Source organism: Nyctibius grandis, chromosome 5 (genome assembly GCF_013368605.1).
Source record: "Nyctibius grandis isolate bNycGra1 chromosome 5, bNycGra1.pri, whole genome shotgun sequence".
NCBI classification, from domain to species: domain Eukaryota; kingdom Metazoa; phylum Chordata; class Aves; order Nyctibiiformes; family Nyctibiidae; genus Nyctibius; species Nyctibius grandis.
Window position 1 is genome coordinate 82345466 of NC_090662.1, and position 72089 is coordinate 82417554.

Consider the following 72089-nt stretch of genomic DNA (forward strand, 5'->3'; position numbering starts at 1 on the left):
ACTGGAATACATGCCAAGTGATAAAGCAGGAGGTCACTCTTAAGTGAAATCAGCATCTAAAGAAGTCAGTAGAGAGGCATGCCTCTCACACAAAAGCAAACAAGGTAGTATTCACACGATCGCATGTCTAGACATCCCTTTCTGTAACTGCTACTAAAAGATGTGTTTGCAAGGCCCAACACAATGGCTTTGCTGGCAGCATTAAAACATTCAAAACTGCCTCAGAGTTGAGAACCCTTAACCTTTCTAAGTTATTCTTGAATTTTAGTATTTACTGTGCTAGACAGCTGACTTGAATTTTTACAGTATGTAATTCAGATTGTAGGAGGCATTTAAATATAGCTGATTTTACAATAGTGAAATATATTCAAATCAGGACATTTTGGTTCATTTACAACCATTATTTGTATAAAATAATTTTTGATTCGTAACAGAATTTTTTCACGGTCATTTGCTCACAGAAGTCGATGATGCAGAAAAACCATTCCCCCTTAATTTGCACTCCAGCCATACTCACACTTGGTCATCCCAACACTTGTGAGACTTGTGGTTGGAAGAGTGAAGGCTGTGCAGGCCAGTGACAACTGTATTCATGTGAACCGTATCCAAGAGCCAATTTCTGACACAACTATCTAATATTTCAAGTAACAACTAATAACTAAAAGCTGTAAGTTAAAATAGCTAGAATCCTACACTCTCCCCCCTTCAGTAAGAATCAAGAGGTACAATGAACCTTTAGAGCGTAATTCTTTAATGCAGTTTCTTGTGGAGTCTGAGAGGTAAATCACTCAGATGTGTATCTGTATTTCAACAAAAAAGTTAGACCGTATTGAGCTATATTATAGTCTTGATTTCAATTACAGAGCACAATTTCATATACTGATACAAAATGTTTCTGTATTATAGAAATCTGATTCCTGCTCCAAACTGAACACCATCACATATCCTGAAAAGAAACAAACAATAAACAATGTAAGCGATATATAAGGTACTGATGAAATTAAAATCAATTATCCCTACCCCCAAATTCCCAAGGTTTTCAATCTTTAGAAAGTTACAATTCAAATTTTAGCTGACAAAGGCTTTTTTAAATAAATGTTTTGCCAATCTGTCAACCGCATGGAGTATTTACATTTGCAAAATAAAGCCCGGAATTTTCAAATTGCTATTATTCATTCACATTTCACATGAATGCCAAGTAGAAACATAATCCAACTCCTGTATGAAATACAGAGTATCTCACACAATATTCACAGGCAAGAACAGCCCCTCTGAAGCTTTTCTGTTACGTACTATAATATTTGCTTGGTGTAGGATAATTGGTTGCTAATAAATTATTTTGTTCTCTCTTTATCTATAGTTAAAATTGTTTTCATTTTTCAAGCAAAGACATTAAACTTGGTATTTATCCAATCATTTGTTTTTGGAAGACTTAAGAAAATCCCATGAGCTGTCTGAGTGATCATTTCCCCTAAAAAAATAAAACCTGGTACACAGCTATTCATACATTTCAACAGCTGATCTCAAGTTCAATGAACTTTGAAACCGGAGATACAAAGTCTTAAACCAAGAAGTACTATGAAAGCAACATGAATATAGCAAGCTGAAAGAAAAGCATAAAGTGCTGAAAAAATCTCTGAACTGGCATAGAATAATCAAAATTAAAAGGCAGCAGTTCTCTCTGTCAAAACCAGATAGAAGTGCAATAACCTTTAAAACCCGTTACTATTAAAGAAATTGGTGTAAAAGCCAAACCTGTCACCAGACTGTACTCCCATGGGGAAACAGTAGTTAAGTTCTAGTCTAGCAATGTTTCCAAGTCGGAGCACTATTCCGGCACCGTAAGACCATCGGATATACTCCGCCAGCTTCTGCAGGTGAGCTCTGGGACCATCACCTGAAACCAAAAGAGCAGGAGAACATGAATCAAAGTAGACTGTCAAGATGGTCAAAGGCTAACTGGATTTTCAGAGCTGGAAGACAGACTACTTAGGAGCACCTCCTACAGATTCAAAATTTATTTACTACCCACAACTCCCATATATGCCAAGTACCTTAGACTCAAACTACTATGATATTAGTTGGATTGCTGGTTGATCTTAATTTCCTACCATAGGGTACCTACTTGCATGAATCTGAAAAGGAGTACTAAAGACTTAAATGTCTTTAGCTGGTCTCTGTTAGTTTTAAAGTTGATTAATCTGCTTTTCAATTGTGCATAAAGCATCTCCCTCCCATATAGATGCCACTTCTCTTCCATCAATTGAGGTAGACATCAAATACCACTATCCCAAAATTGATTGAAATTACATTGAAAAGTCATACACTAATACACTGAAATATATCTTGAAAAAAGTTGGGGTTGGGAGAAAAAAAGAAAAGTCACATCAGCTACCACACCCTCATCTACACCCCAATGCCACCACTTTTTCTTTAGTTCGTCCCAGAAAACATTAGAATCCCACAAAAGCATCATCTTCCAATCTCCCTTTAGAATGGTGCAAGATAGCAGGTGTTAATCAATTACCACATTGGTCTGCAAACATCACCAATTCATAGATACTACTGTTACCAGCGTAGCTCCCTTTCCTACAAGTTGTGCTTGAACTTCTGTGGAGAGCTAAAAAAATTACTGACAATCTGTCAAATATACAAGTTAATAGCAGCAGCTCTTTGACAGGCACCAAAATATACAGAGTAAACAAACTGCTTTTGAGTAAATACACATGTAACAGCTCTCCTTCTTTTTGCTTTTATATACAGAGAGAAGCAGGTTTTGTTATATACAATTCTATTCAGTCTTACCATAGTTAAGATTGCAGAGGTTTCCAGCATTAAGAAAAAAATGTGTTCGGAAAAGGTCTCCAAAGCCTCCCCGGCCTGGCCGGAAAGGGAGGGGGGTGTATAGATGTAAGCCTCCAGCCCAGTAGGCTTCTCCTCCCAAATAATCACCTATTTAGGGAAAATGTTGGAATAAAAGCATTTACTGTGGAAGATATTAAAAGAACAAGAACATATCCTTAAGTTATTTTTTATTGCACTGCTCTCTCTTTTAGAATGCCACTTGTTTCTAGCTCTCTCCAACTTCACTATTACCAAGTAAAAAATTAGCACTTAAACAATTCTTTAAACCTTCCAAGTGAATTGCCCTTTTTCTTCATTCCCTCACTGGAACAGCCTGAGGCATGCACCTACTTGTGGTTCATCAGAGACTACCTCCTGAACACCTCTGACATACTTGCCTTAGTTTTAAAAATGGGAAATTGATACAAATAAACAGTTAGCTTTAAAATATACTGAATACTGAATCCACTGATAACAGCAAGTCAGCAGCAGAGTAAGGAACACAACTCAGGAAGCTCCTGGCTCTCAAAATGCCTTTGATGATCAGATTACCTTTCCCCTAAGCTACCTGAACAGATGCTGTGTCAAATAGAGATTTAATGTGACTGTTGCTATAACCATCTTTTGGGAACTTTTTCAGCTTGAAGGTTGCTTACTAATTAAAGTGACATACTGGCAGTATGCAAGTTTGAACACACACTTGGTTTACAGAAGTAGCTTATGGCTTAACTAAGAACTACCAGGATTTATTCCATTGTGAACTAATATATAACGACAGATCAAAGACATAACACTTCTCAGATTCAAAGTGCAGAATGAGTGCAATTATTTTTAGGCTATACAAAGCTTAAGGACAGAATTTGATTCTTTGTTACACACTAATATTTACAGTATTGTCAGAGGAGTGGGATTTAGAAGTTTCAGACCTTCACTCTGGGGTCCAATGCTGTACATACTGAATCCACGCACGCTTGTTGGTCCACCAAGGTAAAACCTAGTGAATACAGTCAAAAGTTAATTTAATGCTTCACTTGAAAGGACATATTTGAAACTATCTAGCCATACTTCTAACATCGCTTTTCAGAGTTACAAGTAACTTTGTAATAGGTTTAGTAAAGTATATTTTAAAAATACAAGAAATTAAATCTAAATCCTGATGCATTTGGCAAAAAAATCAAAATAAATGGAAGTATTAAAAATCAAAATCAGTTTTCCATCACCTACAAAGATCAAAACAGAAAGTTTTCCATCGCTGAAGAAGAATCAGAATACTGTCTGATTCGCTGTTGTAATAATATTGATAGAAATACCGTAGTTAAGATCTATCACACGTGAAGTTGACAGTATTTACTGTAAATAAATTTAAGTCTAAATGGTTTCTGCTAGTGATCTTTAAACACAGGTGTTAGAGGGCAAAACCGCCTCAGAAGCCAACACAGTTATAACATGGCTTTACTTCTAAAAATACCTACACTGTTACCGATGCCTGACAGAAAATTCTGCAGATGGTAAATACCATTTTGCAACCATAAATATTGGCAGGCAGAGCTACTACATAGCAAATTATAAATTTATACTACCTCAATATGAAAATCAAAAGCAGGAGGCGTGGCTTGAGTACTAACATGCAATTAAAGCTAACTAGAAACTTACTTACTTCTCCTCAGAACCAGAACTACTACTGCTTCTCTCTTCTACTATAGAGTTTTCTTTCTACATTACCTGGGTTGATTGAAAAAAAATTAAGAAACATTTAAAAAACTTGCCTATCAGCTATACTGGATGGCTTGTCTCCAATAGGTACTAGCATTCCACCCCAAAGTGATGCTGAAAAAACCTTTGGAAAGAAAAATAAGTCATTTATTAATATGTATTACTTAATTTCCCTAAAAACAGAATTAGTAAAATTTCATTGCTCAGTAACAGGCTCAGTAACAGGCAACAGAGATCCCATTAGTCTGACAGTTACAGATGATCACAGTGTATGCATGGATATCACATCATCAGTAATTGTATTTTCAGGAAACTCTTGATCATTGCTGCCCTCTTTCTTTTATGCAGTGCTACATCTTGAAAAAGTCAATACAGCACATTTCAACCCAGTGCTACTTTCACAATAGCTAAAGGGAACACTCATCCAGCTCCTATTTTCTTACAAATTTTCATGTCTTGAAATAAGACAACACTGCTGACATAAATTAATCCTGGCAATTTTAAACCCATAGAAAGCTAAGTCCAGCAAATAGCTACAAAAAAAAAATGTATAATTATTACCTGTCTGTATAAGGCTAGTTAAATGAAACCATCTTCTGCAACTCACTACATTGACATCAAATACACATACATCTTTACTGGTTATCTATACAGTAATTCTTGGGAGCCAAACCACTATAATAAATACTTTTAATCATGTGCCTGCTGCCTGTTTACCAACTGGAAGTACTGCTGCCAGATGGTGAAATCTATTGTCAATACCTAGGCTAAAGGTGTTGACTAATTTCTCTAATTTTACAGCACACTCCTGCTACCTTCTGCCCTGAGAGTCCCTAGGTGCCTGCCCCGCCATTACCAGATGTGAACTCGTAATGTGGTACATGCATATTTGGTTACACAATACACAGCATGTGCAAAAGCCAGTTGCAGGCAAGTCTACACTCATGACCAAGGATCACATAAAATTACGTACACCGTGTGATGAGATACGCTTCACCTTCATTCACAGTGTAGGCCTATTATCAGTCATGGGAAAGAGCAAAGCCCTCTTTGCATAGCCATTAAATTACTTCACAGGAGAACACACTGTCTTTCTCAACTGAAGCTCAGCAAATAAATGTCAGATGACTAGAAGTGCACTCCTCAGGCAATGCCTTTTCTTCCACCACATGGAAGGTGCAAATGTAAAGATGTAGTAAGAAAGAGGTATAGCAATAGCCTTAAAATGCCCTTCTGCATTGGCTTCACTGGTCTAACTCAAGAACTTAATTGCACCGAGTCACCTAAGAATAAAAGCATGAAACAGCAGACCAACAGATCCTTACAGCACCAGTGCATTACATCTGCATTACAGAAGTAGCTTGGAGTTTTTCCGTTGTACTGTTGGCATAATGCTAACATTCTTCCAGTCTCCTACAATTTCTTCATTATTCCAGTACTTCTTAAAAAGCTATCAAGAGGCAGAGATCTTCTCAATGCTTTTTTGTTTTGGGGCTTTTTCTAGTATGTTGGGATGCAAATTATTGTAATCTCTGATTTTTAAATCTTCATAATGGAAGTTGCTGTTTAATTCCCCATTCAGTTATGATACAAGAACTTACTGCACCATCTCCAAGTGATAAAGAACTTCTTTCTAAATACAGGCAGAAATATTTCTAGTATATAGTTAAATTCTTATTTCACTAAGCAGAAAAACACCTATTTCCACCTAATACTAGCTCTATGCTGTTATAGATGCCTGAAACTTAAGACCTCTGTGTTCTGATAAGAAGCTGGAGTACATTAAACATGAAGTTGAAGCGGAGTTATCTAGTGTAATTTCCTCTGAAGGAAATACAGTTGGTATACACAAGAACTGCTCTGCCAACCAAACCAAGACTTCTCCGTGATGATGATATAGGAGTTTGCTTCAAAACCGCACAGTTACTCCAAACCAAAGTACTAACATAGACACCATGCCATAAAAGCTGGGACATGCTCTGCCTACATGGTGGCACACCGCGGTCTTATAAATTTGTCATACTACCACATGTCTCTCTTATTGGAACTTAAATTGTTTATTGTGCACAAATATGAAGAAGTTCAAAATGTTGCAGTGCAAGCTTAGTGTTGTAGTGAAAGCAGCCTTCCCATTCTTGCCCAATAATTTTACATAGAAGAAATAATTACATGGTATGATACCAAAACTAGTAGTCATACTAATGACAAATGACAAAAGAAAACTAAACCAAGACTAGTCAGAATATTCATAACTAGGTGAAAGAGACAGAACAAAGGCTCTAGTAAGTCTCTGAAAAATCACTCTTAAGAAAAATGACAACATTGACATGCCCAACATTACTTCCGAATGGAAAATCGTTCATATAGCTAACTGTCAGACAAGTCATTCTTTCCAAAATGCCCACTTCTCAAGTGACTGGGCACAGCAGGAATGTCAGGTTAAAAATAAAGAGTATTTCACTTCCAAAAAAACAAATCAAGATATCTACACCATCCATCTTTGTCACTTCCTCAGATCAATTACTAAAATATCTTTTAAAAAATTACCGAATCCCAGAGAAGTTGCTTATTCAACTGAAATTCAAAATCCTCTTTTAGAAAGCTCACGTCTCCACCTGTATAGCCAGCCAACTCCTGCAAAGACATAAGTTTATGAAAGTTATAACGGATATGAGATGTTTCTTCCCCCCAAAAGTTCATCATGTCTGCATCAGCATAAGCAGTGTTTTCTGTACAAGTAATACAGATACACTGGTATGGAGAGACAACTGAATTTTGGACCAATGAAAAAACACGCATGACCCTCAGAACAATGAACAGGATTTTTCTCCCCCAAACAGTAAACCAGGCTATTGCTTTCTAAACCATTTTGGAAATAATAGCAAAACAGAATGGAGCTGGAAAATGCAGCATCTGAAATCAAACCTCTTACTATATTTACCTAGGACCTGAGAAGATTTCATATGTACTAAAGCAGGGCTGAAAAACAAGACAGCATTACACCAGTGCTAGTTGAAAAAAAAAAAAAGTGACTGAATCAGCATTAGAGGCAGCATCTAACAAATACTACGTTAACTAAACCCTTAGTTATAACCACCCTTCTCACTCAGAAACAGAATAGTTCACTGCTGATTACAGGAACAGTAGCACTTCCAGTTCTAATGGCATTTCAAAGCAATCTGCTTCTAAAGCATTGCAGAAGTTAATGCTTCTGAAGTATTAACCTGTACAGCAGAAAAGCCAGCTTTTCTAAAAGCTCTGAAAGTAACAAGAGAGAAAACCATTTTCTGTGCCAAAATGATACATGTGTATGCCTTTGAGAGTTATTTTTACCCAGTCTTTCATTTTTAATTCTCAGACTTTCAACTTTCTAAGTAGCAACAGGGCCACAGTCTAGTAGTCTTACGTTACAGTGTTAGAAAACAAGGACTAATACCTACTGTAAAGTGTAAATACTGTCAGGGATAATGTTTCTCAGCTAATAAATAATTTAATGCTAATGGCAAGATAAAATGGCTGTGCTGTTTGACCAATGGTATACAAATGAAAATTTGCCACCATAAAAAAGGTTTCATGATTTTAAAAGGCACACACTGGAAAGATAAAACGACTGGTCATCACTGTACCCTAGACAATTTACGATTAATTTCTAACTTTAGACATTTTTAACATGAACATCAATTAGATAAATTAAGACTTACTCAAACACACTTACAGATAAAATCCAATAATAGCATAAGTGATTGAATATTACCTGATTAATTTTCAGCAAAGCACCTCGTTTTGGTAAGATTGAGGAGTTCCGGGAATCAATTACCATGGCATGCTGAAAAGAATCAAACAATTATTTTTAGGTTCACATATCTATTGAATACCACAGAGTGACACTATTATTTTCCTTCAACTGTGCAAACAGGGGAAGATAATCACAGCTCCAGCTAAGGCTAGTGTAGCTTCATGGATTTGGGAACAATATACCTACAGACCAGCTTAGTTTTGAGTTTAGAGGACACATGAAATACATACATTTATATCTTTTGGCCATGGTATACACCAAAAATACAGCAGCAACAATGCCCCAGTGTAAATCACCAATTTTGTGAGAGTAACCTGCAAATAGTTATCTCCTACAATTTGTAAGCTACACGTTAAAGATGACAAGTGATCAACATCACTATAGGAAACAATATTTAGAAAAGGCACAGCAACTGTAGGCTGAGGAAATTCACTGATCCTGTCTTCTACAAAACAAGACAATTCTGCAAAAAGAGATGGCAGATGACATGGAGGGAGGCCCTGCAGAAAGAACAAGCCAGCCTATGCAACAGTCAAAATGCAACAGTCAACTATGAAAATACGTTTTCTCTTTGGACCTCCTGGATGGCTCTGTGTGAATGACCAAACACAGAAAAAGATGTTTGAAGTAAAACACACTACCTACTAAGACAAAAAGCTCCTTTGGTATCATTCATAAGTATTAGATGATTCAAAATAATGTGTTTTAAAAAACTATCAGGAAAAAGCCTTACAGAGAGAGAAGATTTAAGAGAATGTCCACTTTCTTCTCGAACGGAAAAGGATGCTGTTCTAGCAAGGCAGCCAAGCTCTCTCCACACACCCTCCCACTTCAGTGTGTGATTGGTCTTCCAGATTGGAAACTACAAATAAAGAATTGAGTAAGACATGAAAAAACTTTTGTTACAAAATTGAAATAAACATTTCCCTAAAAAATCTTTCTCTCTAAAGTTTTTTTATACATGAGTCTATGCTTTTTCTTTCCACACTTCTTCGATCAGAGAGAAACCCTTTTTTCATTTCAGACTAATGCTAATTCTGCTCCAGCCAAGACAGTTTCTCCAAGTAGGTGCACACTACTTAATCCATCCCAAATGAAAAATATCTTGAATTGGGCTGACACAGTGAACAAGGCAACCAGCTGCCTCTCTGAACTGATACTTCAAACATTAAAAATTTGGAGAAAAACACATTGGTATTTTTATATGGCCAAAATAAGATTGAATTCTAACAAAAAGACTAAGGTGTATTACCTCTGTCATTTTAAAATTGTTGACCTCTTTCAAATAATGACAAGTTAGCCCTGTGCACAGGTGTTTCAATCATTAAAAAAGTAATCTAAGTATTTGCAAAAGCCAGCTGTGACCTGAATTAAATGTGAAAGATGTGTTCCACAAACACTTGCACTACACTTACATTAAATTCTGTTGATATTCCTCTATCAGTTTCACGAAGAGAGCTCCAAGGGAACTGTCCAGTTACTTTATACAGGTTAACTGAAAAACTGAAACACATTATTGGTAGGTTTGAAAATGAAACTATTTAAGTAGGTGGAGTTTTAAATTATCATAAAAACTTGAGAAACCAGCTCTGCTATATTATTAACAGACCCTCAGGAAAGGAATACATTTAATTATTACTCAATGAAAGATCTTATTAATGGTTTTATATTCCTTCACTAAAAAAAAGTAGTACTCAAAAATGCATCCCCTACTTTCTTTCAAAGTTTCCAGGCTGTGGTTTGAAGAATGACAGGCCATATGAAGTTTCCTTTGTTCCGTAGGAGAACTGGAAGGTTACCTTTTCAGCACGTCCAAAGAGATTTGGGAACTTGAGCCCAAGTACCTATGGAAAATTAAAAAAAAAAAAAAAAAACGACTCACATTTCATATAGTTTGATGTCTTGCATCTTAATAGTATGCTGAAGACAAGCATATCTACCAAAAGAATGAGAAATGAAGACATAAAAATACTTGTAACTGAATATTTCTTTTAAGTTAGATTTCTCTTTGCACTGGCAGCAAAAGCCATCACAGTAGCACAAGTTACAGTTAATCACCTAATTTTTATTGCTCTCCAGTAGCTGCTGACTTAATCTGCATTCTCACTGTATCATCAGTACTGCTATTCTTTCAAGCAAAATCTCTCAGCCAGTCTCAAAGCCCAGGAGAATAAGTCTTTGGCATAACAAGCAGCTGCTCTGGAACTGCAAACCTTCTAGCTGATCATCAGGAAAACTACTTGTCAGGTAGGGTTCATCAGAACCACAGCAATAAGCCAATGGAAAATTATCAATACAGAGCCACTTCCCTGTATTTTTGTTTTGAGTAACAAGATACTTTTGCAATCAGTCCTGATGGCAGTACAACGTACCTATACAATTCTCCAGAAACTAGTTAAACACTTTTGCCTGTTCTGACACAAATTCCTTGTACCCCTTTGGCAGCTCTTGGCCCTTTGGCAGAAAGGATAGAGGTTTCCTCCAAGCACAAACACACTACCAGGAGTGTTCTATTGTTGTGTGTTCTATTTTAAAAGAATGTAAAAAAGCTAACAAATCCTGACTGCCTTTGTCTAACAGCTATTGGAAGCGAATCAGTCACCTGAACGTTGTGATGATGGCTACTATGCAATTATCCAACTAACCATAAAGGTCTGTTAGTATGAAATATTAGATCTATAGGCTTCACATGAATTTAAGGGATTAGAATAAATGTCAAATCTATTTAATTCTTCAGGAAACCTAACCTCTGCTGCCAATACCAGTGTATACGAGTCATGCTTTTATCTCATTCAAACGTTTTACCTCCCTGTAACAAATTAAAATCAAGGAAAAGGGGAAGCTGAGTACAAAAAGAGAAACCAAAATAGCTTTCAGACTATTTTCAAATGCACTAGAACCAACAAGGAGGACTCCCCACTGGTTTCATTCAGGCCACAACACCCTGGACATTGCTCTCAGCAGCAGAGCTGCATAAGCAGCTTTCAAGTCACTGAGTTCCTATTCTCCCTGCACTTGCAAAACACCACCTGAGTCATGCTGTATCTTATCCAGGTTAAAAATACCCCTAAGAAGAAAAGGATGAGCCCCTTGATCTGGCTTATCTACCAGCCTCAGGCACCGCTGCACTGTGCACATGAGAAAGCAGAATGTGTGCAGGAATGAGCACCTGAAAGCATGATCTGCTTACACCAGCACTACTGTTAAAAGCACATTAACAGAACAACAGTACAGCTGTTACTTTTTGTGTCAATTGGTAAATATTTTTCACAAAATATTTTAATCTGATGCATCCTCAATTGAATCAAATGGAAACAAGTTCCACAGTTTATACGGTTCTGGAAAACCTCGCATTTTGCAGCCCAGAATAATTGGTACTGGGCTAAAATAGTGAAAACCAAAACCAATTTCTAAGTCAAACATAAAGCCTTTTGACTGAGAAGAAAAACACTTTAAATAGGTCTCATAGAAACTAAATGCCAAACTCCTTACTAATCTCTCCAGTAGATAAAGCATCTTAAATATTATCAAGAAATAATTTAAATCATTTTAAGAATTAAAAAATAACATACTGACGTGGAAGCTACAGCATTCTTCCTTAGCTCAAAATAGGCTTTTGCTGAATGAAAGCCTGACTAATACAAAGACTCTTTAGAGACAAAGGTCTGGCAAAGCCTTAGTAAAGCTGGATCAAGAAAATAATTTGGCTTGGGTCAAGTCCTCACTTATTTAATCACCAAATTCCTTGCTAGGTTTGAAACATGGGGAAATCATGAAACATAAGAGGAATATCAAAAGGAATTAATAATTATTTTAAATAATCCATACCATACTGCCTTCATTGTTGCCAACCATGGTGTTATAGCTTCCAGTTAGTCTTCTCAATTCTGTTACCTCAAAGGTTACATCTAAACCATTTGGAAGGGCGTCATCTCCTACATAAAAAAACAAACATATGTTATCTTTAAAGAGCTATTTAAAAAAAGGCAGACAGAAGATTAATTGAATCATGTGAAAACTGGTTGAATTAAATGATAATAAAAGTCTATATTACAAAGAAAAAATGGCTTGAGAAAAAGATGTCGTTTGGATAAGAGTGCAGAGTCTGGTTCAATCATAGCATGACTGGCTTTAATCATCAACATGTTAGTTTAATTATGAAATAGTAACATTTGTTTGTTACCTACCCACTAAAAAAAAAAAAAGAAGTACACAAATTCTTACATGAGAATAAACAGAAATTGAAGTGGTCCAGGCATGGCAAGAAGAACACCATCACTAGGGCAGAGCCCCAGCACTCAGCAGGTAAGTGCTGAACAGCAGAAACTGCCCAGTTCCCTCAGGGCTCTGGCTACGGTAGCTGTTCCAAAACACAGCTGTCAAGGGTACCTAATTCTGCTTGAAGCAAATGGGACAGCATCCCATTACCAGCAACCTTTGGGACTGCACTGTGTTTGCTTCTCAGTAACACAACTTTCCTCTGCTGAAGAGAACAGCAACGAGTTTGAAAAGCAACCACAAGCCTGGGAATGCCAGCTGAGCCTTACTGTGAAACCTGTGTACATTCAGCTGCCCCTTACATACTATAAGACAATTTTTAATCACAAGCACTGATACAATTACTAGTATTTCCTTAAGCATCAAGGACGTGCTGATGTAATGTCAGTTATGTGATGTGTAATATGTGGAAGTACAGCACACACTTTCAAGCTTTTCCTCAAGTGTTCCTCTGAAACTTTGGATTAAGTGATGTGTACTGTAATTATTTTAGTGCTGGAAATTCCCTCATTTTTGCATGTATACAAGTAATACTTATATACACGTACACCTATATACAGACACATGCAAATACATCTTCTTCATAAGGATAATGGATGTAGATATATATATTCATGTATATAGCACACCTACATGTACATCGGAAATATATAAAGGTATATGAGAAAGTTATATACACAAAAAATGTCCAACCCATTACACAGGGAAATATACATTATAGGTATGCATGTGTCTATGTGCATATGAGAAAAAAGGTGAGGATTAGTGAGGCAATACACACCTTGACAGGTATCAATCAGAACCTCTACCTGTCTAAAGATTCCTAGACGAAGCAACTTTTCACGAGCTTCATGTGATTTTCTCATCACCTACAGGATGAGATAAGTAGGTCAGTCATAGAATCATAGAATAGTTTGGGTTGCAAAGGACCTGCAAAGATGATCTAGTCCATTTGAGTCTTTTAGGTTACCAAAAACCAACCAGGATAAAATAGTTAAAATGCAGCTAAGTCATACAATGTTCACAGATTTTGTATACAAAGACACTCATATGCGCCTCCGAAACAGATCACAACCCCTTTAACACTTGAATCTGTAAAGAAATAAATTAAACCCAGAGCATCCAGCTCAATTCTAACCTTTTGCTTCCTAATTGCTATAATACTTAAACCTATTATTCAAATAGGTTTCAGTAGTTAAAACTTATACACCTATTTACAGGGCCCATGCTTTCCAGCAAAAAACCCAAACACCCTAATCTGTTTAAATTAACCAATTAACAGGTCTAATTGCCAGCCATACTCCAGAAGAAATTACCACCTAAAAGTGCAAGGACATACAGACTAACTCACACTTTGATCCATTGTGGAGACTGGCATCAGTTACCTGTGCTAAGATCCAATAATTTATCTTAAGCAAATTAACTGAAAGTGTCACCTACATAGTTAGCAACTCTCAAGAGTGAAGCTGAAAAAATATCTCAGAGTGCTGTTTGCCATCTCACAACATCTTTGAGCTGAATACATCAGAAAATACAGTATCTGCCAGTATTTCATATTTAAGACTGGCTTCCATATCACAAGATCAGAATCATCACAAAACTTGACGAAGTTGCCCCATGCCTGAAGGGACTAGCCCAAGGCAGGAAAAGAGAGAAAATCATAACCTGAATTTTTAAACAGTAGGTCTGATATTCACTACGGTACTTACATCAATGAGATTTTTAGCCTTGAAAACATCAGAGATTTCATACATGATAATATCATCTTTGGTCCTTCCAAGTCCATCGAAGTGCACATGCTGAACCACCACCTACAAAGAACAGATGTTTAAACACAAATACTGAATCTGCATCTAATAATGAGTATCGAAATCACCAATGCGGAAAAAAATATTGTTGCCCAAGTGAAAAACCGTGAGGATTCCTAGGCTAATTACTTCTAACTTACATTACGAGAAATCAGTGCTATCTACAATTCTGGAAAGTTATTCCTTTAACATGAAAATTAGAAAGAACTCGAATACCAAAGCTAATACTCGCTGTAGCAGAAGAGACAGTAATAGACTGTAGCTGCTGGGATTTTAGTAGTTAAGTGTTGTATAGACAAATAAGTCACTGCAGAAATCACACTGAGATATTAAGACACGTAAGACAAAATATGTAGTTAGTCATAGTTATGTCTTGTATCAGCTACACATAAGCAAAGAGTTAAAATAAAAAACAAACAAACCTACAAGCCATAAATATTTAAACTCTAACTATTAAAATTATTACTACCACTGGAGCATTGTAGTTTAAAATGCATATTAAGATCACTAGCATTTTGAGGTTTTATATTTTTTTAAAATCATTTATCTTGTTATATAATCATCTGAGATTATTTTATCTTAAAATTCACAACACACTCCAGGTTAGCCAGTACAAATGGACTACAGTGATTGCACTTCCCTTATTTTTCCAGCCTTTTCAGTGTATTATCATTTTAGGGGTGTCAAAAAAAAAATCTGCAAATGCTTCATGTATTCACATATAGTAAAAATAGGAGAATAAGAACAACCTAGCATTACTGCAAATTGCTTTAAAAAACCCTATCAGAACATATACATAAAGAACTAAATAAAAATCAAATGCTATTACCAAGCTTCTAGTGAGGATGACTCTGAATAGCAGATAAGAAAGGAAAATTTTAATAAAAACTAAGATAATGCATGATATATCTTACCCTTCTAGCATGGCTAAACATATCACGGGCCAAGACAGACATGCTCTTACATGTGAAATATTTGGAAAAAAAAGAAGTTACCACCCTCTGCAGGAGTTAGTACTTCCCTTAGTAACATAATTCATGTGGTGGCAGTTTACCCTAACCTGGCTAATACTGCACTCTAGCAAATTAAGGACAGGTGCTTGGTTTGCTCCTCAGCAGTGCTGCAGAAGCAGTAATCTCTTATGAGAGAGAGGGGAAAGTAGCATCTAGAAACAGGTCTATTAGCTCAAAGCTGAATTTTAATGACAACTCCTGTGGTAGGAAAAAAAAAAGAACAGGAACTAGACAACATCAGATTAAATTCAAAGTACCAAATTTAAGTCTTTCACCTTTAAGTCTAAACCACAGTTTAGAAAGTTCCCTTAGGAAAAACAAGCAAGCAAGAGTGCAAAGACATTTCTATTAAAACAAAATTCAGGATGTTGTTCAGGTACTTACATCTTTGTTTTCGAGAATTTCCTGCTTGGCCTCAGGTTCAACTTCAACCAGTTCAGCTTCCTCTCCCAAGGCACCAAAGTCTGTCCCACCCACTGGAAGAGGTTCCAAACTCTGAAAGCATAAAAGAAAACTGCATTTAATATGGTATGTTGATTTGTGATTTATGCCTTTTGCAAAGGGAAAAAGCTATGGTTCTGTGCTCAACAGATCATGAGGGGGAAAAAAGCAAAAGAGAAGAACTAAAATGAGGGGAATTACCAGCACACTTGTTACCTACCTGGTTGCTGAAATTTTTGATGAAAGCTGAACAGCTTGCATGCTGAATGATTTCTCAAAAATACTCTGCACTCTTCCAAAAATAACCTTATTTTTAAGGGATACTTCCCACATTAAAGATGAATTCTACCTTCTTAAAAAGAAATTCTAAAAAATCAGGGCGTCACTACTTAGTTTGTGTTTTCGAGAGGGAGAAGAGTGTGAATGTTGAACAACAAAAAAAAAGGTGTTTTCAGCATGTTACTTTGCATATATTAATATGCTTTTATATTTTAGTATTTCTTTTAAAACTATACTTCCAAGTAATGCTCAAGAACCTCAGGCCCTATCCATCAGAGGTGAACATGTAAACCAAAATGGTCTCCAGCACAGCATAGTTTTATTTACTATACCAGAAAGAGTCCTAAAATAAGACTTATCAGAAGATAATGGATTCAAGCATGACTGAATAGAGGGTTACTTGCAAAAACAGAGGTCAGGATTGGATAACTCGGTAAATCTACTTTTAGTCTTCAGTCACTAATACAGCACTTGCTGCGTTATTTAAAGTCTAGGTGTTTTGCTGGAATAGTAAATTGCTGTTACATATCAGAATCAAGTTAAATGAAGACAGAATCCTTTCTCACTCCCAGTAATTTTCAGGCAAACGTGAAACACTCTGCATCCACGCAATATTGTATATCAGTTTATACTAAAGATGGATGCAAAAACCAAGAATATGAGAAAAAAAATCTGAAACAGATATTAAACTAGTCATAGTAATTAGATACTCTGGAGCCTTAACAGCCCCCTGCAGCAAGATATTCCTCAGTCCAATTACACACTATGTACAAGCCTGCTGGTTTTCAACAGGCTCACAGAAAAGAGGTATTCTATCTGGGATTTTGAGGAATCATCCAGACCATTCTTAGCCCCCAAAGAGGTCAGTCACTCATTAACCACACCTGAATTATCTACATCACAGTTTTAAACAGCCCTATGCAGGCTCCCCATGGTTGTTTTAAGGGGAAGGTAGTTTAAGCCAAATTCTCAAGGTATTTCACCAAATGGACTTAAGATTTGCTCTGTGATTCCTTTGCTTTAAAGTCAACAGCACCATTGACCTTTTTGACATTACACCGATATTCTTAAGCTGGACTTCCTCATAATCTCTCATGCACAGCTCTTCCACTTTTCCATACAGCAGAATGCTCAAGAGTGGGCTGCTTATCTAAAATTATCCTGAGAGAGGCTTCTGTATTGAAGCCTTGACTCATGGAGAATTCAATGCCTTCCTATAGTATTTCAGAGCGTATGTATCCTTATTCTTTGAAATTCTTTTCTGATGTCTAAGACACACTTTTTCTCATGCCATTATGACCACTACTTCTTGTCCTACCACAACAAACACTGAAATCTTAATGCTGCTTCTTTAAACAATGGTATAGGGATTTGGAGAGTTATGCTTGTGTTCACGAGGATCTCCAAGCGCTTCAGGCATGTGAGACACAACAGATCTCTTTAAGCAATATTGCTGTTTTCTGGGGAAGCGCAAACCTACAACCTCCACTTCTGACTGCGTGAGAGCTGCAGTTGTGGGGTAGTTTCTCTTTGCTTCGTGGTTTGGGTTTTTTTTTGTTGTTGTTGTTGTTTTACGTTTTTGTTTTTTTCTCTTTTCATTTACGCATTGTGGCTCTTGCCAGCTCCCGGCGGCAAGGTCAACCCCGCCCGCCGCCAGGGAAGAAGCAAAAACATAGCAAAGGAAGGGAAGTCAAGGCCCCACCGAGCACTGGGACGGCGGCAGCCGAGCCCGGTCCGGTCGGGCCGGGCCGGGCCGGGCCGGGCCCCTTCCCTTCCCCTACCCCCTCCGCCTGCCAGCGGTTACCAGCCTGGCTGCCCCCGGCGGCGCTGGGCACGGAGCCCCGGCGTGCCGCCGCCCGGGCCTGCGCGTAGGCCCTCGGGCAAGGCAGAGCACAGCGGCCCGATCCTGATCCCGGTCAGCCGCGCTACGGCCGGCGCTCACCCCCGGCCCGGGCTTGGTCTGAAGGTCGCCGAGCACATCTGTGCTCTCCCCTCGGCGACCTTCGGGCCAGGCCCGGGCGGAGTGCCGGCCCCAGGACTCCCCTCCCGCCCTCCCCGCTGCCCCGCGGCGCTTACCCGGGCGTGCACGGTGCCCATGGCGGCGTGGGGCGGCGGCGGCAGCCAGGAGCAGCGGGGCGGCACGGGCTTTGGGCCGCTAGAGCTCAAGGCCGCAGCATGGGGGCGGCCATGACAGGCAGCACCGCCCCGACCCCCATTAGCCGGGAGAGGGGGAAGAGGCGGGGCGAAGCTTGCGCTCCGCGGATGTAGTACGGGGGCGGTGGGAGCGGGGGCGCTGCGGCCAGGAGCGGGGCGAGGGACAGGGATTGTGGGGAGGTCACTGCCTGAAAAGCCAATCGCTTTTCACGTGTATCCCCTTCCAGCAGCAGGCTAAAGCCCAGGCACTGCTGCCAGGTGGAGGCGGGTGATCAAAACTAAACACCTCCGAGTTTGACAAGAAATGAACTGACGTTTCAGCGCCGACCATGGCAACAGCTCACTGGGCCCCACGGCATCAGGCTGGTCATCTTACACTGACGCTAAAACTTAGTGTTTTGAATTAATTAAAACAGTTATTTAGCACTGTGACCTGCACTGTGCTAAATTACTGAGTTTTAACTAAGAAAGGAGGCGTCAGTCACTTTCTCACTTCAGCCCCAAGCGAGAAATTTCTCTGCTTTTTGAATTGTTTCCTTTTAAATATAAAGTTATTTGTAAACTAATGGATTGCAAATAAAAGTAGGTTTTAAATTAAGATGACTTACAGGTCCAGTTGGAGCATGAACAAGCATCTCTCAAATTTAAGAGCAGTAACTTAGGTTACTTAGACAACACCTCGCAACCATTGAATATTTTAAATGTTCAATGAAGTTCACACATTCTGATTTAACTTACACTAGGTGAATTATGCTCAAGAAAGCTTAGAAAACATGGTAACAGAAGAGACTGTCTTTTTATTTTAGAAAAAGGAGACAAAACTGGAGTTGTGCACAAGAGAATAAGTGGTTAAGGTAGATTTAAATGTAGTTAGTAGAACTATTCCAGTACACAGAAAGGAAGCAAACCTTGGCATTTCTCCTTAAATTTTAAAACATACTAGTAAAACTAACGTTTTGCACAACATTATAAAATTAAATTATAGAAAGTTTAAAGTTATAAATAAAGACAATATAAAACTTTATCTTTTCTATCTTTTAACTGTAGTTAGAGTAACATTTCCAACTTTTATTGCAAATTTGAAGATACGTACACAGAAGAAATGAGCAAAAGAGTTGAAGTAAAATAGCACCAGTCTTCTGTAATATCGAAATGGACAGCTTGACACTTTCTCCCAGCCCCCCACCATTCTAAAATAAATTTTCATGTTGTAAAATGTAGCACTTCAAGCTTAGGGAAATCACAACTGAGAAACTGCTTAAAGGCTGGTCCAATTCAGAAGTGCTACATTTTTGCTATTTGACAGACTTCTGGACACCAAAGTTTGCACTCCCAAGTTCCCTCTCCTGAGCATCACAATCTGATCTCTGCTTCTCCTTGTACAAGATACTCTCAGTAAGCATCTATGGTCTCTACCCTGGGCTGCACCCAAGTTGCACAAATGAGAAGCCTTCACATGCCACACACCTGCCTCCAAACTCAACTTTAAAGCCATTGTTTCCTTCTACTTGAAAAAAATTGTACAAGACACAACAACCAAACATCAAAAGAGTAGTTAATCTTAACAGTTATTTACCTCTCCTGATGTATTACTACACTAATGAGTTGTCTTTATTAAAATTATGCAGAACCTTTGTTGTGGAAAGTGTTTCAAAGTGCTCGTCACTCAATACAGATGTGATCTGGCCAACTTTCAACCCATTATTTGAGACCTTTGCACACCCCTCTGGATACTGACGCTTCCACTAAGTCTTACACGTTTGCTTCTTCTAACAATCAGTCTTGAAAAACTTCCTTTGGGTTATCATACCTCACTGAGACAGGGGAGACCCCTTTTTTCTTCCCTCCTTTAGCAAGAGGGAAGTGAAAGAAGAGAAGAAAAACCTTTGAAGTTGGAGGGGAAAAAAAATCAAGAATGATTGGGCAGCAACTAGAGAGAAGACCTAGACATCATTCACCACTTGCTACATGTTGATTTTTGTTAACATCTTCTGTGAAGTTTAACACCTTCTCAAATTACTGTTTGCTACTAATCACAGTCACTATTTTACCTACTTTTCAATACTTAGGCAAGTATTAAGCCCTTATTAAGTACAAAAAAAAAGTCCTCTGAAATCACTGAAACTGTACCTCTTTACACTTCAGGGGAAAGTGTTGCATTTCTTACGTCTTTTTCCCTTGAAGTATTTGAAGAGGGGAAGAGCCATAGTGAAGGTAGTATGAACTGTGGAATACGTAAAACAACCTAGAATACTACTGTTCCTACAATATCTCGTGCAGACAACTTTTCCATAAACACAACAGTATGTTTAAACATAAGGCAAATGGACACTGGAAGCCACTAAAAAGCTCATTTGTATATTTCCCTTTGTGAAGTAAAAGTTCAATTTCATTTAAGTGCTATAAAAGCAATCCCAACACATAATATTGTTAAGAATTATATTTTTAAAAAGCTTCTGTTATCAATGCTTGTTTGTCTAACAATCTGTTTACATAATTTACATTTTTATGCTGAAAGTAGATTTTTAAAAAATTTATTTCCAGAGAGACACTGTTTAATACAAGTCTTACTACGGTTTATTGAGCTGGTGCTTCGACAGAATTGTAGTCTGTTACTTAGTACAGCAGGCACTGTTTTTATAATCCTTAAAACAGTAGAATTCCCAAGGCAGATTTGTCAGGAAGCTGTAAACAAATAATTTTCCAAGACTTATTGGCAATAAACAAAGTGGTCTTCGGTCCTTTAGGATTTAAATTTCTCTACCAAATTGGAATTTTGGAAACTGTGGAATCTACTTCCAATTTAATACTCTGGAGCAGACTGGAAACTTGTCTCTGAGGAAGAGTCAAAATCCATTTCCAACCCAGGCTCATCAGAATTTGGGAGAAAATTAGGAGAGGAGTTTAAGTCTGAATGCTCCTGCATGTTAGCAGAAGCATTTTTCGTAGCTGAGTGCATGAAGCATGAAGATTCCCAGAGCCAGGTTTCAAGGTCTGCAGAAGAGTGAGGCGTCTTAAGGTGGCAGTATGAAGAATGAAGTTCCATAGTACATGGGACAGTTTGACATTTTCTTAGTGACGCAAAATTGTCTTTCCTGTTTAAAAAAAAAAGAAAAAAAATTTATTAGTGTTTCAATGATGTTTCTATTACTGTTCTTATGTCTGACAGGGAATCTTCATATAAGGAAGAACACTAGAGAAAAATAGTTAATTCTAAATGCATTTAGTGAGTTCAGATATGGGACAACAGGAAAAGGATCTTGAAACAATCATATCTAAAAGAGGGGCACTCTACCGTTATGTGTTGTCCTCCAAAGTAGGTATAAAATAGTTACATTAAAAATCACACTGTTCTGATGAGCCCAGAAGGGTAGACCCAGTTTGTACATTACCTCTTAAATAGTCCTGATCTTCCCCCAGCTATCCACCTGGAATATTTGCTGGTTTACCAATCACAGTGCTAACTGACCATTAACAAGAATAGTCTCAACATTTACAAGTTGAGTAGCAAACTTCCCAGACGCCACCTCTGCATTCCACTTTACAACCAGCTAATTATTGCCAAGCTGAACAGCTGGAACAGAACTTTCCTACACTTTAAAACAGCACCTGAATCACCAGGTTAGTCTTTTCCAATTTGAGAAACAGGAAACTGAAGTTGTCACCAAGAATACCCATTTTTTCCTCTAAAGTTCTCTCTCGTCTCTGCAGTGCTTTTGGGGAAAAAACACAAAACAACCCACAACGCCCCCTCTTGCACACAAAAAAAAGCCAACTCGCCATACATGCACTTCAATACTAGTTTCGATACCTGAAGTTTAGGTGCACTAGAAGATACCATCCATCACGTTAAAAGTTTCCTAAAAGGATTTTCAAACTGTAAACAGCGCAAATTTTCATGATATTTAAGTTTGGTTCCAACAGAAAACCTAGATCTGATGACATAAGGGGAAGAGCGTAAAAGATGGTGGGGGGGATTACTTTCTGCAAAAGCAACATTAAGTTTTTGGTGGATGCTGAAACAAAGTACAAGCCTGCAAAGAGTCACCTGTAGAATACAATGCAGGATTCTATATACAGAGCCTGGGGATCTAGTCACCTGAAGAGGGAATCCACTTTAAGAAAGGCTTCAGAAAACTTAAGTTTGACAATGTAAACAGTTCAGTGGGAGCTGATCACTTTGGAAGATACCATAAAAGCCTACCGCAAAAGCAACATGACCACCATGCTGTTTTATGGCCAAGAGCGTGCTCTTGCCACAAGAAGAGAAACAATGTTTCTGGTTAATCATGACTCAATGACCAAATTACCCTCTGAGAAGTTTGATCCAGACAGTTTTACCATACTGTGCTTTCCAAATGCCCATTTCAGATTAAGAGTCCCACTATTGGTAAGGCTGGAATATGAGCAACATCAAGAAGCTGCTAAATAATGCTAAAAGGAGGAAGATGACTATACCCAGATTTATTGTGGAAAGGAGTTAGAAATGTCATTAAGAAAAGAAGGAAAAAAGGACACTGGATTACACATGGTATCAAATAACTGAAGAGGTGACAGTAGGATGATAGCAAATATATACCAACAACTACATTTCTGCTCAGAGAGATGGCCTCAAAAGCCAGCCAGAGTTATACAAGAAAAGGCTTTAACTGATTTCAGAAGGGGAGAAGAGAGGCTATTTGTATACAGGAATTAAATACTTCTCAATTCTGGATAAAACTCAATATTGTAAAAAGACAGTATTTTTACAACCTAATATTAAAGCCACCATTTAATACTTCCAAAGGGTGAAGGAAACGCAAGCTTCAACCTCATTGAGTCTTCCATTAATTGACCTTTAACAGTAAGTTTGACTACTCTGTACTTCTAAGGGATGGAGGATATGAAGTGGATCTTTCATGATGCCAATCCAGAACCTGGCAAAGCTTCTTATAAGGAAGTAGGATCAAGTAGTTCTCCTCAGACAGACCTATCAAACCTGCATTTCTGATGGTTCAGTCTACAGCATTGCCAAGGCAACAAAGAGCATCTTTGATCTTCCTCTTTATCTAACTTTATTACTAAAACCAGGAAGACAAAAGCTCAAGAACTCTTGGCTCAAATGAAAGGGTATTTTTTGTTTTAATTTAAAAATGTTCTGTATATAGAACATGGCAATGCTCTAATTGAAATAACTGTTGCAGTTAGGAGTCTCCAGTGCTACAGCTATCTCTTGGAAGCTTTTACAAAATGTTTAAAAATTCTGTTCAGTCCTAATAGCTTTTGGGGCTAATTTCTCTCCCCCTTCTTCTACCCCCTAGCCAGCAACTCCAGGAATTAAGATAATCATCAGAAAAAAAATTGTAAAATAGATCTGACCCACTCTGCTGAAGTCTGGATTTCTGCTTTTTCAAATAAAATCTTAAGAGAGTTCCTATTTATAAGCATTTGGACCTCAGAGAGAGTCTACGTTTCTCTGCTCATAGCACTACTCTGACATGGCCGTGCAACGCACTGTTTCAGCAAGTCCATTTTTTAAACACGAAAATCTAAGCTGAATGGTTTTCATTTTGTGAAAGCTTGCAGAGTTCCTTCACCAAATACTACACTCACCAGCAAAAGATGAAATGCTAGTGGTATTCTTAGACTCATACTGAAGTGAGCTGTCACTGATTCCTCCATACACACAGTGCTACCAAGATTAACAGAAGTAAAAAAATCTAGAAGGCTAAATCTCACACCAGCTTGGTAACAGAAGCATAATGAACCTAGTTACAACTAGGTTTTAGTAGAAGTTTCTCTTCCACAGAAATAGAGGTTCAAAGAAAATTTCCATAGTTGTCTTATTTTGATTCTTCCCAGCTATCTTACAAGACTGCCCTTTGCATTCATCTACTTTTTAATTCCTACAACCTTCCCTGTCCAGACTCCTAAAAATCTAGTCTTTCTCCCAGTGTTTTCCAGTTCCTACATGCCACATTTGATTTAGAACATCCTGAGCAACCTCTTCCTCCTCTTTTCTTCTGCTCCAGCTACTGTGGAGCACAGCAGAAACAAGGTCTCTGTTCTCAGTCCAATGCCTGCTCCATAACTCCCCCAAATGCATAAGCCTACCAAGAGGCAACACCTCTTCATCTACAATATGTAGCAGTCATTGATCAGTTACAAACAAGAAGCTCCAGAAAATATACTCAAGAAACAAAGCTAAGGATTAGAAGCAGCAAGGACTGTTTTGTGCTACCTTCCAGAAAAGTATTAAATCCTGTTCTAAGAGAGAAACTTATTAGTACTTGAAACTCTGACAAAGAGAATTTCTAAAAATGTATCGTTTCCATGCAGCAGCACTCCCCTTTACCTGGATGTACGGAACAGCTTGCTTTTAGCCTGGGAATAAACGGTACCAGCAATCCGACAAAGCTGTTCTTGCATCCATCGAACATCAGCAGGCATGTCAGGAAACCAGTTTACTAACCTACAATCAAAACCAAAATACAATTGTTTTGTAAGCAACAGATCTAATCTGTGTTATATTCTTACATACCATGTCCAACATCCACAAAATACCACAGCTTTCATTCTCCCCAAGTTAACTCCCCCACCAAGGTCTCCAGGTCTTTCCAACCTCCCTAAATTTCCATGTAGCCCACTCATCTCTTTTCTACCAACTAAGAAAAAGGGCAGCACAGACCACTGCATCTCTGATCTATGCTGAGTGGCTGACCAGTATATGCCTTCCACATCCCTTGACCAACATTTACGACGTCTGCAAAAAACTCCTGTCTCCGAGACCTCTTTCTGTGTGGTGGGAACTTCCTGGTCAGTTTAAAGTTAGATGGAGAAGGAAGAATAAAAGAAAAGCACAACAGAAGAACAAATAGAGGGCAGAAACAGAACAATGTCACAAATGTATTTTTTTCCTTATGATGCTCTTAACAGAAGTCAGTTACACCAGAGGGTGAACAAGGCGGGAAAATCCACATTAAAATTCTGTTGAAACTTGCTTTCTCCCCATCCACCAAAAAATGGCACAGAAGTGCCAAGTGGCACAGAAACAAAATATTTTACTGGCATTCTATGTGGTTCCATTTACAGAACATTTGATTTTTCAAGTATTTTCTAAAGATAGTAATGACATCTGCTGCTCAAGGACTGGAATTCCCTTAAGCAAGCACAAAGCTTAGTGGGTACACATGGTGCAGTCATTTAGTATAGTTTCTCCTTTATGAGAATTGAAAAACTTATAAAATTAAGCCCTTTTACAAGAGCACAACTTTCAGTCAACCTAAACAACCCTGGTAAGAAAATTTATATGGTGAGTAAATACTGGATTTCATTCCTGACTTCAGAAAGAAACTAAAGCATGAGAACTATCTGGATAGAGTTCAAATACCACTGCAGAATATAGTAATAATGAACATTCTTTATTACTATTACTATTCCTGGAAAACACAATTAAGGGTGCTTCCTTTGAGCAATTACGAGACAACTACTAGTAATAAGAGTAAATTGTTTAGGAATCTTAATATGTTTATTTATCTGGCCTTGGACTATAGAGGTTTTAGAAGGATGCATTATGTAGGTAGAAGTAATGGTCTTTGGACAGTTACGACTTGAATTCTAGAGTACTGGAATGCCTACAAGAGTGAATAAGCTCTCGATGAATAAATTGCTAAAAGCATAATAACTCTAAAATTGTCCATTAAAAGTTCCTTACCGTAAAGCAACTGAGTAAGCAGACTCCACTGGTAGTGTATATGGTAGCATCAGATAGGATATCACCCGCATTGGGAAGAGTTTAGAGAACTGAGCGTAGAATCCATTCTGTTCTTTACAAGCTTCCTGCAGTGCTTAAGAATAATTATTTTTGAAAAATACGTTAGACTATTTGAAAACGGTTCGAATAATTTGCTCAAAGTTTGGTGATCTTCAATCAACATTATCCAGTGTTACTGAATAAGGCTCAGATAGAAAATTAAATAATTAATCTCAAGGCATTCTTACCATAAACCTTCTCTATGCTGTTTTAAAATATGGGAAACAGACTCATACCACAGGGATAAAAGGCACTACCCAGAACTTTTAAGCAGTAAGTCTACGAATTAATTTCTAGTAAGAGGATGTTAAAGTCCACCTCTCCAAAAATACTTAGGTATTTTAGATAGCATTCCTGTCTTGTTAGAGACTCTATAATGCCAAGGAGTTTGTTTAAATTCTAGAGTTCTACATATTCCAGTTGTTACATATAGTTGTGAGAAATATCACACTTCAAATTTTGTTCTCCTAGGTCACTCGGGTCACAAATTTCAGATCTTGAAAATACCGATCAGCATCCACAAAAAAAACTGGCTACAAGTTACAGATTAAAGAAATACCAGAAATGGGTTTGGTCTATTAACAGCTTATTAAAAAGATGGGAAAGCCAGAGAATTAGAAATCTAGGGAAGTCTGTTTTAAAAACAAGATAACCAGTGTTTGGATTTGAGGTTCAACTTTGGTGTCAAATACATGCTTACAAAAATACTGTGCACATACAAAGTTAATTCAAAACCAAATGAGAATTCAATTCATGACTCTGCAGTGTTGAAAGTAGCTCCTTCCTCCCGCTTCAATCTTATTTCTGTAGCTAAATCAAAGTGTACATGTTCACTAAGTAAGTACTTAACGAACTTTTTTGGGTTGAGCTAGTCTCTAATATCACAGGCAGTTATAAGATTAAATAAAAAGCATCTTACGCAAATTATAAGAGTAAGCAGGGTAAAAAAATAAATTTTTGCCATTTTTCCAGTTTGCCATTCAAAGTTACAGGAGAGAGTCTGAAGAACGTACCTTTACGAAGTCTAGGAGGTAGACTCTCAAATATACTCTTCTCCAAAGGCCATGGATTTTGCTTCAGCTGGTCATTAAGTACTTCCATTTTCGAAGTTTCTACTCTGTTATTTTCTGTCAATTTTTTTTTCTTCATATGGTCAACGTGTTGCGCAGCCTCATGAGCATTTATTTTTGTGAAGGGCAAGTGGATATAAATTGAGTCATTCAGAATACCTAAAAGAGTAAAGAACTTCCACTTAGGCTTGAACCACGGGTCTTCAGTACCTGTACAGTACCTGTAGCCTGTGTATCTGTACAAAGGCCTATCCTGAGGGAACATTATCTACCCAATATCAAATACACTTGCTCTTATAATCCCCCAAACATTTAATCACACTGATGAATACTCTTTTGCAGGCTTAGGTGTTACTTTAAAACAGGTTCTAAAGAAAATGAAAAAGTGAACAGTTAACTGAAACTGCACTGGAAACGAAACATACAGTCGTTTACCAACGTTGTTTTCCAGCAAGAAAGCAAATGATTTCAAGGAGAAGAATAAAACTGATTTAACAGTTATTTGAAAGAAAACATCTAAAACACATAAGACATTTGGGAAATTTGACATGGCAGGTATCACGTGAGTACTCCGAGGCATTGCTACCACAGGGTAGAGAAGGAAAGTGAGTAGGGTATAATATTGTTTTAAGATATATTCGAAGTACAGATCTAAATCAACATTGGTTGCCTTGCAAAACTGGTGCTGATTAAGAAATAGCACTGAAATTACCTTAGAAACAAGCACTAGATAATGAGCACAAAGTGAAAAATACAAGAAGGGTATTTATACTCAGTTTCCAGAAAATCATTATGAAGTTATTTATATATATAGACTACCAAATTTGACTAGGATCCATACCTACATACAACAGAATCAGTATCCTACCTATAATTACTCTTAAAAGACAAATGTCAAAAGAATATACAATGAATTTAGCAGAAAAGTTATCTGAAGTGTTACAGATGGGGGAAAAAATTAACTCCTACAGTTGAAATAACTTAACAAGAAAGGAAATGCATAATGAATGCGTTTGGAAAGGTTATAATTATCACTGATTAAGCTTGAAGCAAGACAAACCTGTGGCAGAATAAGAACAAAGGGGACCACAGGATCAGTAGCGTGAAAAAGGAGGACAACAGTGCAATACATAGAGGACGTGGGGGACAGACACCAAGGAAGAGCTGCAAGGAATCTCAGATACTATTGTCAGATGGAAACATGCACACAGGAAACTTGTGGGTGCAGTACAGCAAGGGAACCAATCCTAGCACAGACAACCACAAATTATAGGCTCTTTGTATAGCTTGTGCTTTTAATCACCTGGTAAAAGGTATAAAGCAGGACTCATTAAATATTTAATAATATTACTAGAAAATCAAACTCTTAAGCAGAACTGTGATGTTATTTAACAGTGAAGAAAATTGTTCCAAGCAAACCTGAATATTTAATGTTTAGCTGTAACAGAGTATAAGCAGTGAGCACATCAATCTATGACTGCATTACAATACTACAGCTGGTACTATCTGTAGCAGTACAAACATCACATTTCTGTTTCCATTCTTCTACTCTGACCCAGTACCAATTTGCCTCTGCATCCAAAGACAGCAGGGGTTAGACATATTTAACGCATGGTTAACTTCATGCTAATATTAAGTTACTGTCTTTAACTTGTTTGTCTCAAAATGTGCAGAGCAATAACATTTATTAATATAAAATGTTACTAGAATTCTAGTAGTAAAGCTACTTTCAGTTCTTCTTCCTAAGCTTCTCTGGGTCCCAACAACTGCTACATTACAAGCTGTCTTCTTCTAAAATCTTTCATGATACAGCCTAAGGATTTGTCTGTGACTGAGTTCATATTGTTGTCAGCCAGCTCCCAGTTCTGGACTATAAGGGTTTACCTAGAAATTCACTTGGATGATAGCAGAGAGGAGGTGATAAGAAGATACAGGTTTCACAGGAGTGGAAAACAACAGCCGATTCCTATCCTTCATGGTTAACACAAAATAAACTAATAATATGATTTCCCTAGAATTGGAATCCTTTGGTAATTTCACTTAACAATACCTTAACATTCACTTCACACAAATTTGACAAAAACCCAAAAGTTCAATTTCTGTGTGGCAACACAACTTACCTCAGGTGAACAGTTACTACAACTAGGTGACTTCTACGAGAACTAAACTTATGATTGCTTAAAAAACCTCAAAGACCTAGCCCCTTCTTAGCTACATAGAACCCCCTCACCCTTTTTTTTTTAAACTCAGGTTAAGACCACATCATCAATAATTATCCACAAGTGTAACATACCATTCTCTTTCAAGAATTTAAGAGCATCTGAATATCCTTGCTCACAGATCTCTCCTAGTACCTGCAAGCATAGGGTAAATGAGTCAGACAAATAAAAGGAGAATCAATCTAAGATCAACAGTTTGCAGAATGAAAAGCCACTTCCATCCACCCTCCATTCTTCTAAGAAAAATTTACATTAACAATTGCTATAATTCAACAGATTCAGGTTAATATGCCTACTGCGATGATGCATACATGATCATGCGTACATGAACTTATCATTCAGCTATTACAGATGCACTGAATTATTCACCGAAAAGGACAGCATTTTAACAGTTTGCAAGAATTTCCTCCCCTTTTATTCCTTTGACTAGCCTTTCAGCAGATGCAAGCAACAATGAAACAGCATGTCTTGGAGTATGCCAATTCCCCTCCTTCCCTCCCAATGCTTCCCACTTCCCAAAACTACAAAAGTCAGCTCCCCAATTCTCATGCTCAAACTCAGACTTCGTCTTCCATATGAAAACATCTTTCACCAGATGCAACACCAGCTCACCTACACAGTAGTCCTAGACAAAAAAAAAAATAAAATAAAGCCTACATAAGTAGAATTTAGCATTTTTCTTCAAGTGGTCAAAAAGCCCCCAATTAAAAAAATATATCTATAGCAGTCAGGAACATACTTCTCCTCTGTAGTATACCCCAAGACAATTGGCAAAGTCTATTTTCATTTTTCCAGCTTCCACAATGGCAATTCAAGAGCATCAGATCTGCAATTAACACCACTTAGCAAAGTTTAAAGGCAACTTGCCTGCGTGAAGTATTAATTGAGAACTTTACAAAACCATGAAACTTTAGAACTTCTGCTAAGTTCTGAAGCACGTGGTTAGTAAGTAAACATGAAAGGACTACAAAGTGACAGTTATTCATTTACCAGTGTTGATTTTATGATAGAATCCTGTGCTAATTCCTGAATTAATACTGAAAGCCAGCAGCAGGACATGCATTTTTAGTCTGAGAGAGACTAAAAATAAGGAGAATGAAGACAAACTATGAAAAAAACAGAAACGAGAAATGTCACCAGAAAAGCTTATATGACTAGATGAAATGCTAAGATTACTGTAGCTTTGTGCAAAAGCAAGGCTTTTACGTGTAAAGATGTTTTAGTAACTATATGAAGGCAGTGAGTTACCTTAGGTTCTGGTGGAAAGAGCGCTTGTGTTAAACGATAAAGATTCCCCAAACTGAGTTGAATGCTGGTATTGGTCACATTCATTTCATGAAAGTTGGCAGAATTCCCCTTTGGACAGATATCACACTCCCCAGCAAAAGGTGAAACTGTGATGGTATTCTTAGATTCATAGTGAGGTAAGTTGTCACTGATGCCTCCATCCACATAGCGCTACAAAAATTAACAGAAATAAAAAGTCTCAAAGGCTGAAAATTTCTAACCAGCAGATTTCCCATGCAAGAATTAAATAGCATTTAAAACTGTAGCAGAACAGTCTCTGCCCATGGTCCCGGGCTAAACATTTTGAGTACCATGTTTTTTCCTTTAATGCCAGTTAAAAACCATTCCTACCTGTTGTTCCATAGATAGCCTAAGAATATTCTATTTGGGATTTTTCTCTATGTTTAAGAAAGAGCAAGTCCACTTTAAAGATCATAATCCTACGCAACAGGCAGAGAAAAAGTAGCGCAGCTGTCTCCTCTTCCTCAAAGGAGGACACCAACCAAAGAGCTACCAGGATACTTCTTTAGAAAGAATATGAGTAAAAGAGCAGCTCTACACTTCAAAGCTCAAGTTCCGTGATACTAAATCATTCCGTTAGAATAAGAGTAACTTAAAACTACACTTAGTAAATGGAATTTGATATAAAAGCATCGAAAATATTCAGACATAATGAAACTGCAAGTAAAAATGGACAATGCTTCAGAAACCTTACCAACAGTCATGGATATCTATTCTGCTTTGAGTGCAAGTTTAGAAGCTATTCCAGGTTATGCTTTTGTCTCCTCCACGTTGAATTGCCCATTTCTGTAGTTTTAGTGCATCACCATCTCAGACATTTTAAGATCCAAGAACTGAAGAGTTCTGTATTGGGGTAACTAATCTATCACGCAGCAGCTGCTATGGCTAAAGACAACTCCTCCACTCGCTCACAATAGCCATCTTTCCCGTGGGGCCAATTGTAGCTAGTTTGTTCTGACAGTGGCAAAAGACCACCAGCTTTGCTGGTTTAGTGGCTGCATTTTCCTTCTTCCTAACTAGGCAAAAGACATAACCTGTAGGTCCTCATAAAATGTAAATGTAACAGAGCAGGTGATTTGAGCAGGAGCAACCTGTATTGTCAATTTCATCTGCCTTGATACTTACTCCCTGACCACTATGAGAAACAAATTAGGAAGAGGACAGCTCAGAGCAATTTATCCAACATACTCTTCTGGAGCAGCCTGTTCCTACCTGTCAGCTTCCTTGGACACTCTTTAGACCCAGCAGCATGCAGCTACTGACAAACTTCCTATAGATGTATAATGCAATCACTAAAGTACATGTGCAATCACCAAGTCCTTTGTGGTAGTATCAAGTACAATACAACAGGTTTGGCAAAGGGGGAGCCATAGCATGCAGCCTTCTCATGAAATGAGAAGGTGGAAGTACACCTCTGAGTCACCGTTCTACAGAGGTAAACAATTTTAGTTATTTGGAGTTTCTGCCTGTTTCCCCTAGTAATTTTTTAATCTAAAACCATTGCTGTGTTTGAAAGGGTTAAAAAAAACCAAACAAAACCCACCACACCAAAAAGCTTCCCAACTGGCAGTCAGATATACCTATTGAAAGTTATGCTTAAGTCTTTGTTTTAAAGTTTACGTGCATGAAGCACCAAGCCAGTAAACAGCAAGGTGCTACGCAGTTTACATACTTTACATTCTACTGTGTTTAAGCCCTACAGGAGTCATACCAAGCATGTGCAGCTGTGGTATTCTTACCAACTTACACCAAAATGCCTCCTGAGCATTAAAATAATATGAAAATAATTGCAAAGATCAAAAGGATTCAGTGATTCCTTCCTTCCCCTTCACTCAAAATAGGACCAAATAAAGCATCAGTTGCATGTTTTTGTACTCTGAGCTAAGCCTTTTAAAATAACATTGTTGTCTGGTGACAAGAAGTGAATAGCCAGATTAGCCTGGATCCACCTAAACCTTGGATTCAGTCCAACGTCCTGTTTTCATAACACCTTTAATCTGGAAGAGTTTAAGGAGACATACCAGGTTTAGAAGTACAGATAAAGAAAAATCCCTATACAGTTCTAATCACTTTTGCTTAAATTTCAGGATGAAGAAGAAAATACATTTCATGTCTATCCTTGACCTTTTAGCACTTCCAGATTGCCTTGAGAACAGTCTGTAATCAACCACTGTTAAAGATGTTTTGAGTTTTCTTTCTATATGCTTCCCCTCTCCTTGTGTAAGAAGCACCAAAGTTTTGTAACCAACAGTTCCTGTGAAGTAACAGAACAGACTAATATACTGACACTTTACCTTTAAAAAGTAACTTTTCTTACACTGAATACAATTGACAGAAGATATTGAAAAGCTTTGTTTATATCTAACTGAACATGGAACTTTAATCCAGTTTTAAGGCAGATCCACCTACAGCAAGAACACAAAAATATACAATAAACTATCTTACAGGATTTTTTTTTAAACAAACAAGTATAAGTGACCCTTCCTATAAATTTGTGCAGGTGAATGAGTATCACTTTCTTCAATAAATACTTATCCTTAAGTTAAACACTTGCTAGCTTAGAATAACCTCCTTTAATTACTGCATCAGCAAGCAACGAATTTAAAGAGAGTGGGAGAGAGCACACACATGTGTGCGTTTTGGAGGGTGGAAAAGAAATACACATAACAGATCTTCCACACACTTAGTGTTTCCTTGCTTTTTTGAGAAGTTGTAACATACAGCTACAGTACTAGAAGCTATGATGAAAGTATTTATTTTACTTCCAGTAGGATAACTGGAAAAACACATACATTGTATCTTAATATTTTCAGAATAGCTAGAACTATTTTTAGATCTTATCAATAGAGACTTACCACACCTCTAAATGACGGCGGAATTAGGCCACAATAAATAGGGACAAATGAACTACAGATTAAAGCCTGTGGGAAAATGAGACCATATAAATTCAACAGTACTTGTTCTATTATTGAAATTATCATTTATCTCTTTAGATGTTAGCAAAAGCAACCAAGCAAGCAACTAAAAAAATCCCCAGCAAGTACACTTGAATAAAAAGAAGCGGGGGGGGGAAAGGGTATTATGAAGCATTATTTTAAACTGGATGAGAGTATTCCACATTTCTTTTTCAGAATGTAAGCACAGTCCATCTAAAAAAATGGTAATACTCACTAAAAGACCATTTATAGAAATACTAATTAGCAAGGAAAAGTTTATGATCATTCACTCAAGCTATGCATTTTCTGAGTAACCAAAGTAACTAACTGGGGACACAAATATCAGCATTCTGGGATCATATTAAACTAGCTTTGTAACTGATGTTAAGAATTTTAAAAAGCTATTTTTGATTGTTTCTTGATCACTGCTTTTATAAGAACGACCTTAGAAAAATTCTTATTCATGAAGGATATAGTTTCATTAGCCACACTGCACTTTAAAGACATTTATACTTTTGAAGATTGATCCCTCACACCTACTCACTAAAACAGTTCGCAGATACATTGACTGGGAAAACGAGTAAGTGAATTTAGTGTAATGAAGCCTGAATTCATCTTTAAAATACTGTCAAAGTCACAATATCCTAAAATGTTTACAATGGAAATCCAATGGATAATGTTAAATGGACTTAAGATTACAGAAACTTTTTAAAGTTGCCAAAAATAAACATACCTGGACAACTTCTTCTTTAGAATTAAAATTAGATATCAATGCATTTTTACCATCTGATACTCTGGTTAGTGAAATACACAGTCTGCCCGATGACAACTGGTGAGCGTTTTCTGGAAGATTTCTCATCAGTCCATCTCTTATTATCTTTATCACATTAAAGGAAGGATGAAGAGGACCAAGATTTCGCTTTCTAGCTTCTTTGGCTAATGCCAGAACATCTGCACAAGCTTGCGCTGAAAATAAAATGCATTTAATTTAAGAACAGAAGATATGTCAAAACCAAAAAACACACTTCAAGTAATAAAGCATGTCTAGAGCTCCAACTTTTCTTTATCATTGCTAACATGAAAATTCAAAAGCTTTTTAACAGATAAAATAACCATCCACTAGTGTTTAAGAGTGTTTAGGAGTTTTCTGAGGAAAAAAAAAAGTCACTTTAGACTTTCAAATAGAACTCCTGGTGAAGACCCAGCCACTAAGTTACTTGTATGCTATTTAGATGTAGACTGTAGGTGTGAAACACCCATATAAGACGCTTCCATTAGGAATTATTCATTCCAGAAACACATGCTTTAAGAAAAGCCAACGATAAGTGACCTTCCCTAAGCACGTATGCATGGATATATTCCATATGCAACATCCATAAAAACCTACAGTGTATGATGCACAGATTTAAGGTCCACAGTCTGTCTGCTGAAGAAGCAGAGCACCTGGGTTCATCACAGCTAGTAACACTTGTTGGACTTGAACCAAACGTAAGGTTTCAGGGTACCATTTATCTTCATTTGTATATAAACACAAAAAAGGGAACAGTAAATGTGAACTTATGGTAAGGAATGTCAGGAGGGAAGTTTTTAAAGCAGTGGGTAAGGAATGTGGAGGAGACCTGTAACACCTCTCACATAGGTCTCCACCTAAATAGATGCATTTTTTACCAATATGTAACAGATATATAATACTTTTTTTCTCTAATTAAATCAGCATTTGGGAACCATATCAAACCACTACAGAAGACATGATTGTTCCCAAGGAACACTAAAATCATTTTAACAACCACACACCTAGTCATAGTAAGAACAGCAGCTCATCCACCTGCAACATTTTGTTTGAATTTTTAATGTCGTGTTTCTCTAGGGCATACTTTGAGAAAATTGCCTGATAAGCTTGTCAGCTTGGTAGAGGGAAGGGGGTAGGGAGGAAGGTCAAAGTAACAGGTTATTAACCTGAGTGATATGCTACAAGGTCATCCAAAAATATTTTCAGAACTCGCATATTTTAACTTACACAGACTCTTTCCAGAATAGGTAGGATTCAACTTACCAAGTTAAATGTGAGCACCACACTGGAAACAACTTTGCTTAAGCCTTTGAGTTCAGATTAATTTCCAAAAGTATTACCTTTCTACAATGTTATTTTTCCCCCTCAAATAGCAATACCTACGCCTTTCTCATTCTTAACACAGTAAACCAAGAGCCTATGTTCAAAAGAGTCTCTCAAAAAACCCTGCAGTATCAGACATACTCCATTTTTACCACTACAATTTTTTTCATTCCACCCTTGCAGAGTGAAGCCTTCAGCTATGAATCCACTGATACCAGTAGCCCAACCCCACCTCCCACCCCAGAAGACAGCCAACAATTCAGACACAGCTCACTGTTCATGGTCAAATATATTCTTAAGTTAGTAAAACACATTTTACATCTAATTTAAAAAATGGCACACGTCACATTCTGGCGAGTGAAGAAGTTATTTCTAAAAGCAGTTATGCAGACAGTTTTAGCTGTTCTATTTTTCATGCACTCAGATACTAATCACCACTTCCCTTTTTTTTTTTTTTTAAATAAACTAATTTACAATGTTCAATCTTCTAAACTTTCTAAAGAGAGCTATCAGGCATGTTGCAGGAGTCTGAGATACTGAACTACCAGAACTCTGTCCAGGAACAGCAGTCTTCGTGCATGCATTAATTTCCTTTTGCAAAGTAAGTACGTTTTTGAAAACTTATGCGCCAAGCAAGTCAATTGCTTATTCTAAAAAAACAGTCCAAGAGCACAGGTGCATGGACACATAAGCAAACAAATACACATGCTCTCACTTCTCTGCCAGGTCTTAACCCCGTTTTTCTAGCTATCATCCCATCAAATTGAAGCACAAGCTACTAAAGTCTGAAGCATGGTAACATCTTCACTCATTTGCACTGCAGGCATGTTTCTGCAGAAAAATAAACCAGTGCCCTCTACTAACCTGGTGTTGTGATTATTCACCTCTCACTGTAAAAAATGTCAGGCAAGTATTAGCTCACTTTACACACCCCACTAAAGGGCTGCAAAACTGATGATCGCTAACAGTTTAGATTTGAACTCCTCTCACTTCAACTTCCTGTCAGAAAATAACTACCCATCAAAATGAAATTTGATTTCACCATTACCCATCTCTCCCACATACAAGAATTTCTACATTTGAGGTAGACTATAGGGAAAAAAAAGAAGAAGAAAAAAAAAAATCAAGTTTACATATTTCATTTATTGTAACCTATTTTAAATATGAGAAGGGCTCCTAAGGAAAAAAAAAAAAAAAAAAAAAGAGTATGTTGTATCTACCCAAGAGTATGTGATATTAAAGCACTGAAAATTTAAAAAGCTGTTTGTTATTAATTCAACAGAGTTCAAAGTACTCCAACATCTTTTCTTTCTCCCTTCCTTCCTCAACAGGACTAAAATACAGTTACCTCTTAGGCTGGTGTATTCCAATATGGGATCTTCTCAGAAAGTGACAGAGGGCTAGAGCTCAACTCGGACTGGGATTTTAGGCAGACTTTGGTACATCTGTTTTATTTAAATGCAAGGTAGCTAAAGAAATTAATGTTCCTATTAAATGTGAAATGTTTCTAGTTATATTTCTATATTCCTAGCTATATTTCTATATTCCTATTTTTAGTGGTTAAATAACTATTGTTTCCTACAGAGTAAAACCTGACATTGTATTTACAGCCCCCACCAAACCAATTCTCTTTAGTGCCCCAGTAGAATGGATGCCCACATCACCACCAAAATGCCAGATCTCCAAGGCATCCATGGGGAAGATCTAACAAGTGGAGCGCACCTTAACAGTTCCAGTTTGGAATAGCCTGGAATGCACTTCATCCTCAAAAGAACAGTCGCCTCTAAGCTTCTCCCTCTACCTTCCCCCAAATTCAATGAAGGAAACTTCTTCCTCAGTCTGGAGAAGTACACTTTTTTTCTCCCATTCAATGGCTAATGTTTACATTCATTCAAACTTGAAATTCTACAGAATCTCAGTTTGCCTATCCAACAGGTAACACGAAGCACAAAGAAAACCCTTTACTTAAAACATCTGTCTACAAACCTGTGAAAGATGAAATATGCACATCAATTTTAGTCAAAAACCCTGTTCGTATATATACATACACACTCAAGAATTTTATGTGCACCAACGAGCGTACTAATTCAGGGCTGGGTCCAGTCAAGCCTTGAATACCTCCAAGGATGGAGGTCCCACAACCTCTCTGGGCACCTGTTCCAGTATTTTACCACTCTCAGGGTAATTTTCTTTTTCTTATACCTAATCACAATTTGCCATGTTCCAGCTTGTGTCTGCTGCCTCTCATCCTTCCACTACCCATCTCTGAGAAGAGTCTGGCTCCATCTTCCCACAGCGAAATGCAACTGTGAAAACACGTAGGACTTACAACCACAACTGCAGAAATAACAAATACTGCCTATTAAAGAATATCAATGTAAGGAAGGCGTACAATACGAACTAATGAAATATATCAAATTATTATGCTGTTTCTTTAGAGTTTATTTACCATCCTCTGCTTTCGCACAATCTCACAAAAAATTAACAGCTAAAAAGATACAGAATTAACAGGGAAATACCGTCTTAGTTTGATGGATTTAAAATGATTCACACATTTTAGAATGTGGCCGGTTTTGAATTGTCTTCCAACATTCCCAAGTGGCTTTTTTTTTTTTTTTTTTTTAAAGTTTCCACAAGAAATACACTACTGCCCATGAAAAACAATACCTTGGGCAGTGATTGCACGCATACTAGCTATTCCGTTTGTTAGAGAAAAGTCAAAATCTCAGCTGGCATAAGAGAAGGGAAAGAAATGATAATAATTTCAAGTCTGCAAGTCTTAATTATTAAAATGCTAAAAATTTTAAAAGCTGTTAATAACATACTTTCAGGTAAACAGTACAATTTTTTTGTGCTTAAGAGCACTTTGAACATTTAAAGCAGCTTCCTTCTTGAATCATTTACAATGACTTAAGACTTAAATTTGGATACATTCTAAAAATAAAGTTATTGTGGATAAATATGATTTGTTTTAAAAGCTGATATTAGGCTCATAACTCAAGTGTGCTATGTTAGGACATTACACAAAAATTAAACTAAAAGTTTAAGTAGCACAATTTTATTGCTAAAGCTTTGAAGAAATGAAGCATATGTGATAGAGATCAGTGGCTAAGCAGCAGGGACAACCATTTCACAGCATTACTCTTGCACATACAGAGAACTTCTGTTCATTTGACTCAGTGAATTGTTCCCTCAGAAATTTAAAAGCAAAACCCAAACCCTCTCCGAATTCAAAATAAGCACTCATTGTTTTCCTCCTCCATCTATAAGTAAGATGAAATGTGAATTTACAAAACCTTCTACTTCTAAACCTGTTAAGGGTACCGTTAACAAAAACAATCACTGTTGAGTTCATGAACTAGACAAGCTTTTATTCAGTGGATTTCTCTGGTTTAAAAGGAAAAACATTTTCAGATTTCCAGATATTTCATACACTTTTCTAACTGCGTTCCAGTCACTATCCTGAACACCTTGATATTTTACTTGTATCAAGCTTGCTTTAATGTCTAGCATGTCTAATTCACGAGACAAAAGTATATTTGGGTTATCATGAGCCCTAAATAGGTAAAGTATACTTTTCCTATTGCTAGAAAATAAGTGCTTATTTCACAAGAGACTACATTTAGTTGCAAACTAACATCTTTTATCCAGTATAAATACAAAACAAGATTAACTCTATTACTTAAAACACAATTAAAATCAGTGATTTTTAATCAATCCACTGTTTCTAATCATATACCTACGTGACCTATACAAGAGACACTGTTCACAGATTAAAGAGGAAAGCGTGTTAAAGCTAACCTAAGCCCCGACCTTAACTCTCTTAGCCTTACTCCAAGAAAGGAGAAGCTTTAGAGGAAGCAAGTTAAAGCTAACTGAAACTTCATGTGCAAAGGTAACTACAGACGAGATGCATTATTTCCCATTAAAGTGTAAACATTTTGTTTCAAACGGATGACGGGGTTAGTCTGCTTGCTTTGCAGAGTGTTAGGATTCAGCCACCTCCCGCTCTCCCAACAGTTTTTAATTCCTCTACTTTGCACAAAGATAAGAGCAGTTCCCATCGACCCGGTGTTTGCAGCTCCGAGGCCAGGAGCTCCTCAGGCGGACACACGTACCTGTCCCTGAGCCCGGGAGGTTGCTAAATATCCATCCAAGGTGAAGACACGCTCACTTTACCACCTGCCTCTTCCCCCACCCTCAAGGAAACACACGATTTTTGTGTATTTTACTCGGAGATGTGCACGGGATGAGGCTAAGGGCACCGGAAAAAAGCCGGCCCGGCACCTCCAGGGCTATACAACTCGCTCGGATTTAATTTCATAAAAGGGTTCATGTTCCTCTCGGGGGGCAGAAAACGGGAAAGAGGGAAGAAGAGCCAGCCCCGCGAGGAAGGGCAGCCCAGCCCAGCCCCGCCGACCCCGCGGCTGTCGCCTCCGGAGGCGGGCCGAGGCGCTCCCCGGGGCCGGAGCCCTGCCGCAGCCGCCCTCCACCGCCGCCGCGGCCGCAACGGCAGCCGGCCCGGCGCGCCACACCCGCCCCTTCCCGCAGGCCCGCTCCCTCAGCCCGCCGCCCCGCTCCCCTCAGCCCGCCAGACGCCCCCCGCCGCCGGGGCAGAAGGGGGGTAGCCGCTGACCCAGAGAGCCGCCTGCGACGAGCACGGCGCCGGCGAGCGCCCCGGCGGAGGCGCCGTAGATGTGCCGGGCGTCGCGGATGACGTGCGGGGCGCGCTCCTGCAGGCAGCTGGCGGCGCCGAGGTGGTAGACGCCCAGGAAGCCGCAGCCGGCGAAGGAGACGCTCCAGCCGCGCTCGCGGTCCAGCATCGTCACCGGCGGGCGCAGAGCGGCCCGCGGGCCCTCCGGCACGGGACAGCTCCCGCCGCCGCTGCCCAGCGACTGGGGCGCGAGCGGCGCGGCCCTCCCGCCGCTTACAGAGCGACCGCGCCCAGCGCCGCCGGCCCGCGCGGCAGCCAATCCCGCGCTTCCGCTCGCCCCGCCCCTGTGGCCCAAGGCGCCCCAGCCAACCCGAGGGCAAGATGCAAATGAGCCCCGCCTCCTCCCGCTGCTCTCGTCACGGAGCGGCCGCGGCGTTGCGTGACCCGCGCCCCGCGTGGCAGGGCTGCGGCTGCGGCCCCGGGTCCCTCGGCCTCCTCCGCGCCCTCCCCTCGGGCGGTCGGGCGGCATCCCCAGCCCCTCCGTGCCCGGCTCTCCGCTCTGCGGGGCGGCTGGCTTCTCCCTGCCCCCCGAGGGAATCGGTCCCGCGGGGCTGGTCCCGCGACACCCCACTCACGGCCCTACACGGCGAAGTAGGGCCCGGGCGGGGTTAGGTGAGGCTGTGGCAGCCGGGCTGCGGTAACGCTGCAAAGCGCCCTGTAGTGTTCAGATAAGAAAGGAAGCAGCGCTGGGATCTGCCGCTGCTTCCAGTCAGGGAGGGGTAGCGGGACATGGCTCAGCCCCCGCAGGCACCGGGAGGTGCGGATTCAGCAACTACCCTGATTACCCGAGGTTCAAAGCAATGTACTGTGCTGGCACATACAATCATTGGTATTTCATGACCTGCTGTAAGAGCAAGCGTGATTAATAATCCTGTAATAAACTTTCAGAGAAGAAAATTCATGATGATAATACCAGACTTGTAAAGGGAAGATTATAGAATAATCAGCTTTTTTCCAAGCATCTCAAACCATTAACTAACACAATTCTGTGTTCATGTTCTACCAACGTTCTACAGACAGAAGTACAAGCAAAGCAGCTAAATGCTATTTGAAGTCTAGAACAGTGTCATCTAACAGTTTCAATAGTACCCAGCTGACTGATCCATTAAAACCAGGCACCAGGTACTGATGGACTTTTGGAGGTCTCATAATGGCACCTTTAAGCACCTGAAGACCTCCAGAAAATCTGAAGGACACTGACAGAGTGATTGGCTCCAAATGATTAATATGATCACTTGCAATTGTCTTTACAGAACTGCGTAATGCAGTGTTGCATCATGATGTCTAACTGCTGCAAACAGGCCCATATGTTTGTTAGCACAGCACTGTGTGAGATCTGTCTATTTGCTACATCATATGCCTGTAGGAAGAAGGTGCTGTGTTGGTGTCAACCAGCCCTGACTCTTGTCTACATCAGTGTAGCAATACCATCGTGCTTTCAGCTCTGAAGACTATTTTCTTCACCACTAGTTCAGGTATTTCTGCGGAGTGCTGCATTGCAGTTCAGAGGTGCATCCTACATGTTTCTCCGCTCAAGTCCTCTGGAAGTATTAAATGCATCTGAACACATCCAGACAGGGTTTAACTCCCTGTAAAAGGTGCTGGTTTCCTCTAAAAGTTGTAAGAGGAACTAGTATTTGTATGTGACCCCTCTCCATCACCACAAATCCCAGAGTTTCCATTAGGCTCCAGCTGTAATGCTGGTAGAAATTGAGTGGCTCAGAAGAGAATTCGCAACAATTACCTTGCCCAGCAGGGAGCTTCCCAGAGCTGGACTATGAAAAAAAACAGAGAACAGCATGTCTGAAATCCTCTAGGATTTAATTGCCTTGCTCAGGGCTGCAGAAAGACTTTTTAGCTACTTGCATGCACCATCATATCCTAACAATGGGATCTAAAAACATCTCAAAAGAGTCCAAGAGGAGCTCATACTTTCCAAATACATCTAGGAGAGGTTGTGTTGTGCAATTTTTTATTCATAGAAAGGGCATTGCCTTTTCTATAGGGAGAGCAGGATTCAAGCTCTTTTTCAACCTGAGTGGGCTTGAAGCCATACTGAGCAATCACTAGATAGTTTTACCACAGGGAGATTCTGAACAAGCCTCAGACAAAACACGATGATTAGAAACTTGGGATTCTGCCTCTAAGTGAGAATCACAAGCACTGGGCCATACATCCAGTTTTCCCACCTCTGACTTAGCTCTCTAGCCACCTCTGTCTTGTTGGGCCATGCATCTTCATCCTTTCATCATCTCACCATTCAATGAACAGAGCAGAGCGTCCTGATCCCAATCCTGCCTGTCGTTTAGGCGCTTCCCTTCCTTTACGGGAGAGGAAGGTGTGAGACTGAACCCATTTCAGTTCACAAGGAAGGAGGGAGCTGAAAAGGGAAATGAAACTACATCCCATGCTTCCTAGAAGAGTCCTATTTCATTAAAAAGGTGACCATGACCCCTGTCTTTTTTCATTCTCTTCTGAAGCAAAGGACCAGCTCTGCTGTATTTCGTATTCTCTCCATGTGTGCTCTCACGCTATTTACTCAGAGCTTAAGTGCAGGAGAGCACCATTTCTTAATCCATGTTTTTGGAAAAGAGCCACTGAGGTGTTCAGAGAGGGACATTTCTGAACATCTGCAGAAGTTTGACAGGGAGAGCCAATTAAAAGGCAGGGGAACAGGAGACTTCCAGAGCATTATCCCACCAATAGGTTTTCCAGGGCTAATCTCAATTTTGCCAGTAGAGATCAACTCCATTTAAAAATATTTTTTATCCCTAAACTGTCACTAGAAGGCTGTTCCTGAACCTCCTTTCTTTAATAGTTAGGAGGAGTCTTATTTCTACTGTAAAATGATAGATGGCCAGTTCATAACCATCTGCTCTTGTAGTTTGTCCTTTTATATTTGTATCTCCTATATATGTCACTGACAATGTTTGGAGCAATAAGCCTTACTCCCTGCCAGCCCTCATTCTGTGATACTCAGGGAGCTGTGCTCCTCTAGCTTCCTCTCATGAGAAAGGTGCTACAAATGCTCCCTGACCAGTACTGCAACCAGTCCTTCAGATGCGGTTTCACTAGAGCCTTACACAATCTTTGCCAGGGAAGCTGAATCACTGATTCTGATTACCTATAATGATATTATGATCAGCTGATAAATCCAGGTCCTTCCCCATCTCAGCTTAGATCATTTTTTTCATTTTTTTAAAATGTATTGCAATTCCCCAGTACACAACACCAAGTTTGTTCCCGACATTAGACTCCCCTTCCAGCGTGTGCCTGCTCTTTCAGTACCTGTTTTTATCTCCTTGGGCTGCTCCCTAACAGATCTTGCAATTTCTTCACTACATCATCTCTAGCTTAGCAAATAGATTCTCATGCAGAAAAAAAAATCAGCTGAGGTACATATAGACAGGATGGATCCCATTTCCCTTCCCAGGAAAAGCAGCTGTCTCATCAAAAAGGTAGATTAGTTTGACACACTGAACCTTTGGCTAATCACTGGCTATCTCATCTCCCTTTATCTCCAGGCCTATAAAGATAATTGTCCTTCCTCCCAAAACTTGTTCTAATCCCTTATTTTTCTTTCCTTTATTTTTTCTTCATATTTTTCAGTTTATTCATTTAATTTCAGTAACAGGTTTAGCTGCCAGACACACAGCTGTTTAGGATCAAGATCCTGGAGCTAGCTCTAACATCTGGGACATCTGAGAAAGCTGATGCAACCTCATCACAAGCACTACCAACTAACCCTACTGCGGTTGTACAATGTGCAGTTTCAAGATTGTCCCATTTATCTCAAGTATCACTACATATACTATGCTGCAATCTGTGTTGCAGACATATCCTAAATCCTTTACTGAATCCAGTCCATAATCATTTCCCCATAACTCCAGGAATATGAAGCAAGGCCGGAAAGGCCACATGACGGGGGTACAATCTACCAGGAAACCTGCATGCAGCTTACAAACTTCTGGAAACAGACATCAACCCAACCCAATGTCTGGCACGTAAATTCAACAGGCATGCCATCTGTCCATCATTTAACCACCAAAAACTCCTCCCTTAATCCTTTCTTTTTAGCTACCATGTTAGTTATGATATAGAAGTGCCAGTTTCCTAAGATACTGATTAAATCAAATCTATTGTAAAAGAGAGAAACTGATAGTGCATTCGTAAAGTGCCTTTAACTCCTTAGAAGAAAGGTACCATTTAAGTACTAGGCTAGCTGAAGGCATATAATTTATAGGAAAAAGACCCACATAGGACAGAGCACCAGCAGGAGGCAACAAGGGCACTACTGGACAGGTGGCAAGTTACCAGGTCTGAGATCTTGGCCAGCCTTGAAAATCTGATGAGAATTTCTGTCACCAGAAAGAGGAGGATATGAGCTTCAAGAGATGATTGCTAAGCCCTGCTTGGAAGCAGCAAATGTTTTCTATGATCTTTTTGACTTTCAGGGGATTCATTAGTAATCATTGATCTCTCACTTTTCATAAAGCATTTTAGAAGAGACTGATGTATCATGATAGCCATTTTCATGGGGGAGGTGCAAAGGGATACAGTAGTGAAGTTAGCCCAGTATCACTCAGTGAGGCCAGTTTCAAAGTTGTAGGAGAACCTGATTTACTGAGTGTTAAGCCAGATCAATAGCCTAGCACTTCTCCAGAAGGATGACAAAGTACCTACTAGAATTTCTGGAGCCCAGGAAAATTGCCTTAACTTGCTAGTACAGTCTGTCGTGTGTTTGTGTGACATTATTCTGGCCTTATCAAGTGATAATCTACCTAATATAAAAACATCAAGGGCTCATCTCTGCCTAACACCTTTCTGGGAATGCCCTACTGTGAAAATTTTCTGAAGAAACACAAAGGATTTGTTGGTACAGTTTAGGTGCCTTTGGTGAATAATTCAACCTTGTCTCATGATAGAAAGCCTTGTTCTCCTCTCCCTAAAAGGATGCAAAGGGCAAAACCAAGGCATTGTTTACACTCCCTTTGAGATCTCTTGTATGGGATGATGCAAGTTTAGCCCTCTTGTTTCAATGCATGCAGGGGAGAAAGAGTATGATCTATGTTGTTTTTGTTATTCAGGTAACTCCTGTTTATGTTCTCCTGAAGATGCCAATTTGTCACAGAAATTATAATCAATAACAGAGATTAATTTTACTCCTTTTGTATTATCATGCAACTTGGGCAGACCATGAGGGAAATCCTACTGGATTGGTGACCAAAAGACTATTAAACAGCCTTTACTCTTTAAAATGCGCAAGGAAGCACAGGGCAGGAACAGAGAAGTGTTGAGTTACAGAGGACAGCTGAGGTACAGTTACAGCTACAGAGGTAAACTGAGGACAAATACTGATCATAACCTGGACAAGGAATCCCATTACATTCCTTGCGCCAAGTTCTTCACCAACTTCTGCCACAGGGCTGTATTCTGGGGAGGCAGGGATGGAGAAAGAATATTTAAATTTTCCTGGCCAAAATACGTTTTCACAGTTTTTAATCTGTTTGTAGCACCAACTGAAATACCCTCACTGAATACTAATCTTCACAGAGGAACTACACTTGGCACAGTCATCGTTCTTGTTCCATTATTGGGTTCCAGTTCTGTTCGAAACAGTGATATCAATCAGCAAAGACACAGGCACTTTGTGGGGATTTTTTTCTCCTTGCATGTCATATCATGGCCCATTAAGCTTGCAAAGGTCTCAAGTTTCTTTGGCAAGAGATGAAAGGTAGATCATTTTACTGAAAGCTACTGACCTGCTTTTCCCTTGGGCCTGATCTTCCAGCGTTTGAGTAAGATTTTGGGGTTTGGGTTAATAGTCTGGTTATTATGTTCCTAAGTGATTATGATAGTGCATAGTAAAGTTGTAGAAATTTAAGTTTATGATCTCAAAAGTTGGTTTGTACACATCTAATACAGTAGATGCCGACAGATTGAGCAATTTTAGTGCAGCTTCCAAGCTTCACAGCATAATCCGAATGATTGCTTTGAACTAAGCTATGAGGGCTGTTCTCTGAGTTTTAGTTGTGACTGCGGACTAACAGGCTCTGGTTTGGGCAAGGGGAAATCAGCTATGAAGTTCTATATGAAAGGAGCAATACAAAATCTAAAATCAGATAGATAAAGCAACCTCTGGAGTTTTCTGTAGGCTTCTGCCATAATCTTTTTTTAGAGGAAAAAAAATGAAGCATCCATTTCACATACCTTTTGCTAGGGTCCAACACTAAGTCATTCTGTAGAGGCAGATCCCTATTTTCTCTGTAATATGGCTGAAGCACGGGGGTAGAAGGGCTAGCTTTGAAAAATCTCTTTACAGGCCCTATTCCAAGCTGGATGCTCTTAGAAAAATGGGAACTTAATTTTGGAAGCTGTATCAGAAGTAGTGTCTCTGGTTACTTTGGCTGGCATTGTGCACGCTGTTTTGTAACTGTGGCTGAATCTCAAAATCTATGTGAGGTTCTCAGGTCTAGGTGCATCCCATGTCCTAAAAATTCTGTCTGTGGAAATGCTAGTTCTGCTGCCAACCCTCACTTACTCCAAGTGATGTGGGAGGGAGAAATGTGGTAATCCAAATTTAGAAAAGAGAATATAAAACATGTGTTAACTAATAAAACATATTGAGCGCATTCACCTTTGACCAACTTGTTTGTAAACAGGTCTCTCTCAAGAACATAACGTGTTTTCAATGACAGCAGGTAGAGAAGAGCATGGTGCAAGGGGCACACACTATGCATCATGCACTTGGCATCACTGTGCTGCTGGCAAGGGTCTAGTTAATCCACAGTGCATGTAATCCACTCACCAGTAATCAAGAGCTATCCCCCTCATGCTAAAAGAATGAAAACAGTGACTGAGTTCTGTGACTAGAGTCTTTCTTTGTCAATTTATTTCTAAAAGCAGGAAAAATCCTCCAGCACTTATGCATATTTTCATGTTGGAGGGTGGCTGGAAACCAGTGTAACTGGTTCTGGTAGGAGAAGCAATGAATTTTCATATCTGGAATTCCTTGGTGTGATCTGTGCTTTTCATTCTCAAAGTTAAACAGATAAATCCTGACAGTTACAATTTGCTTCTCAGGTCTGATATCACAACTATTGCTTTTACTCTTCATAATTTCAAAACTATTGCGTAGAACAAATAGCCTAAAACTATTTCACATGAACATGGTCCATTTTTTTTTTATACTTTCACATTGTTTTTGTTTCATAACTTTGTGGCCTGATATGTATGTGGCAACAGTTTATTGCAAAAGATCCCATACAGCTTTATATATCCTACAAATGAGATACAGCAATGACCATGTCCATTGCTAACTTGCAACCTTAGCTTTTTTTTATTAGTTACTTTTGAAGGATTTGTTATTCTTTAAGACAGAAAACTAAGAAAAAAGAGTATGGCTAACAAACTGTGGGGAAAATTCAGATAGCCGCCAGAGCTAAATTTTTCAAATCTTGTCTTGCAGAGCACAAGTTCCTTTTTCTGTTTGTAATGACGATAGTGTTTTGTCTTTTAAGCTGTGTCATTTCTACATTAACTATATTATTATTTTTAATTACAATTATCTGGTAACCGCTGTGTGGCAAATAACGTTGCATCTTAACGACCTAATATCTCATCATAAAAAGGCCTAATACTGAGCACCTTACAACAGCTGCTGAGACAGATTCTCAGCAAAGCCTCCTCCTTGGTCTTGACCTAAGAAAAGACTTCAAACCTGTTATTGCTCTAAAGATTAGATATTTGTCTTCCCAACTCTAAGACAAATAATATTCAGGGAATTATTCTAGAGATAGATACGTACATAAGGAACAAATTCTCTGGCAGAATATTTCCCAAGAGTTATGATGCATTTTGAATCTTGTCTTGCAGCACAATGATCCATCAGCCAGAAAATACACATGAAGATTATTTTATATTCACCTACTTACAGAGGTTTCCATTCTGCAGAGAAACTGTGGACACAGAACAGCTGGTCCTTCATTCAACATCCCTGAGAGGTAGACACTCATGATAATGGTGTGGAACTAACATTTGTAATAAAAGGAAATTATTACTTGTGTAAATAGTAATCAGTAAGCTTGTTAGCATGCATTAGCCCCTTCTTAATATTTGAAAATGTGGTAAGAAATTCTGGAGAGGAGATTATGGAGCTGAACATAGGTAAAGATGCTGTCAGCAGAGTGTGTGGGTGGGATATAAACATATGCACTGTGCATAAATATAGGCCTTTGTTATAGTAGTCCTGGTTCCCTTGATTCTTTAAATACCAGGGATTTGAAATTCTTGAACTTTTTCCTTCCAGTTGGGGAAGGGAAGAAAATTATACCAAAGAGTTGCGTCTTGCTGGTGGCTAAACCAAGCCACAGGCCACGTAATGGCCTGCACAAAAGGAGCAGGGACTTCACAAGTGCCACAGAAGGTTGCCCAAAGGAGTTCACCCAGTTTGTCCTGCAAAGAAAAGTTTTCTAGTAAGCTTTTGGAAAAAATACCAACCTGAGCAGTCACTGCCAGCCCTCTGCCACCCTTGGCTGTGCTCATACAAGCATCCATGCACAGTGGACCAGCTGGAGGAACTACGCTGCCAGGAAATAACCTTTTTCCTCTGGGGTGTTTCTCAACTTAAACCATTCTGTTGCTGAACAGCTAACCACCCATGGTCTCACTGTGGACAAGCTGCCTTGCTGCTTATGTGAGCCAGGCGACCTGGGGAAAGGCATTGACTGGCACGTAAGAGAGGGTGAGGGGATCTGAGAGACCAGGGGTGGGAGGGGAGGCAGCCTACATGGGGGTGATGTATACTGTATGCTGCACAGCGTTTAGGGACCTTTCTGTTCAAATCAGCTATACTGGAGATTTGAGGGACTTAATGAAAGTTATCCCGGTATTGTGAAGATGTTGGACAACTGGCTGGTGCCTGTTGTGGCCAGTCACACTAAATTAATTCTGTAGCCTCCAGGCTTCCTAAAAATGGGGAGAAAAGAAAGAGGAGACAATTTAGGGAGTCTGCCTTTTCCCAAAAGGCCTCTGAGGACCCTGTTTGTGGAGCTGGAAGTTTGGAGCAGCTATTCCAGAACATAGCTAGAGAAGAGTGGCTGAAACCATCAGAGCTGGCTACAGCTTCATCTATGGGCCAACCAGCTGTGTTTCAGGAGTTGTCATAAGTGACCTTCCTCAGCCTGGACCTCTGTTTTAATCATTGAGTTATAGTGCAAGGAGAAGGACTTGAGGAAGACTTTTCGTCCTATAGCTCTGCTTTAACAGGACTAGAGAGCTTTTTCTTTTTGTTTATAGAGGAAGGGTGTTATTTAAGGTCAGTGAGGACGGCATCTAAGCTATGCATCTCTCATTGGCTTAAAGTAAACATCCGCCCTCATCATCCTCCTATCTGTTATTTCAGACAGCAAACTGTGCAAGGCTCTGGCTGTTGTGAATCCTGTCTTGAAGAATTCACCATTCTTCCCAAGTGTTGCACAGGAAAATTAGACACAGCCTTAACTCCAGGCCGTGAATTTTATCTCAGGGGATCAAGTGTTTCAAGAGAGTTGTTGAAATGGCGAATATAACAATACCTAATTTCTTTTGTTGGTCTAAGTACCATTTCATTTTCATCTAGATGGCACTAGATATGATCTAATTGTTTAGTAGGCAAATAATCTATACAGCAGAAAATGAGAACCTGTTAATCTCCCAACTTAACCAGGAATCCTGCAGAAGTTCACAATCAGCAAGAATATTAATGTAGGCTTCCAGTGTCACCAGTTGCTTACATGCCATTATAAATCAACAGCTCCCTACCCATTCATATTAGGATTTAAAAATAAATGCCAGCTCCAGATCTTCAATTGCTGCAAATCATTGTATTCACATTTCAAATCTGCTCGTGAATTTGCATTTAGTTTTAGAAATCAGTAAACTGCTCTGCTTGAATAACACTTTTACTTTGAGTGGTCCCCCTTTCTTCAGTGATGCTTTTCAGTGAGAAAAATAGTATAAAATCTGTACCAGAAAGACAAAGTGTTGTTCTATACCCATAAAATTGGAGAGCAGTGATTAACTGAAAGGAGACATGCCACCTATGTGGTATGGCTGCCTGCACTTCAGTTGAGGAGCAAGGATAACTAGAAGAGAGGTTGCATGTAGTTGTGGTATGGTTTGAGGTGAGGAGGGGGCTGTGATCCTGAGCAAATATGCTACCCTGAGAGGTGAATAATAGGATGAGGACTGCTGCCATTCTCTTCTCCCACTGAAACATGTCCAGAGAAGGGGGATTAGCTCCATCTTCAATTGAAGAAAACAGCAAAGAGGAGGGACAAAGGCAGGAGCAGACAGCGAGAGCAGAAATTAAGCACATCTATGTAGTCACATTAGTTGTCTACTACATGTACAATGCTGACAAGTTGCCCAATGTCCCCAGTCAATGATTAGTATGCTCAGACCAATGCAACTCCTTATCAATTTTGAAACAGTTGTATGAAAAGGAATTTCTCATAGTACACTCAAACTCACACTCCAATCTTACAGTGATAAGTGAAGTCAGTGAAAGTCTTTCCTTTGACTAGAGACCCTAGAGTACATCCTTTAAGCACGGGCATAAGGCTTTGTAGAATTAAGGCCTGGGTTTCACACAACAGTGTAGGATGTGATGGTGAAGGAATAGTTTAACAACCATCTCTCTACAAAGTAAGCATTTTTCAGGACTTACCACTTCTCTCACTATTGTGCAACGATCTTATAAGCAACTCAGCAGAACAAATTAATGAGGGATTTGAAAGCACCTAAGATAACAATTGAAAGATAGATCCCCCCAGCCATTAATGTTTATAATCAAAATGTAACTAGGCTTACTTCTTCAGGCAGAGACAATTTGCATAAGCAACATTAGCATCACAGTCTGCATCATTTGAGAAACTTCTATTGGCCTCCACAGGAAGAGATTGAAGGCCTCATTTAAAACACTGTGGCTGTCTAAATTGCAGCCCATCCCAAGATTCGTCTGCTAAAATACAAGCATCTCATTTCCGTGTTATAGCTGAATAATTCTGAAACTAACTCATGTAGCTCTTCCAGGAATTTGACGTTGTCTGTACAGCGAGTTTATTTTAGAGTTATTTTTATAGGTCACTTCTGACTGCTACAGAACTTTTTGTTGTTTCTCTAGAAAAAATTGCATGCATTGTACATTGTACATTTGCTGTTCTACTTCTAAGTCCATCAGTTCAGTCAAATTCATACTACAGGGCTCATTGTCTAGTGTTAAATGAATAGCCCACAGCAATACACATTTTATAATACAGATTTTACTTTGATAAGCATAGGTGTTCAGAATTTGTCATTAGAGAAATAAATTCATACAAAGAGTTTTGACTAAATTCTGGAAGACTGAAGCAGATTTCCCAAACAAGTACTGTCAGTCCATACACTATGCTGATGTGCTGCTAAATTTTTGTTTCACTGCACATCTGATCTTTATTCAAATATTTGCTAGTTTGATATGAACCTTTCCCTAGCATGTTTTTCCTCTTGACCCGATATTCATATCTGATAAATCCTATTCATTCTTGTATAAGCAGAAGATAAGCTGAAAAATGAGAACAGAATCAATACATCCTCTTGTAGCTGTTTTGCGCTCCATTTTTTAGGATTTTACAGCTTCTGTCCTCTGAGAAAGCCTAGTATTTTCAACTATGATTGCATTCTGATTTGGAATTTAAACCCAGATTACTTTTCTTTTGCTATGAAGAAGAAAAAAAAAGATCATTTGGAAATATTTCACTGTGAAAATTCAAATATTTCCTTTGAATAAGTGGTTTTGATAATGTTAAAATATATTAACCAAATTAATATGGAGCTAAAACCAAATGAGTTTAAATATTTTACCTTACTGTAAAGTTTACTGTAAGTAAACTGGTTATTAAAGTTAAATATAAGAGTTGAAGCAATTCTTTTGTTCTTTTATGATTTAAAATTGTTGAAACTGTCACATTCCTGCAATTTATTATTTCCATGAGATTGAGTTTTCTGAAGGAAGAAACTGTTCTATGTTGTTTGTCTGTAATTTAGTTGGAACTGATATAAAACTTTATTTTTATCTATTCATCTGTTGGCCAAACTTTAAATCACAAAAGTTTGAATAATCCTCCTCTCTGATCTTCACTTGTGCTTATAGATAAGGCCAGTGACAATTAAACTGAGAGCCACACATAGGACATCACAGACTTTATTCACCTTAAAACAACTGTCCTTTCCTCACTCTAATAATAGCCATTGGCATCTACAGACACCCATTGTTTTCACAACAGAAATATGTGAATGCATTCCTAGGACATATGGGTGGTTGCTTATCACTTCTCGGTCCTTTTTTTGTAATAGTTACTTTGTCCATTTTCTCACTCAGATTTGCTCAAGCCCCTTATGGAGAGGGACACCATGTGCTCTGGGACTTTTCTCACTATTTTATTCTCATTTGTAAGATTTCTTACTCCAAAATAAGTAATTACGCAGCTTATGGTAGGTGTTTCTTTGGACCAGAAGTACTGACATCTTTCCCAGCTCTTCTCTACTGCAAGACCAAGGACTCTTCATTTCCTGATAATTCCATATTTCATCCTTTTGCCCCTTGTCCTGCTCCTGATTTCTCTGTTCCTTCCTCTTCTGCTTCCACGTTTGTATGCTCCCCATCTTCCTTTCCTTCTGCCACTTCTCTGATCCTAGGCTTAGCCAATTCAATTAGCTAAATTCAGAAAGACAAAAGTGGATAGTTTGCCGAGGTAGAAAGCTGAATTGGCTTAGCAAGGAGCAGCTAAGCAAGTACCAGAGGCAGTCTTTCCCTTCTTGGCAGGCATCAGCTGGTGGATTGGCTCTGTCTGTAGCATAACTTCACCTTAAGATGGGGGTCAGTGCAGCGAGGCGGTGGGTGCCAAGGCACGTTTATAATCATCTCATCTTGTGACTTGTGGGCAGCCCCCACTTCCCTCCCTTGGGGGTGCGAGGGAGAGGGCGCAGCACAGTGCCAGCCAAAGCTGGTTAGTGGGCCAGTCAGCTGCCTCTGGCATGGGAAGAGACTGATCCTCACCTCCTCTGCCCTCTACCATTCCCCAAAAACACATGCCATGGAAACCAGACTGCTGCTGTATCTGCCTTCGGTTCTTTCAGAAGTCTAGTCTTCTGAAGTTTCTGTCTCTGCTGTGACAGAAGAGTGACAGAAGAGTGGGATTTTTTTGGTCTGCCCCCGAATCTGCTCTCTGTATGCCCCAGGCACATATAGATGCCCCCTTATGTACTTCTGATGTCTGTATGCGTGCCTTCTGAGAAATGCTGCAATGGACCACACTGTTTACATTTTTAACCATCTTAAATTGTGTACAAAACAGTAATTGTCACCTTCTCCTACCTTAAGTTCTTGTCCATGTACTGGGAAGGCACAAAATCCCTTTCTCCCCTTCCCTTCCTTAATCCATTCTAATTTAGTAATCCAGGCCACTGTGTCACACCACCACCCCATACTCACCACTCCCCCCACTTCTTTCCCAGCTGCTGAATCTTGGCTTACTGTAGGGAATTTGGCTGTGGAGTGATATGTCAGTTATGTTGTGAAACAACCAGGCTCTGATCTTAATTCCCAGCTGGTACATGCAGAGAAACTCTTAACTTCAACTTTACCCACAGTGATAGATCTAGCCCTGACTTGTCATGTGGAATGAATTGGATTACTCCAAAAATAGGAGTAAATACAATTATTGTCCTTTCCCTAACTAAATATTGACTTTGCTCAACCCAAGAAACAAGGTTTGTTTGCTTCGGTCAATTTCAAAAGCAAAGAATAAAGTTTAATCTCACTGGACTCAAGTTCTGAATAAGAAAAGTCCCTATTTCTATCCATCCCTCTTCCAGGGAGCGCTGTCGCTGTCTGTCAGTGTGCTGCCCACTGATTTCCCACTCAGCCCTCCTTGCTGTGCACACACACCTAGGCAAAGTGCAGTCCCAAACGTGTTACATCTAGCTGAACTGTGCTCATCATTTCAGCAAAAGATGATATTCGGAGTAAGACACTGCAGTCTTGAAAGCTAGCAGATCAACTCCTTCTTTGCCACCTCTAAAAGGGGATAATACGTGTCTCACTGCACAAGAGAGGAGGCTCATATGGATTATTCCCAGGAAATACAGCAAGGTCACAGGAAGCTCATAAGGACTGCAACACAGGCCAGGCAGAGGATTCACTCTCCTATAGCAAGTTCTTACTTTTTTTCCTCCAAACACAACAGGTTTTTCCTACCCCAGCAAAAGTGTTCCGTCACTTCTGGATGCTCCATGGAAGGGGGGAGATAATTCTAGACCAGTTCAGAAGAAACACCACTGCTTTTTTTCCCCCCACCCCATGCATGCAGCAGTATAAGTGAAGATTAACTGGGAGACTAGGAGGAAGAAAGAGTACAGGTAGCTGGGATAAACAATCTTATCTTTACATGACCTCTTTTAATCTCCTTTGTTGCCAAGATCAACATAAGCACAAGCTCTGCATATTCAGAAAACAAAAAGACAATGCACTTCGTAGCTTTAATCTTTATCTTGCATTAAATTTGCCAAGCAGAACTAGAAGCTTAGCATGATTTCAGGGGGGTATTTCAAAGTTCAGCTAGATAATCATGCTTTATGCACAGGAACTTTCAGTGTATCATCAGGGTAAGCTGTTTTTCTGGCATAATTTAAGGCACATATTTTGATACCTCTCTACTCAGAGGAGACTTCCGTGTGGCCTCGCCTACCTCCATTGTACCATGAAAAATAATACATATATCTACAGAACAACTAACAGCATAAGCACTGAAATACACTTTTAGGTCTTTCACTGCATTGTAGGTTTATAAACTGAGGTGTTACTCTATCACGAACTATTAGCATAAATGGTTTATCTGCATAGACACATACATGCTTATAGACACTTTCTAACCTTGGTGTCCGCTTACATTTTTCAGCCTTTTATGAGTACCAAGAGAAAGCTGTTCTGTGTGGGGCCATGGAAATCCTGGCCCCAAAGAGCAGGGTGTAGTATCTGGAAATACCCAGATTCAGCAGTGATCAGCTGCCACAAACTTGAATACAATTTGTCTCAGTCCATGCCCATTGGCTGTTACTGGGCTGTTCATTGAATTTTCTCAAATCTCAGACCACAACCTTTGCTATAGACAAGCATGTAGGAGACCATACTACAGCAAGTGTTTCCATATCCAAAACTCTATAGGCATCCATTTAATGGCTTCATTTCACATCTAATAGTTACTGACATTGAGGTATGTTTAGTAACATAATTAAGATTACAACAGGGAATAACTGAAGTAAAGGTTCTCCTTTCTATTTACCATCCAGACACGATGAGAGGTTATTTCTTAAAGAGGTACTTGACAGCTGCATGCTCTAAAGTCAGTTAAGGCATACTGGTGCATGTAGGGAGCAAGGAAGCTGGCCTAGGGGCTTGTCTAGCTAGACAAAGCTAGACAAGGGACAGGGTGAAGGTCAGAGAGAAAGACAAAAAAATCAGTCTTAGGAGCACTTTTGCAGACGCTTGGCTCTGCCCTCTGCTTAAGAAGCCTGTTGCAATAAAGCAGGGTGACTCCTCATGACCCCAGGTAGCTGTACAAGCTGTAGCACCTGCTCAGGAGTCATCAGCTGCTCTTTTCCATGACTCATTACAATAACTGCTAGAAGAGAAGGTGACACCAGCTGCGTTTACATTACCAGGACTACCATCTTCCTGGCATTAGGACTGCTACCACTTGTGCTTCTGCCTGTCCTTGAATGCCCCTCTTCCTTGCCCTTTTCCTTTGCAGACAGCAGACTCCTTGCTCTGTTGCCGTAACACCAGGCAGCACTCCAGCCATCCTCCAGCACATGCTGCAGCTCTGTCCCCATTAATCTGGCCAAAAGGCTTTTCAAAGTGGCAACATTGATAAACACGGGACTTTCGCCTGTTGTCAGGTGCAAGCAGTCTATTCTCTTCATAGAAAATATCTGTTAGCAATGGGTAAGCTGTGAAAGCCAGACTTTGACATCAATACTCCAAGTGCTGACTGCCCCATGGAAAATTAAAAATCCAGAAAAAAAACTTTTCATAGATGCCTTCTTAAAGAGGCATTAAGAGGTTTACTGAGTCTACAGCTAAAAATATTTTCATATAGGTCACCACTGATGGGTCAACTGAGATTAGTTATAATTCTATAATTCTTTCAAGGAGCATGTAGAGACAAACCACTCTTCCTGGATCAGTTTCTAAATTGGTGGGGTAGGGGTGTAGCTAGTTTGAAAAGATCTTTAGACAAGTCTAATGTTACCAGTCACTTTATAAAACACAATTTTGTATAATCTACATTCAAATCCAATGTCCAACAGAAAGACCATGTGGGAAATTTTTTTCCCCACAGTTTGATGGGAAGGTCCAGCTAGAAGCTCTTGGCTGTCCAGCTGTTAATCACTCACTCACTGATGAATCCCAGAAGTACAAATGGTCCGATGTCAGATGGAGGCCTATTGTACACACCTTGCCCAGTACATATCCCAGACTGCTCACAAGCACTTTATTCATCCTGAGTTGCAGAGACTTCAGTCAGTTCTCAGCCTAAGACCTCAAAAAGCCATTCAAAATGCAACCAACACTGACAAAACACATTCCTACAGTTCCTAATCTTGTGAGTTGGCTATGATGTCCCCTACAAAGGGGATGCATCCATTCCCTTCCCTATTATCTGTTGCTAGCTTTAGTGAATCCAGAACTTCGGTCCCAGGCTTCTGCTTAAACCAACACCATTATTCCTTTTCCCTTTCTGAGAAATCAAAGCAGACCAAAGCTGTCCTCAATATTTACCAAGTCTCCTGACTGAAGCCATAATACTGCTTCCTAGCGCTGAAGAAAGCGTGCATACTTCCAATTCAGCTGCCTAAGAAACATCCACAGAAAATGTGGAAAAAAGAAAGTTGTCTCCACATCTCATTGTGATCTTCTTGTTGCAGCTAAGGGACTCATTTCTCAGATCCCCATATCACCTTTAAAAAGAGCAAAAGATAACTGAATGACCACTTAACTGTTTTTCAAATAAACCTAAGGAAATTTGTTCACTATTGCCATCCTGGTCACCACGTACTACCAATTAAATATTACATTATAAAATCTTTTTATTTTCCCAGAATGGAATGGCCGTAAGATTGTTTTCATTTCTGCCAAGATTTGTCTGTTCTCTTTCATGTATTGTGGCCCATCAGTAGCACACAGACTCTAGGTCAAAGAAACAGTGCCCTGCAGTACCAATAGGGAATAGTTCTATGTTGTGTTGTTCCTAATACATATATATTTGTTTTTCTTGTAAAGAAAAAACTTATTCTGTATGACTCATTCACTGATATTCGGCCAACCAGAAGCCCAGCTCTCTAATAGAAAATCATTCTCAGTGAAGCACTTACTGTCAACACCCTCACACCTTTTATCTCCTCCTCCCAATAAAAACTCTGAACTTAGAGGAGAATGCAGCTGATCCTCTCTCATCATGGTCTGTTTTGCAAGGTGAATGAGCAGCCACAGAAGCAGACAAAATAATGCAACTGAGAAGCTGGCACAGAAGCAAATAAGCAAGAATGAACACCTGAGGCTGGGAAAAAGGAGGAGATGGGGAAGTAACTGATCAAGAGAAAGTATGGTGGAATGGCAGTCTGAAACTGTTCTTTAATATGCTAAGCTTTTTGTGGGATCATGCATATGTGCTGTCATTGCTTCACAACAGGAATGGTTAAGTTTAATGCACACAAAATAGCTGCTCTAATTGAGAGACAGTCCTAATTCTATTTAAAGATTTTATCTTTTGCTTAATGTTTAAAAGCATTCCTGATGTCAAGTAAGCTTGATTAATTTGTAGTTTCTTGGAATGACAAAATAAGTTAGATCCTCAGAGCAACGCTGCAAAGCATGGCAATGCAAGCAAGCTTGTCAAATGTTCATTTCAAAATCAGAAAAGAGTACAATATAGAGAAAGACTGTATAAAAAGACCTTAAAATCTTGAAACAACTCTTAAAACAAAAATATCAGAAAAGAGGTTATAGAGCAGAGGAGAACATTGCATTGCAGCAAAGTAATTTTCATAAATTCTTTGAGGCATATATCTCAAGCATATATGAATCTGCAAGTTCAATCTACATTGTAAAAAAAAAATCCTTGCTGCAGCTCATAAGATCCAGTTAAAATCTCTGAGTGTTGTCTGACTTTTAGTAAATTTTCTGTATTTCAGTAATTTGATTTCTCTATGTAACAGCAGATTCAAAGGACCACAGAATGTTACCTCTGTATTCATTATTATTAGTGCAACATCATGCGTAGAAAATATAACTATTTTTCTCATTCTCTTTTGCCTCCCTTTACAGAGAAGGAACAAAAAGCAGATCTAAGACCTAACGGCTCACCCACTTCTTGCAAACTACAAGGAATCACATATACAAACAGACCTTTCTAGGTTGAGGCTTTGCACTTAAAACTAAGATTTGTTATGATCTAATGGCCAGTGTATCACTAGACATTATGGGAGGAAAAACATAGTGCTCAAGTATTTAGCTGATATAAATTGTCATAGAGCAAAAAGTGAATGGTGTTATAGTAGTTACAAGTAAATATGTGACTAGTAGTCCAGTAACTATTGTTTTGCTTAATCCTACAGCTTTTCCTTTGTAATGCCAACAGCAGTAAACTAGAAAGCAGGTCTAGCACAGATTAACACAGTCGTATTCCCAACACAGAGGTTACAGTCTCCGTAGCTGGAAGGCATGTACACAGGCAATGGGGCTTCTGGCTTCTCAATTCCAAAGCCAGACCTATTAAGCCAAATTTTCCTTTCTTAATTTTTTTCCAGTTTCATTTGCATGTAACAGCATGGAACGCAATGCTGATATAAATCAAGTGAGAGAAAAGCCAGGTGCAAGAGAACTAGCAGTGGATTTAATTTATTGTGCAAGAAGGAACACTCCCTTCCAGGTCAGATTTTCAAAATCTGGCAGGCTGGATTTCTTGCTAAATTCTGACAGCCCCGTTTGACACATGCCTGGCTTTTGCAAATGCAGCAGTATAATTAAAGGATAGTTTAAACATGAGTTACAAAGGTTAGATCATGCAGTACCTAGAACTTGGGAGGAAAATGGACTCCCTATTACAGCTAAAATGCCATTCTTTCTTCTGTTTATTTGCTTTCTCCTTGCACATATTATTTACTTTGGCTATGAGGTGTCCTTTTTTTAACCAAAATCCATTTAAACCCATATTTAAGTCCAATACTGCTTCATCCCTGTGACAGAGGAAAGATGAAAAGCAATGCAGTTTATGCTCAATGTGTCCCTGGTGTTGAGGGATGACATCTGGTAGTTGCAGCTGTAGCCCTCAATTGGAAACCACCCCCTTGAAAGAGAAAGAAGTATCTGAAGTCGCATCAGTCACTGCAGTTTCAGTCTGTGAATGCAAATTGCATTGTCTGAATTGCAGGGTAGGAAATTGTACACTTTTTAAAAAATTGCCTGGATTTATACTGCTATTTAGTGTATTCTCTAACACTGGAAATATTGCCAGATGAAACATGAGTAGTGGATACTTCTTTATTATTTTTTACAATAATAAAGTATTCCTTTTGAATCACAGCAATTCTCACTCTGGTAGTGACTACTGAAGTGCAAACCAAAAGCGATGGAATCACTGAAGACCAAGGATGTGCTATTTAATTTGTAAAACGTGAGCCTCGCCACAAGTTCATGCTGTAAATCTATGGAGCAGTTGTGTCTTGTTCATCTCCCTGCCACCCCTTTCTGGAGAACACTGCTCCCACAGCAAAGCTGGTAAAAGCAATGGGAGCGTACATTATTTGCTTCAATGCAGAGTCATGTACTTTAGTTTACTTTGTTATAGAAATGCAAGGGTGACTGAACTAGCCTGGATGACCTAGTAGCAAAGCAGATCAGAGGAGTGCTCACACAATGAGCATACATTGCTACTGTGGGACTCTGGCTGGGGGAGCAGGGACACCCATCCAGAACATGGCAACTTCCCATCACTTGAAAACAAATGGTCTTTCTTCAGGCGAAGGTCACATCAGGAATGAGTAAACAGTGATTCTGGTCAAAGATGTGGTTCCATTTGAAAACTAAATTTGACAAGAGTAATGCAGGCTACTTGTTCAGCACCACCTGTAGTGAACGTAGAGTGGTGTTGTGGAGAAACTCTACAGGCTGTCTACACTTTCAGTGCAATTCACAATGTAAATACCTAAGTAGTTTAGGAAACATTAATGTTTTTTGAACATATGGCCTTCCATTATGAATAAGAAGTTGAAGCTCAATAATGGATTTGGGTCTATGTGTGAAAGGCAGAGCAGACCTACCCAAAGAGCATTTCCTGCCCAAATGTACCACCACAACTGAAGCCTTTACATCCCATGTTGCAAACGAAAGCCTTACCTTCAGCAGCAATCCAGAATATTACCCTCAGCTTGAGCTTCTGAGAAAAAAAAAAACAACAAAAACAAAAAAAACCCCAAGCTGTACTTTGGAAGACTATAGCTGAGCAAGAGAATAGTAAGGACTTGAACAATTTCACTGCTGTTAAAGTCCAGAGGGTGCCGCTGTGCATTTTCCTTTTCCTAGTGACTGCTTAAAAAATAAAACATAACTGTTGTAAGCATGTTTGGCATATCAGTGCCAGTTGCACCTCACTACATAATAGCAATGTGAACATCACAGCTGCAATATGAAAAGTTGAGGCACTCTGGCTTAGTATTTAGAGACTTACAGAACAAATTTCTCCACAGCATGCTAGCTTGGATAACTGGGATTGAGAAGCTCTTTTCACATTCTCCTGTTTCTCTGTTTCTGACAGATTCCTAAGTGCATAAGACCCTTGGAGTTGCTTTTGCAATTGGAATAAACCTCTCTCCAAATCACCTCCACAATGAAGGTTGTGTGAGCCGACACAGGCAGGACGCAGGAACAGCCACAAGACCACGGATAAAATGCAAAGAGCAAATTTATTCCCGTTACCTCTCAAACTGGGGGATCTCCGAAGTAGCACCCGGGGCAAAGGCACGCAAGCGGGGACACAGGCACCACGGAGCTCGGTTCCTGCTAGACAGAGAGTGAGAGATTCTGGGCCTGCTGCTTTCGCCTGTATATAAAGGATTTCTAGCAGGCGGTAGTTTTCCACTGTGCTTTGATCTTCTTGCAGCAGGGCCGGAATCTCTGGCCTCAGCAATTAGGTGCCCCTGAGTCTTATCACAGGCCTATGTTATCTGAATGCAGATGCTCTGCTTGTCAGGCACACAAGACTAAACAACCGTTAGTAGTATGATATATGTGTTTTTCGATACCTCAGGTGCAAGTCACTTGAGCGTGTTTACAATCCTCCTCGCCAATCTTCCGTTATATTCCCACAAAGGTACTCTTCCTGTCACAGCCTTTCAGAACACCCATCACTGATTAGTAGCTACTGGCTTGGAGTTAAATTGTCCAGGAGGCTTTTATCTGTACTAACAGCAGTTGAAAGCCTTTCATATTCATCCGCACATAGCCCCGTTAGGACTGGCTTCTGTCTTACTTCATGTTAATTTCTCATATGCATCCAAAGAAATCTCCTTTAGTACCCATTTCAGAGTAGTGGCAAAGATTCAGTGACAGTTGAATTTATCCTCATCTCTATCTGCTATTTAATATTTTGCTGAGTAGAACATCTTTGGTTATGACCTGAGCTGTATTTATTATGACTATTCAGTGCAATTCAAGACAGTCAGTTTGAGCAACTCTCTACCATGATTTTTAAGAACAAATAGGAGAATGAAAAAATAATACAAATTTAAGTTATCCACATGCTTAAAGTTCAGAACAATACTGTCTCTCCTGGAGTACATCTGATTTGTATTGTTTGTCTTTTTAGAGACTAAGACTATATCCCTAATTCGTATGATCAGTCCCATAGAAACTAGTGAGAAAATAATCAGGATTGAGCGTTTAAACTGTGGTCTTATGGTTTTGTGGGCTTTTTTTTTTTTTTAACCCAGCACCTGTGCTTTCTTAGCACTCAGTACCTAGACTATGATAATAAAGGTAATTAGGAATAATAGCAGGTTACTGTATTCCAAAGGCTCCAAATCATATTTAGCAAACAGGTAGGCTTGCTACTGAAGGTATAACGTACAGTGTAAGAAAAACATAGAGCTATTTGCCAGACTAATTAATGAGTCTGGTTAAGATAAGTCATATTACACCTGAACATATGACATACTCTTGAAAGATTGTGACCTCTATCTTCATTACAGATCCACCCACAGGAGACGACTGCAGCCATTTGCAGAAGACACGTGACATCTGAACTATTCACGGGTGCTTTCATGATGCAGCTGATGATACATCCAGAATCATCATGATACCGTCACGTGCCAGCAGACACTGTACCATAGTCCTTGTGACTGCTTTGTCTGAAGAACAGTATTGTGAGCTATAAGTATTAGGATCAGGACGGAGTTGGAGGTAGTCTGAAACCAAAAATCTCTCAACTTTGCAATAGTCAAAATGTGGATTTGGCAGCTGAAAGATTAACTGCTTCGTTTCCAAATACAGCAAGTCCACTAAAAGAGCCTGCTTCTCCATTTGTATATCACTTCAGAACCTGCAGGGCAGAGTTACCTTGAACCCTGGCATATAGTAATGCACAGTAGTAAAGTGGTTTATTAATCTCCATTACAGACACCTGAGCACGATCAGCCCACTATGAATTAATACTGCTGTTCTCACAGAACCAGTCATGGTGTCTGACACGCAGGGAAGGTTCAGTCAGTTTTGTGTAGTCACTCTTGGGTACCTGAGGGTTGTTCTCCCCGTGCCTTATGCAATCCATGCAGGCGATGCTGTAGGCATTGCTCACATTTCTTCCTGCTCCCTGCTGAACAGACTTTTTGTGGTAAGAATAGAGGAAGAGCGTAGCTTCTCCCTTCCTGTGCTTGCCACACAAGCCTTCAGGGTGTGCACTTTGCACAAGGAGCAACAGACAGGATCAGAAAGAAGATATGTCCTGAAGAATACTACAGTGGCTGCCACCACTCACACAAGCCTTAGCAAAACATGGGGAAAGTCTAGGCTGCAATTTCTGAAGTGCTAAGAGGTATTCTGTCTGCATTCCATTTACATAATGAGAAATGTCATTCAAACACTTGTATGAGAAAATATCTCCCTCCCTTTCAGCAGTATATGCCTGCTACTGCACCAGTGTCTGGAATAATAGTGAGAGGGATTTACTTTGCCTTGTGTTCACCAAGCAGCAAGATCATGGTTCACACCTGCAACTTGTACTCTCTACACTGTGAGCTGTAGGAATGACATTTTGATGCTTTGAGTAACTGTCCTCCTCAAGGCATCTGTCACCACACTTCCTTCCGCCTTTTCAAGTTCTTTCCAACCCTGCTGAGTATTGTGCTAGAATCTAGCAGCCACTTTTTCTCAGAGTAGCTGCAGCAGCAGCAATTGGTAGGTGTCCAGAATATTTACCCTATAGAGGCTGTCATCCTGGACTGCCTACAATTACAGAAGAGGAAATGGTCCCTTAAAATTCCTCTTTCTCCACCACAAACCTAGGAATCAAATGAGTGAGTAGGAAACAGCTCAGGAGACAGATTTCAGACTCGGACAACAAAAACCCCAAAGCTTCCTCTGAAGACTGAAAAGAAGCACTCTAGTTGTATGATAAATCATATATGGTACTACTTACTTTGTCTTGAGAATATGCAAGACATGTTCAGCTGAGGACAGTGTTGGCTGGCAGTACTGTTGTAGCTCAAGTTCACAAGCATGTACCAGGCACCACCTGCTCCAAAGATGCTGACCAAAGAGAAGGAAGGAGAATTTTGCATTGATTCTAGTCTGTAAGAATTATGTTCTTACAAACAGGCTGTCTACATGATTGATAGACATTTTGTTGCTCTTTAGTGTCTCACATAGAATGCAGTCCTTACTCTGGGATTGCCCCAGGAGTTAAAAATAAGAAGCAGGCATATTTGTGAGAACCATGTGAGCCAGTTGCTTTGTGTCCCAGATAAAGGTTTTCTCACACTTTCTGAAGTGTATGTTTTGAGGCTCAGGTGATATAACTCACAATACTGGACTCTCTGGGAACGCCTTTGAGAATGAGTCTAACCTTGACAACTGTCATGGGTATGTGCTCACATGCACACAAAATATGAAGTGGAACAACTTGACAGAGGAACTGTCAGGACTGAGATCAAGAGCAACTTTTTTCTTGACCATCATAGTTAGCTTGACTTGAATCTGTTCTGCAGTAGCAGATGACTAGTTAAGTGCATATGTATGTGATATGTACATGCATGAACATACAGAACATTATGTCAGTTGTGTCACTAATGACATTACTACTAGCAGTTCCCAGTCAAAGTTTGCACATTTTAACACCTTTATTATTGACACATCAATGCAATAATGTATTAATGCACATGCTCATTTTAAGCATGAACAGCCACATTCATGCTGATGCGGCTCATGTAATTTAAGTCATGTATTCTTCAATGTCTGCACCTTAAGTCTTAGTCAACATGTAGAGTAGTTTAGTATGGATCCCATTACTATGTAAATCTGCTCTTACCTTTTTTTAGGCCCCTTGTGTGGTCTTCCATTTCCCACCCCCCTCAATTTCTCTGTCTTATGTTTGGGGGACCTTAAATGCTCCTGACTGCAGCAGGCCCAGTGCCAAGCCATCACCCACTCTTGCAAGCAACCTGGCACATTCATTTCAGCATCCAGATCCTCCCACCTCTATCTGGTAAGGACTTCCACTCTTCCTAGACTGACTACCTTTATGCTGCCTTTCTGTGATCGTCCTCTCTCTTCCCTGACATTCTAGCTTGCTTACCTCAGTAGCAGAGATATGTTTCTCTTTTTTTAATGCTTTCCCCTCAATCTCTCTAAGCCATTCCTTCTGGCCTTTCCTGTCCCAGAAATTCGTTAGTAAATGAGGCAGAAAGCTCCCTCACAGCTATGTGTATCCATTCAGTTTCCTGTGTTGATGCAAGGCAATTTTTGTAATGAATGTGTAGCAGAGACTGATGTTCTGTACCTTTCCGAAATCACATAAGAGATTATATGATTATATATATATACACATATGTCTTACTCTATGTCTAGGATGGCGTATTTACTGCCTTCTGAGGTAAGTAGTCTAGTACCATGATCAACACCTGTTGATGATTAAAGCAACTCTAGACACTCCTCAGAAGCCCAGCTGAGCTGCTCCTTTCTTTACTATGACCTTTTATTGCTATCTACATCATCATTTGTAAAAATGACTGCACAGCTATAGTAGCTAATTTCCTTTAACACATTTTTTTCAAATTTCAATTCTGGAGTCCAGATTTATAGAGCCGTAATTGCTAGGAGATGCTGACCAGGTATGAGTGATTTTACAAAAGTGCTTGAAGACTAGGCATTGCAAAGCACAGCGCAGAGTCCCTAGTCCAATACCATCCTAAGCCTTTAAATCCACACATAGTTGCTCAGCCACGCGCAGAAGGCTGAGCTACTGTCTGGAAGCAGTGAAGCCTCCTTACATCACTACACAAACCTGGCTACCCCACAGCCTGACTTGCGCAGAGTCAGCTCAGAGTTGTCTTTTCATGTGCTCCCAGATAACTGGACATGGCATTCTGCAGCTGTTTGAGCAGCAGAAAACTGATACAAAAGCATGCACGTTAAAGCTCATTCAGGAACTCACAGGGTCTTGCGTTGTTTAAGGCTCATGACTTGAAGATTACCCCTCCTGATACCTCTATGCCCATGTTTAGAAAAAAAAAATCCTAATAGACTTTTAGAAGCATAATACCAATGAAAATTTTCTCACTGATTCTCATCAGGGACAACTGTATCTGTGTCATTTCTACAGCAGCTTGCTTTGAGATAGAGAAATTCAGAAGCATTTAGAAGGGAAAATAACTCTCAGCCCATAGCGCTAAAGCAGCCACATCCAGTTCATCTCCTGTTAGGCTTCAGTTTCTGTGGTGTTGCAACCATAACAATTACAAAAACTCCTGTAGAACTGGTTTGTTTTTGTGGGACTGAATCACTGAGATGTTCAAATCAGGTCCCTCAAAAATAAACCAGTTTTATATGAGATAGCTGCATAACCTTTATTATGCAGAGACAGTGAAACTAGCATAGCCAAAGGCCACTCAGTTATCTGCCTCTCCCAATACACTGAAAACTAACAAATAGTTACTATAAGAATACAGTGAAAGGCACATTAATTACCGCCTTGAAATTATCATTTGCCTTCAGTACCCTAATCTTAAGTGACCATTTAAGTCATCCCCAAACCATTTGTCTTCAATTTTAATAGTGACACAAATAATGAACATGAGACTAATAATTAATAAGCCTAATTAACTGATAGCATCCTTATATATCAATATTGTACTTTCTCCCATGAACACATAAATATGATCAACTGTCTCTGTCCCCCTTTAAAATGGTGACTGAAGCAAAGGGTGGCAAAGTAACTCACACAACTTCACCTATGGAAGAGGCAAGAGTTTGCAACGGAATCCAGACACCCTACGTCCCAGGACAGCAGCACTGCACCTACAAGGCCACAGTGTGAACATTTCCAATGAAACCTAGGGCAGATAAAGTTAGAAATTTTCTTTCCTTACGGCTCAGTCCCAGCCATAAACAGTTATGCTACAAAAATTATCCCAAATTAAAAATTAGACCTTTTTTGAATAAAAGTTGCTGTTAAAAATAGCCACAAATTCAAAACTGTGGGAGGATGGAATGGAGATAGATAGAAATGTGCAGATAGCTAAAGCCATCTACAACTTACTGGGAAAACATTTACAGTGTGGCTAGCTAAGTTATGCAAGGTATCCCATACTGTCTTGTCTGGTGGAATTGTCATTGCACAATTTGTGGTGGGGATTTACAAAACTGCAATTCTGACCTTTCAGGAAAGCAAAGCCATTAATCTGCAGTGCTGACTTATTTGCTGCTCATTTTCCTCTCATGTGATCTTTGCTTTGACTCACCGAAAATATTGGTGCACCTCTTGCGTTTTTCCTTTGAAGTGATACCACAGCTCGCTGATTATTTTTGTTTATTTGCCTTTTTGTGTTCCTGCTCTCGTTTCATGTGTCATGTATATGATGCATCAGCAAAGTGACCACATGTTTCCTTATACTGTTTAGGCTGGTGGTAAGGCAAGCTCATCTTGTCTGAAAGTGCCTCCCTACACGACCCGCGGAGAAGTGTAGTGCTAAGAATAAAGATGATACATGATGTCTACATGTACTCATGGTCCAAGTCTGCTGAATTTGAAATGCTGTAGGGTATAATTTTAGAAGCACTGTAAATTTGTGAAAAATATTATATGGTAAGGACCTGCCTCAGGGTTGGCACAGTGAGTGATTGGCATTGCTACTGTATTTAACACTGAGGGGTCTTCTGCAGCCTGGGACACTGAGCAACTGGCTCTTTCAAGTACCAGTTATGAACACTTAGAGAGAAATACAAACCCTTTCATTTTGATGGTATTGATCAGGATCACATCAAAAATCATCATTTGCATCAATCTTGCCTCCTAGAAAGACCATGTATCTTATGCTTGTGTAATGAGAGGCAAGAAATTTATCTTCAGATAGCCTTGTGAGATGGATTATAGTACTTGCGCTGTTTTGACAGGTGGAAATTAAAGCACAGGGAGACCGAGTTAGTTAAGGTTACGTAGAAATCCTAGCAGAAAAGGGATCAGATTCCTTAACATCCTGGCTATGAGGCCAGAGTGCTCATTCCTGGTTACAGGTACCAGAAACAAAAAAAAAAAGATGGTGAGTGCCAATTAACAGCTTGATCCTCAGCCACATTCAGTAGAAAAATTAAATGCTGTGTTAGGATCATGTGCTCAAACCTCACACAGCTATGGCTCATATTTGGGCTGAGTCAGTAAGAAACATTCCTGAAAGTTCATGTGTCCTCACTGAACAAACGTAAACCACTAGCAGACAGCAGTTTTATAAACACCAATCTATTGCACAGCTGTTTCCTGCAATAATACAATAACACATGCTGTTATTAGGGTATCACTACCTCAGCTTCATGTAATACTTAGGGTAGCATTTACAGATTTCATGTCTAAAACTAAACTGCAGCTGGCACCCCAACAACTGCAAACAGTTTCTCTTACTCTGAACATGCCCCTCCAACCTTGACGCAGGTTGCTGTTAGAATGTTTTAATAAAATGGTAAGACAAAATATTGCCACATTTATCTTTTTTCATCAGATAGATTTCGAAAGCTGAAACTCTGTGTGTGCAACAGTACACACACATCGCAAGACAGGGACATTCTTTACAGTATCTTCTGCTAGTAAGTAGGCACATCCGACAGCAAAGATAAGGAGACACCTTCTGACTCTTCAGGAGTACAAAGGTATAGGAGTGCCTTTTGTAGTGACAGACCACAGGAATACAGACATACTAAAACAACATAAGGACAGTCCGTTTCTAGCATTAAATCCTACTTTCACAGATCTTAAAATGACAATGTTTTCCTAAGGTCAGCATTTCATTCTTTTTCCTAAGATCTCCTCCTTTTCCCAAGTTTCTTCTTACCCAAGTTTTATACAGAGGGGAGCCTAGTGACTTACTTCTGTGAAGTTGGTCCCAGTTTACATCATTGTGAGAGAATCCAAACTTTTTCACCTACATTTCTTCCTGCTACTTCATGGGGACACCGAATAGCTGTACATTCTGGGATCAGTTACATTACAGAATGGTTCAAGTGTTACAGAAGAGGCTGGGAACACATTCAAATAGACCGAGATACTGTTAAAATTTTTCTTTTACACAGAAAAAAGCAATCTAGTGAAAATTACTTTGCAGGCTACATATTCTGATTCCCTCCACAGCTCCTCTTTAGTCTGAGGGTAAGTGAAACACTCCAGCATGGTTCATCTGTTACAGCATATTTGACTTTTATTTAGCTTTAATACTGGATCATCCTCAGGTCATTTTCATATACCCTTGGGTAACTGAATGATGGTCTACCAGCTTCACCATTTTTTGTTGTAGACTACCCTGTCTTTTGTTAAAGAAAATTGGCAGAGTCCGGGTCTCTAGGTTTGCTGGTTTTATTAAACAACTCAGAGTTGGACCACCACCGCAGTGAATGGTACCTGACTCAAATTCACTATCGGTTTATATAGAAACTAATAATCAATTACATCATAAACATTTCATAAGCTTCTGTTAAAATTCTACTAGCTATTTCAATTCTTCTTTTCTTCAGTTGTTAGATGTCCACAAAAGTCCATTATTCTTCATCAGTCAGCCAACTCCCCCATCTGGTTCCACTTAGGTCCAGGTCGACACCCCATCCTTGATGTCCTTGCTGTGATCGGTGTCCTTAATGTTCTTGCCGTGATCAGCGTCCCGTCCTGATCCAGGTTGACCAGAGTCCGGTTCCCACCGCCAGGGTCTCCTAAACATTCAACCTTAAAAACAACTAAAGTTATATTTAAAACCTTATCTATACTAATTTTTATTTCTAAGTGTTTTATATTATTTCAGGGTAAAAAAAGGATTGGTCATACATCCCCTTAATTAAATCATCAGTAATTTAATTTTTCGGGGTCTGCTTCTGTTAGCTACTCATTAACCTATGACTGATGATTTGTCGAGTCATGGGTCCGGGTTACACAAAGGGGCTCTGGGAATACTATTCATGGGGAATGAAATCCACCTGTGTTTATTCAGATAGACTTATATTAATTATTCTATTCACCATTCTATTTCACCCCTATTGATTCTTGTCTCTCTAACTCATAAGAACTTTTACATTAATCGTGTGAAAATTTCTATAACACTTTGAATGATGCACTGCCCCTGAGCACAATGTACTGACTGTAGTCTTTTTTTTCAGGGAATTCCTAGACAAATGGCTTTCATGCATTTTGTAGTTCAGCTGTCTTTGAATTCCCAGCAAATCTGATGTGTCTCAGATATGTCAGATCTGAGTAAGCACTGGGCCAGTGATCTGCATGCATGCAGTAAATCCTGTGTGCTTAATATCCACATGCATACATCAGCTGTGCAATTTGTGCACTATCGGTCCAACATCCCCACATTAGGATTTACTGCACCTGTAACACAGGGACGATCTTTCCAAGTGCAGTTAATCCAGGGCACTCGGTTTCTCAGCCACATTGAGCTCCAATTGCTCTTTCATTTGAAACATTATAAGCATCCATTGCTAGAGAGAGCTCCAATTATTTTTGTATCCCTTCTGGTAATGCCTGCCTGGCTTTTATGCTCTACATAAGCTGATATTCCACCCTGAGACACATTTGTACAACTCCTATTAACTTAAAGAGAAAACAGAAATTGAGTTTTTCTATTGTCAATATAGCTCCCTCCACTTGATGTATTGAGCAAAGACCACATCCATGCCTGAGGACTGTTAGGAATTTAAAAAACTAAATTGAAATTTTAAAAAATAGTAATAGAGACTGGAATTGAAGTCTCTCTGTTTTGTTGGACTTTAAAGTTATTTGTTACTAATATAGCTTAATGCTGTTAATCATCAGAAAAGACTAATAAATTTTGCCTCAAACATTGGCTAGAAAACCCTACAACACTGCTTTCCATAGAAAATTGCAATTTTGAATTATTTTGTTAAGCAAGGAAAAGAAGAAATCAGATCAATTAAAACACCATAGGAAAGAAAAGAACATGCACCAGTGCCAAAATGCCAGTTGCTTCCGAGTTTACAATATTATCTTAAAACATACGATAGCAACTGCCCAGCTGCCTGTTATTCTTGTCAACCCACTTTTTATCAATTTTTTTTTTAAAGTTGGAAGTTTTTTTAAGTTCTTTTAGATGTCAACAGGTAATTCTGCTTTCAGTGTCTTGAAGAAACAGGCTCAAAACGAAACTTAGTATCACAGGGACTTGAACCTGCATTATCAACTTCTCGGGCAAGTCTTACTAGTCAACCACTGACTCTGGGATGACTTTTTCTAAGGTTTTTTTTGCTTGTGTTTTTGTTTTGTTTTGTTTTTTTACCTAACACATTCCTGCAAAGAATTTTCATTCACCAAAACAATACTTTTGCTGTTAGTTTTTGGTGGATTTTTCCTACCTGCTCTAACAATAGCTTTAATGTCTGCAATTTATTATTAATATGAACAAATGTAAGTAAACTACAGTAAAAGAATGGATTTATGCATGCTGGTAGATGGAACTATAAAAGCTGAAAGTAGTTACTGCCCTTAGCTGTTTGCACTGTTGCTTTTCCTGAGGTTGCTCTGTAGAAGGGACAGTTTGACAGGACACAAAACCTCCAGCTGGTTGCTGTTCACAATTCAGTAAACTTAATCGAAATTAGCTCTAATTTACTCTCTAGTACTTTCCAAGTCATTGTACCCACTTCCCTTGCTTTACTGCTTCTTTATGTGCTTATTTTTATTTCTTCCAAACGTACATCTGCTACAGACGCACTGTATCTGAAGCTTTCAAAGAACTTCTATTATATTTTAGCACCATTACAGA

At 39.3% G+C, this 72089-nt stretch overlaps 2 protein-coding genes across 3 annotated transcripts; both read right to left on the minus strand.

Annotated features, from left to right (window-relative positions):
• Window positions 1–734: 734 nt before the first annotated feature.
• Window positions 735–18415, minus strand: SAMM50 (SAMM50 sorting and assembly machinery component). Its single transcript, XM_068401540.1, has 15 exons — window positions 18249–18415; window positions 15837–15947; window positions 14341–14442; window positions 13413–13500; window positions 12182–12288; window positions 10067–10197; window positions 9769–9856; window positions 9087–9215; window positions 8312–8383; window positions 7105–7191; window positions 4611–4681; window positions 3771–3838; window positions 2806–2952; window positions 1756–1897; window positions 735–946 (listed from the first exon to the last, which is right to left on the minus strand). The coding sequence occupies exons 1-15, from the start codon at window positions 18267–18269 to the stop codon at window positions 901–903; spliced, it is 1410 nt and encodes a 469-aa protein (XP_068257641.1). The 5' UTR covers window positions 18270–18415; the 3' UTR covers window positions 735–900.
• Window positions 18416–19103: 688 nt separating this feature from the next.
• Window positions 19104–40680, minus strand: LOC137663886 (1-acylglycerol-3-phosphate O-acyltransferase Pnpla3-like). 2 transcript variants are annotated; one of them, XM_068401523.1, is made up of 9 exons: window positions 40401–40680; window positions 34385–34617; window positions 33571–33636; window positions 30656–30865; window positions 29482–29542; window positions 27132–27347; window positions 26020–26152; window positions 24661–24777; window positions 19104–21421 (listed from the first exon to the last, which is right to left on the minus strand). In XM_068401523.1, the coding sequence occupies exons 1-9, from the start codon at window positions 40585–40587 to the stop codon at window positions 21130–21132; spliced, it is 1515 nt and encodes a 504-aa protein (XP_068257624.1). In that variant the 5' UTR covers window positions 40588–40680; the 3' UTR covers window positions 19104–21129. The 2 variants fall into 2 exon arrangements, with proteins under 2 accessions (XP_068257624.1, XP_068257625.1); XM_068401524.1 differs by lacking the exon at window positions 40401–40680 and adding an exon at window positions 39883–40191.
• Between the last annotated feature and the right edge of the window lie 31409 nt (window positions 40681–72089).

Bases quoted from the DNA above. Each gene is read 5' to 3' on its own strand.
- LOC137663886 (XM_068401523.1), bottom strand. From the start codon at position 40,587: ATGCTGGACCGCGAGCGCGGCTGGAGCGTCTCCTTCGCCGGCTGCGGC. The intron at 34,618-40,400 runs GTCAGCGGCTAC...TTTTATTTTCAG, and splicing joins CGTCGCAGGCGGCTCTCTGG to CGCAAGCTTGTGCAGATGTT. The intron at 30,866-33,570 runs GTAAGTCTCTAT...TAATTTTTGTAG, and splicing joins CGCCGTCATTTAGAGGTGTG to CGCTATGTGGATGGAGGCAT.
- SAMM50 (XM_068401540.1), bottom strand. From the start codon at position 18,269: ATGGGCACCGTGCACGCCCGG. The intron at 13,501-14,340 runs GTAAGTACCGTA...CTCATCCTGTAG, and splicing joins AGGCTAAAAATCTCATTGAT to GTGATGAGAAAATCACATGA. The intron at 3,839-4,610 runs GCAAGTTTTTTA...TGTATTCACTAG, and splicing joins CCATCCAGTATAGCTGATAG to GTTTTACCTTGGTGGACCAA.